Here is a 72,089-nt window from a genome sequence, read left to right on the forward strand (position 1 = left end):
TGATGATCAGAAATTTTTTGAGTGTCTTGCGCGCGCATCGACCTTAATAATAAAAGTAATTTCTGTGCAGTTTTGAGCGCTTTTTTCCCTATTGCGGGCACTTTAATGTCGAGGACTTTCTTTGTCTTTTCTCCGGAAAACTTTAGGTTTTTCGTCTCCCGTAAAATGAACAAAAACAACCGTAGATTAATAATAATAGTAATAATAAAAAAAAAAAAAAAAAAAAACGTTATATGGGATTCCGAAATGACTAAAAACAAGCCGTCAGGGGATGCAGCAGTGAGAGTGGGTGGGTGGGGGTGGGGGTGTCAGACTATCTTAATAACCCCTCTTTCACCTTGCAGCCACACAACTAAGTAAAAATAAAGTTCATGGTGAAAAAAAAGGGACTGGCACTTTCTCCAGGAAGAAACTCATCCGTAGTAATGATAAAAGATACGACAAGATTACCCTTCTCCCCGTCTACAAGCGGTAACTTTCTTCCACCTTGAACTAAGAGTCGTTAAGCTCTTGACTTTATATGTGGTGATGATGCATGCCATCTTTGTTAACACAAATTTAAGACTTTTTCTTGCAAGGAATCGCAGAATATTGCATGTAATGATGTGTTATTTTTTATGAAAAATGTCCGATCTTTTCAGTAATTAAGTCTCTCCTAACACTCGATCCTCAATGCATGAGGTTTACAAACAAACAAACAAACAAAAAAAATTGCGTGGTTCTTGCTTTTTTTTTTTTTTTTGGATGTCGAAAGCTCAAACCATAGACATGGGTGTAAGCAATACAGCTTTTCACTTTTCGCTGATTGTATTAAAACTGATGCTAAAATAAAAATACATAGCGCTTATTTCATGCACTGTTCTAAATCTACAACTATCGTAAAAAAACTCCCGATAATTTATGTATTTTTTTATTATTATTATATTCTCCCCCATTGACAAGCTCTGCTCGTACTGTTACTTAATCTGCCCTCAGAGTCAACAATCGACGCTCCAGAAATCTTTGTTCACCATAATCGTTATTTTACATAACGCTTCTTTCGCCACCACCTGTTGCCTCAGAAAATGTCTCCCCCCCCCCTTCCACACGAAGATTGTTTACAAAAACGTACTGAGAATAAAAAAAAAAAAAAAAACTATTTTGAAAATAATGAAAAAAAAAAAAATTAACGAATATCTGAAACTGGAGCTATAACAGTCAACAATAAGGCTATGAATACTTAACTAGCGTCCATACGTGTTCTCGGACAATTGGCCGTTATGCAATATTAAGTCCCATCCAGTACCAAAGTAGCGAGAAGTGCGATGTCGTCTGTAAATCTACGTATATGTCTTATTTTCAGTGGCGTTCTGGAAGCGTCATCATGATGACCCTTTTTTTTTTTTTTTTTATTTTCAAATAACAACAAAGATTAATGACATCGTATTCTCAATATAGTTCTAAGGTATGCATATTTCTTGTAGTTTTTATTTCTACTTTTACCTTTGGATTTATATTTGCAATGAAACTTAACGAATACATAGATGACGAGCTTCGTGAATATATATATATATATATATATATATATGGCCACTTCGTCCCTCCAAAAAGCGTAGGGGTGGCGGGATCACATCCGCCATGAAATTATCTTTCCCTTAAGACATTTACTTGTTTGGAAATAAAGTATGCCAACCGAAATTTGCCGACACAGTCCAGTTTTTCATGTTCACAATTGGTAGGTTATTTTTTATACTTAAAAAAGAACAAACAAACATAATTTTTGCAAAAGGCGTAACTAGCATTATTGTATTTTAGGATTGCCATTCATTCACTCGTGGGCATCGCACTTAGCTCTCGATCCTCGGAAGAATAATCAGCCATAATTTGTGGACGGTCGGTCTTAATCGACACATCGACTGATAACACAAAAAATCACCACTTTTTTTTCTTCACTATCAATATGCTTGCACACAATAAGTTTTCGCATTTTCCACCTTAAAAATCATGCATCAGTTTCAAGCGAAATTTTCTTTGCCCGTTGTTTTTTTTTTTTTTTTTTTTTTTTTTTTAATTTTTAAACATCTTGTGAAATTTCGAAATGAACAACGCACTATGCTGACTCGTTTGGGCCGACTTATCCTACATAGCAGTCCAAAATTGTGTGCTTTTCTTGAAAAGAGAAATCTTTACGGTTTTTTATTTTTTATTTATATATATATATATATATATATATGACTTGCTTGTGCCATAAGGCTTGTTTTGGCGAGCACTTTAAGTCAAGTTGAACCTGCATTTGCATGAAAGATTAATATGAAAAGAGGATTAAGATTACCCACCTGCATTTGCACGGAAGCATAACGTTAAAGCAAGATTAACAAAATAATGAGATTTCTAAAAATTTTCTCGTGATCAACATTTATTTCTCAGAATTCAGAGACTGAAAAGGCAAAGGCCAAACATACGAGGATTTCCGTAACAATAACCGGAACTTGTGAAAATAATAGGCGAATTATTTTGAATTCAATTTGAATGGTGAGTTTCGGCACCGACTGAATTTGACAATAATAGCCGTCCGCTCGCTAATATTATCCGCGATCCCAATAAGCGGATGCTACTGCAATAATGAAGGCAATTCGGGAATGCTGAGGATTGTGTTCTCATGTCGTGTTAGGAAACTTTCATACTTTGTACAAACAATCGGCTTTGAAATAATTGCCAAGGTAATTACAAATTGTTTATTTTCGCTCAGGTGGTGGCCGCGGATAAGGGGAGATGACTTCGGTATTAGTTTGTTAATTTTATAATCGCCATAACTTTCGCGCCTTACGTCTAGGCTATCGCGACGTGCACACAAACGAAACCGACAATGTTGACCTTGTTCATGTAAGCTGAAAATCAGAAGAGCACTTAGATGATCAAAGAGCCGCACATGATCGACCCCCCCCACCCCACCCGTGGTCTATCTGCTGAACCAATGGCATTGTTCCGAATAAGCACGTCTCAGAAGACTGGAAAAATGAGACTTTCAGCACCGGTTTTAATATTTTCGAACAATTCAACTAGAACGTTACGTTTGTGTTTAAATATGCACTGCAACTGAAGATGATATTTTCATAATTTATTCATCAAATTTTGAAATTCCCAAATTCTTTCTAATATTAAAAAAAAAAAAGCACCGCAAAGGAACATAAATGAATGCTATTAAAAAGTAAAAAAATTTTATTGCTTGGTATCGCTTATCTGCCTTTTGGCTAAGCTTAATAAGCGGCGTTAAAAGAGAGCTCTTAAGCTAAGAGCAAACCGTAGTATCTGTCTTTAGACGCTTGATATCAGTGTGGGTCTCTCAGAGACCCTTGATATCAAGCATCGACCATAGATCACATTAAACCCCGGACCGGGGCAAAGTTAAACACTCGGGAGTGGGAACAGGGTTAGGCCCTCCCCCCAAGCATAATGACGTCAAGAACGACGAGGGACTTGACCGTAAGGTTTACCCTGAAGAAGAGCGTCGACCCTGCTGCCCTTGCAGAGGCTCTAATCAATGTCATCGAACTAGACCATATCTGTAACATCAACTGCTGGGATTTCTTCAAGGGGCTCTACGAAGTAACCCTGAAATTCCACTCCACCAAAGAGCAGTTAGTAGAAAAAGGCATAGACCTGAACGGGGAACACTTCCACCCCATCCCCTTGAAAAATGATAACCTCAAATATGTGTATCTCAAGAGGCTTCCCGCAGAGATGTCCGACGAGACCATCAAAGCTGCCTTTCAACAGTATGGGACCGTCGAAGCAGTACACAGAACTCATATGGAAAAATACCCCAACATAGAACTCGGGGATAAAATATACGTTAAAATAAAAATGACGAAAACAATTCCAAACTTCGTAATAATCCAAGGCTACTACGTCATGGCGAGCTACACGGGCATGACTAAACTCTGCAGCCGCTGCCGCCAAAGCGGCCATATGGCAAGAAACTGTCCCAGGAATAAATGCGGGAACTGCGGCACCATTGGCCACTCCCAACCCACCTGCAAAGAACCATGCAGCCTCTGCGCCAAAGACGACCACAGGAAATTCCAGTGTCCAAAAGACTGTATCACGAAATCTCCCGAAGAATTCCCCCCCCTCCCCAGTAAAGCTCCAACCACCACAGAGCCACCTACAACAAATGCGGAAACGACGCCAACAGTAATAGAACCCTCCGAAACTACAGCAAATTCAGTCGATGCCGAGTGTTCAACACAAGGAGAACACCCACCCACCGGCGGCAACTCGACAAACACAGACGACGCAGAAAAGAAGCAACACTCTATAGAACCCAGCCAGAAAACCTCCAGCACCTACTCCTCAATAAACTGGGGCTCCGACGAAGAGGACGCCGCACAAGATGCGCGAATGGACGTGACCAGTAACAACAGCATCCCACCCACAACAAAAGCCACAGTTACTACAAAACGAGCAGGAAGCCACACCGAAGCCGAGGCAAAGAAACCGAAACAACAAGAACAATCAACAACAGAGGAATCAGACGCAGAATCCGAGGAGTCGGAGGACTCAGAGTTCGAAGACAATATGATGCAACCCCTCAACGCAGCAGAATACCTACTCAGCGTCCACCAATCAAACCCAAAGCTACAGGAAAGTTACAAACAACAACTCGCAAAGCTACCAGCCCGCTTCTATAACGAAAGCCCACATAGATTAGGGTTCGAATGGGGCGCCTTCTACAGCAAAAACATGTCTATGTTTACAGCTGCCGAAGCAGAATCCATGACCTTCCTAAACAAAGAAGTAAGAGAGACAATCCAATACACCCTGCAGGAATTAACTACAAACAGGAAAAGAGAGATAATCGCGGCAGCCACCGAAAACCGGCGAAAAATGAAAATATTAGAGGCCCAACAGGCACAAGGAAAATAACAGGAAGAAACACCCTGCACAAAAACAGACCAATGAGCCACACTACTAGCGGAAACGCAGTTAACCGAAACTAACCTAACCTAACCTAACCTAACCTAACCGAAATTAACTTAACAAAAAAAAAAAAAAAAAAAAAAAAAAAAAAAAAAAAAAAAAAAAAACGATGCCAAGGAAGTTCAAAACTGAGGCAACCTAGCTCCCATCGATAGGAAACATAGTTGGTTACACTGTTACCTAGAGGGGAGGTTTCCACTCCCCTCCGAAAACAGAGTTAGGAAATTAATAGGACCAACAGAGCTTCGACTCTGTAGTTTACCCTCCAAAGCCGGGCTCTTTAGCCCGCGACAGAAATGATGACGGGTAACACCGTGTTTACTATTAGAGTGATCGGTACTTGTCTGATCTGTTCTTATCAGCTTAATATCTGATACGGGTCCGATTCGGGCCCAAGATATTAAACTGATTTTTGGAAGCCGGCGAAGTGCTTGGAGCTTGCTCCACCTTTGCCACGAGTTGCCCTGGTCTAGCACTGCCTCTAGGGTCAGCTCACTCCCTTTGGGGAGAATAATTAATCCAAAAATAGTTGTGAAAGGAACCCAGGATGCGAGATTTTCCTTTGTGTCCCAATTACGTCTGTTTTGGCACTGGCCACTTGTCTCCAGTGCATTAGTTGACGGTTGGAGTCGAGTAGCTGACATTGATATAGTACAGTCTGTTCAAGGTGTGGACAACTAATACATACATACATGATGATTCCAGGATACGGAATCTGTGTAATTAGTGTCTTAGTTTTCCACGTCCCGTTGTAGAAGTAAGTGCGGTGAAATCTTCTTGTTTACGCCTCCGAGTAGATTTGGACTACTTTTCGTAACCGGTTCCTAGCCGCTTCTGTAACCAGCTGATCCGCTCTGTCGCTTCCTGTTAACCGGCCAAGTATGCGCGTTCACCAGGGCTGAACTTGCTTTCCCATCCCTCGAGAACAGTGTTTCTGAAAGTTCAGATATCCGCGTACCCCTTCTCAAAAATTTTTCCTTAACACCAAGTACCCCCTAAACAATTAATCAATGTAAAAATAAATATCTATTTTGTTTGAATTTATATGTTGAGGTAAACACAAAATATGAACTGTTTTTAAAAGAAGAAAATTGGGAAAACGTTCCTCTTCAATTGCCGTCCATGAAATGAAAATCCACAATCATACTTACCAAGAGTTTTCGTCCTCTTCCTAGTTGTTTCTCTAGAGATCACAGGCAACACACTGTTATCAGTTCCATTTGATCCAGTGTTGCTTACGCGCCTACTTGTGTTTGCTATATTGCTCTCTTTTGGGGGTTTTATTTGTAAATGAAACGTTTAACCAACGAACCATACGTAGGCATTTGCAAGTTTAAAAAAATAATAAAAGAAAAAATAAACAATACTGTATTTACTCGAAACTAACTTAACATTTTGTTCCCCCAAAATTAAAGCTAAAAAATCGTGGTGTGCGGGAATTTTTGGAAACTAAAGTTTTCAGGAAAAACCACAACAACAATTAAAACTGAAAAGGGTGCGACTTACCAAGAAGTCGCTATATATCACTACTTTTCGCATCGATCGAGAACAGTTTCTTTGTGCGCATCTACCCAAACAGCGTCATCTCTCCCATTATTACAAGCCAAAGTTAGCAGTAATTTACAGGACTGGAGATGCGTAGGGCAGCGAAGAACTGCATATGATGGGTGCGGCATTAACAAGAGATCGCGCGAACCCAAGACAAATTAGCATTTCAGCTGTGGAGTCGAAAAGCTAATAATTCCCTTTAACCGAATTCCATAATATCGGAAACCCATTCACTATATATTTCTTCGTTTTCACACGTTAACGACGGAGGTGGTATCGCGCCAAATCCATATGCTCCACCCCACCGGCGACGTGGCGTTTTATCCTGGTTGTCTGTAATTGCACTGTTTGTGGAAAAATGTGACGACTGCTTTATTTAATTATGCATAGCCGAAAATTGCCGCGTACCACACTTTGAGAAACACTGTGCTACTCTACCAAACTTATCTTTAAAAAAAGCGGAATTCACACCAAAATCACACAGACACAACAAGCTACCACAAATAAACAATCCTACGTTAAGATTTAAAATTCCAATTTTCAATAAAAATAATACGTAGCTTTCGGGAGCTCTCTGAAAACGCTACACATCATGTGGCCATCTCCATTTATGAAAACTATATTTTTTAGGTTGTGATATTAATGAATTTCGTAGCAATAAAATCGATTTTTCAAGTGAAGTAAAGTATTTATTAATAATAATTACCACTGTCGAATTAAAATAGTTGATGAACATTTCGTTAACCAATGGTACTATTAAGAATTCATGATCAGACATGTGAAAGCGTAGCTCTTAACAGCAATGCTTTTAATAAATATTTCATGACAAAAAAAAAAAATAAATAAATAAAGTAGGGGAAGCAAAATATGCAGTTGCGCCGGGGGGGTGGGGGAATTCATAAAAGTAGCAGCGAAAATAAATGTAAAGTGTAGGGAAGTCTAATAATGTAACTTAGATTGCACTCACCCAGAAAACGGCAAAGCAACTGCATTGCTTGCGATAAGCGACTGAAAGCTCATACATATACGAGGTAATCCTGTGAAGGGATTATCGCACTTCCTAATGGACAGGATGGTCAATTGCACTTCTTATATATATAGCTTATTTGAACAGGTGGTCAAATTTATGCAGGTCTTGCTGGCCGTATATAAAAATAGACGTCCTGGTCGGTTGGAGGTTAATTCCTTTGTACGTGATTTTGTCCTGGTTGCTGTCCTGTGTAATTAATATATATCCTCGACTTCAGGGTTGATTGACCAAGAGTATTGCAGCTCTCTCTCTCTTTTCTGATCCTTTGGAAAATATTCCATACTTGGTTGGAAAGGAAAGCCACAAATTTCGTTGTTGGGTTCTTGTATTTTTTTTTTTTTTTTTTTTTCTAATTAAGAGTTTTGTTAAAGTATTTACAGACTTGATGATTATTTTGAAGGCATGGCAGGAAAGAAGTGCTGTTTCAGCTAACTTTATTTATTATTGTTCCTCCATAATGTATGTGTTAAATTTTCACTTGTCCATAGTAGTTGTATGTCGGGCAGTCTTTGCTTACTTTTCAGGCAATTTGGCATGCTAGTTGTTATTTTGCTAATTCATGCACTTCGTTTGTGGCCACTTGCTGAACTTATGTTTATTTGGAGCAGATTGGACTGCTGTTTTTCACCTGACGTCTGGTGTATGATGGTGGAATTGATTGCAATAAAACCACCTCGCAACGCTTACGTAGTCTGCACAATGGCAAATTCTCCATAATGATTGAACTACGTTGGCGGCCAAGACGTCCCAGTTATCGCGGGTGCGAAGTTATAATTATAATACCATTGATATTACAATGAAATTATAATATGATGGATACGAAGCGTTTGAGGATGAGAATTTTATCCATAATGGCAGGTTAGGTGGTTATGTAAAGTGTAGGGAAGTCTAATAATGTAACTTAGATTGCACTCACCCAGAAACCGACTAGGAAGAAGATGGGAAAACTTACAAAATACGATATGTATTACTTGAAATGTGGATTTTCATGGACGAGAAATGAAGAGGAACCAATTCCGTTATGGATCATTTGTGGTTAACTTTAAAAAAAATTAAAGCATGAAACCATCTAAATAAATTCGCTGTTTTGAATGGAAACATAATGAACACGACGACCAACTTGTAGAATGTTTTCAAAATTAACTAAAGAATGTAAAAGAATCACAAAAAAAGATGTCGATCGTGTCAGGAGGTGAAAATAAGAAGGCTTTATAAACTTCCTCTCGTGTGTCGCTATTAATAACAAAAAAGGGTGCAGCGGAAACGATTGGTGAATTCAAAGAGAGAGAGAGAGAAAAAAAAATTTCCCATAGTTACGTGTTTGAAGTTCTTCATTATTATCTGTGTTTCGATAACCGTTTGACGGTGTTCGACGAGTATTCACCATCGTGCTATTCAGAGTTGTAGTATGATTATATCTTCATATGGAACATGACATCTAAATTTTTGGTCACTTCCATTGAATCGGACTAGCGGGGGGGATGCTTTAGCAGTTAATCCAAGTATGAGCGGGACGCTGGGTTTAAGTGTAGCTGAATAAAAATACGGGTAGATAGTGAGTCTGACCAGCAGTGACGTTCGTTTTGATTTCATCCCCCCCCTTTTTTTTTTTTTTTCTCGAAAATAAATTCTGCATCAACCCTACGTCGAAATCTTCCTGTTTCGACAACAATATGTACACTTTCGTTAAAAAAAAAACAAAAAAAAAAACCCGAAAGGAACGGTATCAGCGAATATCTGAAAAAAAAACTGCAAATACAACCACAGAGGATAATCGTGATGTAGAAAGGAACATTGCCTTGTAAGGATAAGGAAGTCCTTTGGACTCTTCAAAAGGCCTTGATAAGACTGTGTGCACATTTAATCTCCTGGGATTGGAAGAAATGAAGAAGCTGCAGAAACGATGCAAAAGGGACAGGAGGATGACATCGGGATTATGGAATATTGATATATACATATTGCTGTGTACAAATATAAATGAACAAACAGTGAATCCGCATGAAATAGAAATGACAGAAAACTTCTTCATAATGACTTTAAATTTGCTAACCCTCTTAAACAAGCACTGAAGATGCCATAATGGGAACAAGACACTTAAAGAATAATGGGCTACGTAATAGATACCAGGAAACCAACTAAAGTCATGTAGGATTGAAAATAACTGGTTTTTCAAAACTAATAAAAAAAAAAAAAATCGTTTATTACTTAAAACCCTTTCTTGACTTGTGAGCCAACCTGTGCTTAGCAAGGCATTCACAGACCAGAAATAGAATCGGATCTTAGTAATGATGTATTACAAAGAGAATACTCCTGAGATGGTTTAAATATAAAGAAATCCAAGCGGGTGGGGAGGGAGGCTTTTAGAGTTAGACACTTTTGGATGACAAAAGTTTGACTTAACTGTTTTTCCAATTAAGGGGATATTAAGTCCCACATTGTTTTAAAACCGAATGAGAAACTGAGAGAGTTTCATTCCGAATATAGGAAAGTATAAAGTATCGGCGAATTTCTGGGCGTGAGCTAATGCAAGTATTTCAAGTACGTAGTACAATCTCGGGCCACTCGTTGCAAAGGTGGGGGAAGTACAGAATCGCTATTGTTATATATTTTCCATAACGAAAAAACGGAACACTTCACAGAATTCTGAAATATTGACGCAACACATTGGTTCTTTTGTAATGTGAAAAATAATAATTAATTAATGATCGTTAATTTCTGCTGATCTTCATTGACATATCCCATTCTGGTCACCAAAAATTAAGAACATAATCATGAGTACTTACGAGTGAATGCAGACCTTTTCACCAGCGTGCTGATATTGGATTAGTTTTCCTCCTCCTTTTGTACATCCTGGAGATCGCTTTGTAGGATGGAGGTGGATGAATCCGTGAGATCGATCTGTTGTGTCACCAACCCCTCCAACAAGAGATTTCTTAACACCAAAAATAAACAAAGTCCCTTGACTCTTCTTATTCATATTAAAATTTAAATCTATAGGCCTATTACTTTTTACGTAATCATGGCACTACTGTTTCAAAACTTTCACCTTACAAAACGAACTTGCGAAGAAAATATTCAGCATTCTTACTAAATTTGAGACTACCTTCATCTTTAGTTTTGATCGAAAATTTTTCTTTATTTATACTGGCTTGCTTGCTGATCGGTCACTAACTAACTAACATTAGCAAAACCGATGTCATTTCTTTCAGTTTTCAGTACAGAGGATATCGCCACCATTGTTGTAATGGGCTTGCAGGCAATTTTTATGATCGGTCATAAACAGCGGTATTCCCGTTCCCGAATGTTGAAAGGTTTGGATGTGTGAAAATTGACGATAATTGATGAATACTTTACCTTGTTTAAATAAAAATATGCCGCTTGGTCACTGGCATGTGCTACACAGATGTTAATAGGCGTTCTGGGTCTGAGCTTTTCGACATTTTTACGAATATTATTATTCTGCTCAGAATATTTCCACTATAAAATATGAAACCCGCTTAGAAAACTAAAATGACAAATTCCACGAGAACTTCTCGCGGAACAACGTTTGGTAAACTTTGATTTACTTCATGAGTTATTTAATCCCCTTTGTCGCGAGTTTCCTCGAGATGTGGCATTAAAAAACTGGTTTCGGAAAAGGTGGTACACGCTCAAGCACCCGAACTGTTCGCTGTGTTCGCTTCCACATCTTCTTGGCTTTGGGTGTTAGTGAATTGTTTGGCGGTAACGTTTTCAAGGGTTTTATAAAGTCTTCTGGCCAACTCCTCTAGATCGGTGTCCCTATGGTTTTGATTTCCAGGCAATATTTGGCCATCTGTTGTCCTCGTTCATTCTATCTACGCGATTCTTTCCAGTTCTTTGTATAGCTTGTGTTCGCTTGCAGATATAGATTTTTATTTATCTTTACAAAATCGTACAGAATATATATAATGTTATAGATTTTCAGTTGGCTGAAAGCAACCTGATTATTAACGAGAAAATATAAGTGAATCAATTATATATTTGCAGCTGATGATCAGAAATTTTTTGAGTGTCTTGCGCGCGCATCGACCTTAATAATAAAAGTAATTTCTGTGCAGTTTTGAGCGCTTTTTTCCCTATTGCGGGCACTTTAATGTCGAGGACTTTCTTTGTCTTTTCTCCGGAAAACTTTAGGTTTTTCGTCTCCCGCAAAATGAACAAAAACAACCGTAGATTAATAATAATAATAATAATAATAGTAATAATAAAAAAAAAAAAAAAACGTTATATGAGATTCCGAAATGACGAAAAACAAGCCGTCAGGGGATGCAGCAGTGAGAGTGGGTGGGTGGGGGTGGGGGTGTCAGACTATCTTAATAACCCCTCTTTCACCTTGCAGCCACACAACTAAGTAAAAATAAAGTTCATGGTGAAAAAAAAGGGACTGGCACTTTCTCCAGGAAGAAACTCATCCGTAGTAATGATAAAAGATACGACAAGATTACCCTTCTCCCCGTCTACAAGCGGTAACTTTCTTCCACCTTGAACTAAGAGTCGTTAAGCTGTTGACTTTATATGTGGTGATGATGCATGCCATCTTTGTTAACACAATTTTAAGACTTTTTCTTGCAAGGAATCGCAGAATATTGCATGTAATTATGTGTTATTTTTTATGAAAAATGTCCGATCTTTTCAGTAATTAAGTCTCTCCTAACACTCGATCCTCAATGCATGAGGTTTACAAACAAACAAACCAAAAAAAAAAAAAAAATTGCGTGGTTCTGGCTTTTTTTTTTTTTTTTTTTTTTGGATGTCGAAAGCTCAAACCATAGACATGGGTGTAAGCAATACAGCTTTTCACTTTTCGCTGATTGTATTAAAACTGATGCTAAAATAAAAATACATAGCGCTTATTTCATGCACTGTTCTAAATCTACAACTATCGTAAAAAAACTACCGATAATTTATGTATTTTTTTATTATTATTATATTCTCCCCCATTGTTTCGCCCCCTCTGACAAACTCTGCTCGTACTGTTACTTAATCTGCCCTCAGAGTCAACAATCGACGCTCCAGAAATCTTTGTTCACCATAATCGTTATTTTACATAACGCTTCTTTCGCCACCACCTGTTGCCTCAGAAAATGTCTCCCCCCCCCCTTCCACACGAAGATTGTTTACAAAAACGTACTGAGAATAAAAAAAAAAAAAAAAAACTATTTTGAAAATAATGAAAAAAAAAAAAAATTAACGAATATCTGAAACTGGAGCTATAACAGTCAACAATAAGGCTATGAATACTTAACTAGCGTCCATACGTGTTCTCGGACAATTGGCCGTTATGCAATATTAAGTCCCATCCAGTACCAAAGTAGCGAGAAGTGCGATGTCGTCTGTAAATCTACGTATATGTCTTATTTTCAGTAGCGGATAAGTGTGTTCTGGAAGCGTCATCATGATGACCCTTTTTTTTTTTTTTTTTTTCCAAATAACAAAACAACAAAGATTAATGACATCGTATTCTCAATATAGTTCTAAGGTATGCATATTTCTTCTAGTTTTTAGTGAATATATACATATATATATATATATATTCACGAAGCTCGTCATCTATGTATTCGTTAAGTTTCATTGCAAATATAAATCAAAAGGTAAAAGTAGAAATAAAAACTACAAGAAATATGCATACCTTAGAACTATATTGAGAATATGATGTCATTAATCTTTGTTGTTTTGTTGTTATTTGGAAAAAAAAAAAAAAAAAGTTCATCATGATGACGCTTCCAGAACACACTTATCCGCTACTGAAAATAAGACATACGCAGGGGGGAGTACAGTAAACAGACGACATCGCACTTCTCGCTACTTTGGTACTGGATGGGACTTAATATTGCATAACGGCCAATTGTCCGAGAACACGTATGGACGCCAGTTTAGTATTCATAGCCTTGTTGTTGACTGTTATAGCTCCAGTTTCAGATATTCGTTAATTTTGTTTGTTTTTTTTTTTCATTATTTTAAAAATGCAAAATAGTTGTTTTTTTATTCTCATTACGTTTTTGTAAACAATCTTCGTGTGGTAGAGGGGGGGGTGGATGGCATTTTCTGAGGCAACAGGTGGTGGCGAAAGAAGCGTTATGTAAAATAACTATTATGGTGAACAAAGATTTCTGGAGCGTCGATTGTTGACTCTGAGGGCAGATTAAGTAACAGTACGAGCAGAGTTTGTCACAGGGGGCGAAACAATGGGGGAGAATATAATAATAATAAAAAAATACATAAATGATCGGGAGTTTTTTTACGATAGCTGTCGATTAGAACAGCGCATGAAATAAGCGCTATGTATTTTTATTTTAGCATCAGTTTTAGTACAATCAGCGAAAACTGAAAAGCTCTATTGCTTACACCCATGTCTAGGGTTTGAGCTTTCGACATCCAAAAAAAAAAAAAGCAAGAGCCACGCATTTGTTTTTTTTTTTGTTGTTTGTTTGAAAACCTCATGCATTGAGGATCGAGTGTTAGGAGAGGCTTAATTACTGAAAAGATCGGACATTTTTTATAAAAAATAACACATAATTACATGCAATATTATGCAATTCCTTGCAAGAAAAAGTCTTAAAATTGTGTTAACAAAGATGGCATGCATCATCACCACAAATAAAGTCAAGAGCTTAACGACTCTTAGTTCATGGTGGAAGAAAGTTACCGCTTGTAGACGGGGAGAAGGGTAATCTTCTCGTATCTTTTATCATTACTACGGATGAGTTTCTTCCTTCCAGGAGAAAGTGCCAGTCCCTTTCCTACTTTTTTTTTCACTATGAACTTTATTTTTACTTAGCTGTGTGGCTGCAAGTTGAAAGAGGGGTTATTAAGATAGTCTGACACCCCCCCCCCACCCACCCACTCTCAGTGCTGCATACCCTAACGGCTTGTTTTTAGTCATTTCGGAATCCCATATAACGTTTTTTTATTATTATTATTAATCTACAGTTGTTTTTGTTCATTTTACGGGAGACGAAAAGCTAAAGTTTTCCGGAGAAAAGACAAAGAAAGTCCTCGACATTAAAGTGCCCGCAATAGGGAAAAAAGCGCTCAAAACTGCACAGAGATTACTTTTGTTATTAAGGTCGATGCGCGCGCAAGAAACTCAAGAAATTTCTGATCATCAGCTGCAAATATATAAGTGATTCACTTATATTTTCTCGTTAATAATCAGGTTGCTTTCAGCCAACTGAAACATCTATAACATTATATATATTCTGTACGATTTTGTAAAGATAAATAAAAATCTATATCTGCAAGCGAACACAAGCTATTCAAAGAACTGGAAAGAATCGCGTAGATAGAATGAACGAGGACAACAGATGGCCAAATATTGCCTGGAAATCAAAACCATAGGGACACCGATCTAGAGGAGTTGGCCAGAAGACTTTATAAAACCCTTGAAAACGTTACCGCCAAACAATTCACTAACACCCAAAGCCAAGAAGATGTTGAAGCGAACACAAACGTTCGGGTGCTTGAGCGTGTACCACCTTTTCCGAAACCAGTTTTTTAATGCCACATCTCGAGGAAACTCGCGACAAAGGGGATTAAATAACTCATGAAGTAAATCAAAGTTTACCAAACGTTGTTCCGCGAGAAGTTCTCGTGGAATTTGTCATTTTAGTTTTCTAAGCGGGTTTCATGCCTTAAATATTTTATAGTGGAAATATTCTGAGGAGAATAATAATATTCGTAAAAATGTCGAAAAGCTCAGACCCAGAACGCCTATTATCATCTGTGTAGCACATGCCAGTGACCAAGCGGCATATTTTTATTTAAACAAGGTAAAGTATTCATCAATTATCGTCAATTTTCACACATCCAAACCTTTCAACATTTGGGAACGGGAATACCGCCGTTTATGACCGATCATAAAAATTGCCTGCAAGCCCATTACAACAATGGTTGCGATATCCTCTGTACTGAAAACTGAAAGAAATAACATCGGTTTTGCTAATGTTAGATAGTTAGAACTAACTAAAATTAGCACCCCCCCCCCCCGCTAGTCCGATTCAATGGAAGTGACAAAAATTTAGATGTCATGTTCCATATGAAGATATAATAATACTACAACTCTGAATAGCACGAGGGTGAATACTCGTCGAACACCGTCAAACGGTTATCGAAACACAGATAATAATGAAGAACTTCAACCACAAACACGTAACTATGGGAAATTTTTTTTTCTCTCTCTCTCTTTGATTTCACCAATTGTTTTCGCTGCACCCTTTTTTGTTATTAACAGCGACTCACGAGAGGAAGTTTCTAAAGCCTTCTTATTTTCACCTACTGACATGATCGACATCTTTTTTTGTGATTCTTTTACATTTTTTAGTTAACTTTGAAAACATTCTACAAGTTTGTCGTTGTGTTCATTATGTTTCCATTCAAAACAGCGAATTAAATAAGATGGTTTCATGCTTTTATTTTTTTTTAAAGTTAACCACAAATGACCCATAACGGAATTGGTTCCTCTTCATTACTCGTCCATGAAAATCCACATTTCAAGTAATACATATCGTATTAATAATTTTTCCCGTCTTCTTCCGAGTCGGCTTTGTGGGTGAGTGCAATCTAAGTTACATTATTAGACTTCCCTACACTTTACATAACCACCTAGCCTGCCATTATGGATAAAATTCTCATCCTCAAACGCTTCGTATCCATCATATTATAATTTCATTGTAATATCAATGGTATTATAATTATAACTTCGCACGTCTTGGCCGGCAACGTAGTTCAATCATTATGGAGAATTTGCCATTGTGCAGACTACGTAAGCGTTGCGAGGTGGTTTTATTGCAATCAACTCCACCATCATACACCAGACGTCAGGTGAAAAACAGCAGTCCAATCTGCTCCAAATAAACATAAGTTCAGCAAGTGGCCACAAACGAAGTGCATGAATTAGCAAAATAACAACTAGCATGCCAAATTGCCTGAAAAGTAAGCAAAGACTGCCCGACATACAACTACTATGAACAAGTGAAAATTTAACACATACAATTATGGAGGAATAATAATAAATAAAGTTAGCTGAAACAGCACTACTTTCCTGCCATGCCTTCAAAATAATCATCAAGGCTGTAAATAACTTTAACAAAACTGTTAATTAGAAAAAAAAAAAATACAAGAACCCAACAACGAAATTGTTGGCTTTCCATTCCCACCAAGTATGGAATATTTTCCAAAGGATCAGAAAAGAGAGAGAGAGCTGCAATACTTTTGGTCAATCAACCCTGAAGTCGAGGATATATATTAATTACACAGGACAGCAACCAGGACAAAATCACGTACAAAGGAATTAACCTCCAACCGGCCAGGACGTCTATTTATATATACGGCCAGCAAGACCTGCATAAATTTAACCACCTGTTGAAATAAGCTATATATATAAGAAGTGCATTTGACCATCCTGTCCATTAGAAAGTGTGATAATCCCTTCACAGGATTACGTCGTATATGTATGAGCTTTCAGTCACTTATCGCAAGAAATGCAGTTGCTTTGCCGTTTTCTGGGTGAGTGCAATCTAAGTTACATTATTAGACTTCCCTACACTTTACATTTATTTTCGCTGCTACTTTTATGAATTCCCCACACCCCCCCCGGTGCAACTGCATATTTTGCTTCCCCTACTTTATTTATTATTATTTTTTTTTTTTGTCATTAAATATTTATTAAAAGCATTGCTGTTAAGAGCTACGCTTTCACATGTCTGATCACGAATCCTTAATAGTACCATTGGTTAACGAAATGTTGTTCATCAACTATTTTAATTCGACAGTGGCAATTATTAATAATAACTTTACTTCACTTGAAAAATCGATTTTATTGCTACGAAATTCATTAATATCACAACCTAAAAAATATTGTTTTCATAAATGGAGATGGCCACATGATGTGTAGCGTTTTCAGAGAGCTCCCGAAATCTACGTATTATTTTTATTGAAAATTGGAATTTTAAATCTTAACGTAGGATTGTTTATTTGTGGTAGCTTGTTGTGTCTGTGGGATTTTGGTGTGAATTCCGCTTTTTTTAAAGATAAGTTTGGTAGAGTAGCACAGTGTTTCTCAAAGTGTGGTACGCGGCAATTTTCGGCTATGCATAATTAAATAAAGCAGTCGTCACATTTTTCCACAAACAGTGCAATTGCAGACAACCAGGAGAAAACGCCACGTCGCCGGTGGGGTGTAGCATATGGTTTTGGCGTGATACCACCTCCGTCGTTAACGTGTGAAAACGAAGAAATATATAGTGAATGGGTTCCCGATATTATATTATGGAATTTGGTTAAAGGGAATTATTAGCATTTCGGCTCCACAGCTGAAATGCTAATTTGTCTTGGGTTCGCGCGATCTCTTGTTAATGCCGCACCCATCATACGCAGTTCTTCGCTGCCCTACGCACTCCAGTCCTGTAAATTACTGCTAATTTTGTCTTGTAATAATGGGAGAGATGACGCTGTTTGGGTAGATGCGCACAAAGAAACTGCTCTCGATGCGAAAAGTAGTGATAGCGACTTCTTGGTAAGTCGCACCATTTTCAGTTTTAATTCTTGTTGTTTTTCCTGAAAACTTTTGTTTCCAAAAATTCCCGCACACCACGATTTTTTAGCTTTAATTTTGGGGGAACAAAAAGTTAAGTTATTTTCGAGTAAATACAGTATTGTTTATTTTTTCTTTTATTATTTTTTTAAACTTGCAAATGCCTACGTATGGTTCGTTGGTTAAACGTTTCATTTACAAATAAAACCCCCAAAAGAGAGCAATATAGCAAACACAAGTAGGCGCGTAAGCAACGCTGCATCAAATGGTACTGATAAGAGTGTGTTGCCTGTGATCTCTAGAGAAACAACTAGGAAGAGGACGAAAACTCTTCATAAGTATGATTGTGGATTTTCATTTCATGGACGGCAATTGAAGAGGAACGTTTTCCCAATTTTCTTCTTTTAAAAACAGTTCATATTTTGTGTTTACCTCAACATATAATTCAAATAAAATAGATATTTATTTTTACATTGATTAATTGTTTAGGGGGTACTTGGTGTTAAGGAAAAATTTTTGAGAAGGGGGGTACGCGGACATCTGAACTTTCAGAAACACTGTTCTCGAGGGATGGGAAAGCAAGTTCAGCCCTGGTGAACGCGCATACTCGGCAGGTTAACAGGAAGCGAGAGAGCGGATCAGCTGGTTACAGAAGCGGCTAGGAACCGGTTACGAAAAGTAGTCAAAATCTACTCGGAGGCGTAAACAAGAAGATTTCACCGCACCTACTTCTACAACGGGACGTGGAAAACTAAGACACTAATTACACAGATTCCGTATCCTGGAATCATCATGTATGTATGTATTAGTTGTCCACACCTTGAACAGACTGTACTATATCAATGTCAGCTACTCGACTCCAACCGTCAACTAATGCACTGGAGACAAGTGGCCAGTGCCAAAACAGACGTAATTGGGACACAAAGGAAAATCTCGCATCCTGGGTTCCTTTCACAACTATTTTTGGATTAATTATTCTCCCCAAAGGGAGTGAGCTGACCCTAGAGGCAGTGCTAGACCAGGGCAACTCGTGGCAAAGGTGGAGCAAGCTCCAAGCACTTCGCCGGCTTCCAAAAATCAGTTTAATATCTTGGGCTCGAATTGGACCCGTATCAGATATTAAGCTGATAAGAACAGACTTTGTTTGAGTACCCTTTTGGTTTATTCCAACTATTGTTAGACGTCTTCCATTACCAGGGCGTTGCTCTGCCGAGGTCGTGGAAGACATACTCATTTATAAAATACAATTATTGAACTTAAGTATAAAGAGCTAATAAGCTTCATTTCGGCAATGAAAACATTACTTAAATTAAGGGGATATTAATTCCCACATAGTTTTAAAACCGAATAAGAAACTCAAAGATTGGAATCAGAGAGTTTCTTGCCGAATATAGTAAACTATAAAGTATCGGCGGCCACTAGCGTTAGCAAATGCAAGTGATCCTAGTACGTAGTACGATATTGGGCAGCTCGTTGCAAAGGTGGGGAAAGAACTGGTCTAGCTACTCACTAATGTCCACCTACTGTCAAGTCGAGCCGCTGTTTTTTCCTGAGATCCCGAGCCTGAGAATCCTATGCGAGCCCTGCTGCATGATATCTGCAATCAATGTGGTAAGACCCCTTTTTTGTTATTTTCCTTGTTTTTCTCGGCTATTTTTATCTTGCCTGGTGCCTGTCTGTCATTCTTCCGCCTGTTAGTAGGACATTTCTGCTGACAGGGAACGCTTGGCGTTTCTCCTTTTTTTTCTCCTGGAAGGCCCACTGGTTCCTTCCTTTTTTTCGGGAAATTATAACAAGGATATTCTTAACTTTCTGATATGACTTCCTTCTTACCTAGAGTGAAAACCCTCGGTTTCGAGGTAAAATCTAGCATCGAAAAGCGGACGTTCGCGAAAGCTTTAATAGATACTGTAGGGATAAATAATATCTTCGGATTTACCCCGTACGGGGGAGGGAGGTTCCAGGTCGTTGTAAAAGACGAAGCAACGAGAGAAAAACTCTTTAGGAATTCAATGCGAAGGACAAAAATACTTCCTACTTTAATAGGAAGTATGTTAAAAACGATCAGAATAGACAGATTCCCAGTCGAATATTTAGAAAACGGCGACGATCTAATTAAGAATCTTTTTTCCAAATGGGGAACAGTGAAAGAAGTTAGAATAATGCAGGACAGTGACTTCCCAGAATGGAAGTCGGGGGTGGTATACGTCTCCATGGAGATGAAAACACCCGTTCCCAACTTCGTCTTTATCGGTTCAGCCAGGGTAATGATCAATTAACCTGGTGTCAAGAAGCAGTGCTTCAGATGTGGATCCTTCGAACATATGGGGGCAGACTGCCCCAAAGGCAAATGCGAAAACTGCTTGACAGCAGGCAGGTCATGGCCTGGATAAATGCGATCAAGCATGTTTAAAATGCGGGGACACAAAACACAAAGTAAATGAATGCCCGTGTAGAACAGCTGCGGAACGAACAGGAGGCAATATAACCCCTGCCTCCGCAATACCTACAGAAAACCCTGCGATGGCAGAGCAAGAAGCAGCTCCATCCGTACAGCCACCACCTGACACGATGTTGATAGCAGATCCTAAATTGTTGAAACAAACCACACCAAGGAAAACAGAAAAGAAGAAGCAGCGCTCCTCAAAGGTAGAAACCCCTACTAGTACAACAGAAACAAGAGAAGAAAAAATGGAAGCAAACAGTGCCGCAAAACGCACGAGAGACTCGGACACGGAAGAAAATAAAAGGACAAAAGCCAGCAGCCCAAATCCAACAGAAAATAATAGTGAAACCCCAACACCAGCAAAGGAAAATCTAACAACAATGGGGGAACCAGGGGAACTGGAATCCCAGATCTCCGGTAAAGACGATTCTGACGATGATATGAAATTCTAGGACAGCAACATGGAGGAGCGATGAAAACAGTATACAAGCCAAAATACTCAGCGGGATCTATTTCTACCTACTTAGGTTTTTCGCACAAGAAAGACATATACTAGGGGATGGGAGGTTTGTAAATAAATGGTGCAAACCTCCTATCCTCTGTGTCCTGAGACAGGGCTTAATCATACCGTGTCTCTTCCTTTAAAAAGAAATATGTTTGTCTATTTTTTCCCCCTTTCTCTTTTTCTCTCTTCACGAGTTCTTACAGTTCATATAGGAGGGGGCAGATCTGAGAACCCGGGCTGCGAAGGCTTACAGCGAGGCGGTGCTGCTACTTGTGAACGGCATCTCTCGGGCCAGATTCTTCCCCCAAATCTTGCTCTTCCCGTGGTGTAAAATTGGCCAGTTCTCTTACTGTTTATATATATATTTAAAAAAAAAAAAACCTGTTATTTTTCAATAAAATTAAATGAAGTTTTAAAAGAAACTTAGGCATTCTTCTTTTCCGAAAAAAAAAAAAAATCCGATTTAAGTTTTATACAAAAACAGGTGTTAGAAGATGACCTCCAAAGACACCTGGTCAGTTAAATTGTTAATTTAAAAGTATTTTACGAGCGCATTTAAGAAAAGTTTATTTCAAAGTTTTTTTTTAGAACAGGTATAAGGAGATTATGTTTTATAGACCTTTTAGCCACAACCTCTGGGTTATACAGCTAAACGGTTTGACTGAGGCCTCTTTTTACCTACTACTGTCCTACTCTACCTTTCTTTAATCTCCCCTATTACTACCTGCTGACTCTCAGCAATCTTTATACTCCAAAGGCCGATGATGAAAGACATTAACTCCCATTCTACTCACTGACGAAGCCTCAAAAAAGGCTGAAACCGGTCTGGGTAGTGACCTCCCTCCATAATGTAATAACAGCATACATTTCCTAGGAAATGTGTTTTTTATATTATGGAATATACCTAAGAATAGCGATATGAACTTCTTTCCCCACCTTTGCAACGAGCTGCCCAATATCGTACTACGTACTAGGATCACTTGCATTTGCTAACGCTAGTGGCCGCCGATACTTTATAGTTTACTATATTCGGCAAGAAACTCTCTGATTCCAATCTTTGAGTTTCTTATTCGGTTTTAAAACTATGTGGGAATTAATATCCCCTTAATTTAAGTAACAATTATTGAAGTTTCCGGCTACACTTCCACCTCGCTAATTATACCTTATATCTTTTGTGAGTTACTATTTTGTCTGTGATTCTCCCATTGGTCCGTGCAGTCGTAGCCCACTCTGGCTACACTTAAGCATCCCACCCCCCCCCCCCCCCACCCCCCCCCCCCCCCACCCCCCCCCCCCCCCACCCCCCCCCCCCCCCACCCCCCCCCCCCCCCACCCCCCCCCCCCCCCACCCCCCCCCCCCCCCACCCCCCCCCCCCCCCACCCCCCCCCCCCCCCACCCCCCCCCCCCCCCACCCCCCCCCCCCCCCACCCCCCCCCCCCCCCACCCCCCCCCCCCCCCACCCCCCCCCCCCCCCACCCCCCCCCCCCCCCACCCCCCCCCCCCCCCACCCCCCCCCCCCCCCACCCCCCCCCCCCCCCACCCCCCCCCCCCCCCACCCCCCCCCCCCCCCACCCCCCCCCCCCCCCACCCCCCCCCCCCCCCACCCCCCCCCCCCCCCACCCCCCCCCCCCCCCACCCCCCCCCCCCCCCACCCCCCCCCCCCCCCACCCCCCCCCCCCCCCACCCCCCCCCCCCCCCACCCCCCCCCCCCCCCACCCCCCCCCCCCCCCACCCCCCCCCCCCCCCAACCAAAACCAAGTATCTAGGCATACAACTGGATAAACGACTTAGCTTTAACCCTCACATTACTTATGCTTGTAATAAAGCCAACACAGCAATCAGCCAGCTCTACTCCCTCATCAACCGAAGAAGCAAAATGAATATTACCAATAAACTTAAGATCTACAAAACAATCATCAGACCCACTTTCACATACGGATCGCCGGCTTGGGGTCACACTGCCCACAGCAACATCAAAAAACTGCAAGTCATCCAAAACAAGTGCCTTCGTATGATATTTGATGCTCCGTGGTTTGTAAGGAATGCTCTCCTCCACCGAGATGCTGACATTCCGGATATTCCGACGTATCTCCGGTACATTGCCACTGCATTTTTCTCCAAAGCAGCAACTCACCCAAACCATCTCATTAGAGAGTCCAGTAACTACGATGAAAACGACAGGTGGAAGCACAAGCGCCCGAAAGCGGCTCTGCTCATCGGTACATGCGCTCTCACACAACCCTAAATTGGGCGAGCCAGGAGCTCAATAATCCTTTACTAATTTAAGTCAACTTCCTAGAGATGAAGGGATTATAATCCACGGGATTGAGATCCATCTAGCCACAGAAGTTAACAGTTAACAACGTAGCAGGAACTGGATCGATGACGTCACGGCACGGGAAGGAGTGAACTGATCCTCGAGGTAGTCCTAAAAGTAGTCCAAACCAGGCGCAGCTCGTGGCAAAGGTGGAGCAAGATCCAAGCACTTCGCCGGCTTCCAAAAATCAGTTTAATATCTTGGGCTCGAATCGGACCCGTATCAGATATTAAGCTGATAAGAACAGATTATGTTTGAGTACCACTCTCTGTTCTAACTGTTGTTAGACATCTTCCATGCCCAGGGCAAACCTTCACCAAGGAACATGGAAGACATACTCATTTATAAAGTACAGTTATCGAAGCTTCCGCCTCCGCTTCCACTTCTTTAACCGTACCCTATGACCCTTTGTGAATTACCATTTTGGATCTATTAAATTCCCATTTACCTGTTTCGTCCTAGCCCTCTCTGGCCACTGTTTGAGTTGAGAGGGTCTATAGACTTTCCAGGCTTGGGAATCCTGTTGAAACTTATGGTCTGAAGAAAAAGACTGATAGGACAGATGAAAACATAAACATCTGGGCTTGAAGTGGGTGGGCTGGGTGGGTTTCTATCTTATACTTTATTTTGGTTGGGGTTCTTCCCAGCGAAGGTGCCAGTCCCTTCCCTGGGTTCTGTTCACCTCGTCGTCCCAAGGAAGTTAAGGTTAGTCCTGAAACGGCTTGGTGAGACAGGAGGTTAGTAACTATAAAAGGAAATTTAACTTAAACTATAACTTAAACTATTGGTTATTTATACCTCCTAGTTGTAGTAGGCAGTTACTTCTGCGTAAGGTTAGTGGAAAGGAAAAATAAGTATAAACATAAACAAAGGTTAGGTTAAAATATTTTTATATATATATATATATATATATATATATATATTTTTTTTTTTTTTTTAATTATTATTAAAAAATTTTTATTATTATTATTAAAGGGATAGTTAAAGATAGGAGGTATTTTAACAAATTAAGAAGAGGGATTTTAGAGCACTTGGCAACTTTTCGCAGTTCTTGCATCCCAGAGACCACTTTTGGTGGCCACCTGAAGTTGGTCTTTCCTGCTGTGATGTAGGGTCCTGCTCTAAGTTTTCCATACTCTAACTTGCCTGAAAATTAAAATTTAAATTATCTACGTGACTTTCCCCTTTATAATAGACTCCACTTAATTTTGTATTTCTTTTAAAGTTTCGTCTATTATAAAGGAGTTGACGGCATCATAAGCTGACATTGCATCTTCTGGCAGCATATTCATGAAGCCGTCAAAGTCACTGGGCTGTATTTTGTAGATGTCACGGAAGATGCTACCTGCCCATGACAGTCCCACAATTCTGTCGGTTGATTTTAAATCATAAAAGAAGAAAGGCTCGTCCGCAGTTGCAAAGGTTTTCCTAATTTTTTGGGCGGCTTTCTTCTTTCCATTGAACCTTCTCAGCATCTCTTGACCTATTTCAATAATGGAGGTGTTTTTGTCCTCACATATTTGCTTTAATTCTTCTTTTGTTAAGTTATTTTCTTTTTGATCTACTGGTTTCTCCTTGTTTTTTACTTCGCTCCTCAGCTCTCTGTGGCTGGCTGGTTCCTTAGTGGGTTCACTTTGGGCTGGTTGAGTATCATCATTCAGAGATGGAGGGATTTCTATAACTTTTTCCATGTCTTGTTGTATGGTTTCTACATGGGATGTAGTGCCTTTGGGATCTTCTGTTTCCTTTCTTTCAGCTCTTATTTTTTCTTTGTTTCTTTTTGGGCAGTCGGCACTGAGGTGTTCTGTAGAGTTACACCTCATGCACTGCCGGACAACCCCTGAATAATTAAGGAGGAGCTTCCAGCCAGCTACCACCATAATATTTGGAACCGTTTTCTCCATTAAAATGGAGATAGTCATATCTCCAGTCAGTATGGAAGGGAAATGCTCATGACTTTTCCGTCTGATGGAGATTTCCCTCCCATACTTGGATAAACTTTCTTTTATCCAGGCATCCTCTAATTCAATCGGAACCCTCTGCAAGCGGATAATTTTCCGAGGGATTCCGACTGTATCTGGTGTTATTACTTGATCTTTATAGGGAAATCCTTCTAACAACTTTTCCCTGGCCTTTTGGCTGACGGTCATTTGGAACCTGTTACCCGAAAAGCGGGTAATCCAGGTGATATCTGTCATTGCCCAAGAAGGCGATGATCTCTTTTAGGAGATCTCTCTCATCAACGTCATCACCTGGCACCTGAAACTGCAGGGTATTTGGCCAGCTAAATCTAGGAGGAGCCATCCGGGGGGAACGAAAAACCTGATCCGGGTACTGGGGGAAAAACGCGTAGTGTTGGGAGAGGGGGGAGTGCAGTGTCCTCACTCGGCCTCAGCCTAATTTACCTATCTCCCTATAAATAAAGCGGGATCATGTACGGTAAAGACTGGGATGAAGCCGGTGCTATGTGAGTACACCTCTGAAAAAAAAATTTTGTTTGTTTTTACCCCAGTCCGGGGTTTTTCGGTCCTGTAGGACTGTGGTAGTACCGTTTTTAAAAAAAAAAACGGGTACTGCTCTGTATCTATTTATATCAGTTTAATATCCAGCGCCTCATTGAGACCCAGATAGATATCAAACTGATAAGAACAGATACTACAAACTTGTTTAGCCGGGCGGCCGAAGTTGAATCTATTCTAGTAAGAACAGATTTTGTTTGAGTACCATTTCTGTTTATTCTAACTATTGTTAGACGCCTTCCGCCACCAAGGCTAAACTTTGCCACGGATGTGGAAGACATACTCATCAATAGAGTACAATCGTTGAAGCTTCAGGCTACGCTTCCACCTCTCGGATTGCACCCTGTATCTTTCGTTGATTACCATTTTGTTTCTTTGATTCTTCCACTGGTCTGTGTCGTCGTAGCCCGCCCTGGCTACACTTGAGCAGGGGGGTTTATAGACTTTACGGACCTGGGAGCTCTGTTGAAACTATGGTCTGGAAATGACAAGACTGATAGGAAAGCTGAAGTAAACTGGACTTGAAGTGGGTGGGCTGGGTGGGTTCCTGTACTAAACAGATTAACATAGAGGTGGAGGTACTTTCTAGTGAAAGGTGCCAGACCCCTTCCTAGATTCTGCTCTCTGTGCAGTCTCAAAAGAACAGGTTTGGGACAGCACAGTGGAACAGGGGGTTAGTTTGTTAGTACTATTTTAACTTAAATTTTGTTAGTAAACATTACTAAATAGGTCCTCAGTTACTTCTGGGTAAGGTTAGTTTATATCTATAAAAGGTGTTTAGTAATTCAAATTGTTAGTACTATCTTAAATTGGTTACACAACTTCAATTTTGGTTAGTAAATAATGTTAAATGGTTCCTCAGTTACTTCTGGGTAAGGTTGATTTGTTTATATCTATTAAAATTTTTAAGCAAATTTTTATTTTTTTATTTTATTTTATTTTATTTTTTTGATTAATTAAGTTACTTAAGTAATAAAGGTAAAGGTTAAAAGGAGATAAAAGGTAAATAAAGGTTAAAATTTAGAGGGTTAAAAAGTTAAAAATTAAAAAATGAAAATTAAATTTTTTTTTTTTTTTTTTTTTGGGGAAATTTAGGAAAATTTAAAGATTTTATAGTTGGTTATATATATATAAATACTGTAAAACAATATAGATATAAACTCTGATAATATATACTCTAATTAGGATTTTTCATTTTGATATAACTTTGTGTATTTTAGTATCTTGTATCAGTAAGTTGTTTGGATGTGGGTGTGTTGCGTTTTTAGTTTTAGAAGTTGCATCTCAACTTCCCGTCGTGGATGTGTGCTATTATGGGAGGCGTGCACCACTTTTTGGTGAAATTTTGCTCTCCCAGTAACGTTAGGTTCGTATGCAGGTAGTTTCTGATTGAGCATCTCGCCGAGGCCAGGATGTCTAAAAGACCAAGCTGGTGGATAGAGTGTGCTCTCGCGTTTCTGATCTTCCAGATATGGTATCTGAATTCCTTGATAATGAATAGGAGTAGGATGTTCTTGATAGGTTTTGTGTCTAGGTCTAAATATACAATGGTTCGTTTTGATGGGAGAGGGATATTGAATCTATTTCCCACATAACTCCACACTCCCTGCGCAACTGGGCAGTCGTACAGTAAATGCTCTACTGTCTCCTCCCCAGGGCAGAAGACGCATGGTTCATGCGGGGCTTTCCCTCTTCTATGCAATTCGTGCCGCGTTGGAAAGAAGGCGTGGGCCATCCTCCACGCAAGAGCACTCCTTGATGGATAGGTGACATCATGTTTATGTATGTTTTCCCATGTCTTTTTAGTGGTATATCGTGGGTGTCTTTGTATGGTGAAAGGAGTTAGTTTGGTTGTTATTTGTTGAAGGCTATCAGTCTTTAGGTTAATGTTTTCCCCTTTATTTTTTAGTTTTTGTAGTTCAGTAATTAAATTAGCGTAGTATCGTGTTGTTTTTAATGTAATCGGTCCTTGTGTTTTAGGTTCGCCAAATAGTGGGACTTTAATTCCAAGCCAGTATCGGGCGAACCATTTAGCTTGGTGTTGTTCATGTTGTAATACTGTCTTTAATGTTTTTAGTGCTGCTGCTGCAATTTTAGATTTAAGGTGTGGGAAATCGTATCCCCCCTGTGTTTTTGGTCCTTGCATCTCGCTTCTGGAGACCTCTTCTGATTTGTGGTTCCAGAAGAATCGATAGGCCATCGATTGCCATTTGTTCATTGTTTTCGTCGCGATCGGCTGTATTTGTGCTGTATATAGTATTGCTGGTACGAAAACAGTGTTGATAATGCGGGCCCGCGCTTGCAGCGAAAACAGGCCCGATTTCCATTTCTGCATTTTATCTTTTAATTTTTGCGTGACCTCTTTCGCAATGAGGTGTTTCTCTCGCGCTGTGAATTGTACTCCCAGGATTTTGAATGGCCCTGTGGTTAGGTTCCATCCCTGAGGGGGTTCCTCGTTCGTGTTGTTAATATGTTTTATGGCAGTTTTTTGTTGATTGAGGTGTAGACCTGATGTCTTGCTGAAAGCTTGTGTGAGTTTGATTAGGGCGTGTAATGATTCTTTATTGGTCAGGGTCGCTGTGATGTCATCCGCGTGGCAGATCGTTTTACATTCTTCCTGCGCTCTGCCAGGCAGCGGCATCCCAGCGATGCTTGTGTTGGATTGTATTGCTTGGAGGAGCGGCTCCATGCATAGTACGAAAAGTGTTGGGCTGAGAGGGCAGCCTTGTCTGACCCCTCTTTGTATTTTGATGGGGTTTGTAATTACTCCGTTGATTTGTAGTTGTGTGGTGCTATCTTTATAGATTGTCCGTATGCAATTTATTAGTTTTTGGTGTATTCCGAATTGTTTTAATGTGTTAAACATGTATTCATGTTGTACCGAGTCGAATGCTTTGGCTAAATCTAGGTTTACTAGGTACAGGTTTGTCTGTTTTCTGTTGGCGTAATTTATTATGTCGCGTATTAGACTTAGGTTTAGGTGGATACTTCTGTTGGGGACGCTGCTAGTTTGGTTTGATCGTATTATGTGTGGTATCGTATTTTTTAATCGATTGTCTAGGATTTTCATAAAAATTTTGTAGTCGGTGTTTATCAGCGTTATGGGTCGCCAGCTTGTAACCTCGTTTGTGTTGTTGCCTTGTTTCGGTATGAATGTGGTTACGCCGCTTTTGAATTGGCTATATACTTCTTCGGTATCCAAGAAGTTGAATAATTCTGTGAGTTTTGGCCCCACTATGTGGAGGAAGGTTTTATAAAACTCGATAGGTATCCCGTCTATACCTGGTGTCTTTTTGTTGCCGAAGGATTTGACTGCTTCGGTGACTTCGTGTAAAGTGATCTGTTTTTCTTGATACAGTAGGTGATGTTCTGGTGTTTGCGGTAAATTAGTATACTCCCATGTTGGCGTTTCCTGAGTTTCTTTAACCGTGTTTGAGAACAGGTCCGAATAATGTTTATGGAATATTTGTGCTATGTCATGGGTAGAGTTTAATGTCTGTGCGTTTTCACCTCGTATTCTTCTAATAATGTTTGTGGCATGTTTGTTGGTTAGCCTTTCATAGAAGGCTGCGCTGTCGGTTTCTTGTAACAGCCATTTGGCTCTAATTTTCCATTTATATTTTTTTGTTTCCTCTATGTCTAATGCTTTAATGTCTTCCTGAATTTTTTTAATTGTGCAGTGGTTTAGTTAGCCGTTTGGTGTGTGTCGTGAGAATATTGTTAACTCGCGATATAGTTTTTTTCTTTTCTCTTTTCGCTCTGCGGCTTGTCGCTTGGCTGTTTTCCGGAAGAGATCCGCAGTGAGGGTTTTCATGTCGGCCCAACACTTTTGGATCCCCACCTGTTCCGCTTGTTTCTCATTCCATAAATTTTCGTATGTTGTTCTGGTGTCTAAGTCCTGGAGGAGGCTGGTGTTCATTTTCCAGTAGCCTGGGCCTGTTTCCATACCTCCTACCAAAGGGATTTGTGCTGCGACCATTTTGTGGTCGGATACGTGTTCTATTACATTCATGTTGATATGTTTAATGTTTCCATTTCCTGACGCTAGTGTTGTTGTCGTGTAGATTCGGTCGATTCTTGTGTGGATGTTTTTGCTGTTGTTGCTCCATGTTGCCGAGAACATGTTTCCCTTGTTTGCTACCCAATAGTCGAATATATTAGTTTCTCTGCACATTCTAATTATTTCGGCTGCTCCGGAGTTCCCGGTGAGGCTATTCCCTCCGCGTTTGTCCCTGTCTATGATTTCCACGCAATTCCAGTCTCCCCCCATAATTAGGAAGTCATGACCTGCTAAATATGTGTGTAATCTAGCTAGGAATGTGTGTCGTTCGGCTATTTTGTTCGGTGCGTATACGTTGACTATTTTATATTTAATGTTGTCTATAGTCCAATCGATTGTTATTATTCGTCCGTCGTTATCCCTGTGCATATTGTTGATGTAGCCTGTCATAGGTGTTTTGGCAAGTATGCCAACCCCCCTTGCTTTGTCAGTGCCGAAGCTCCAAAAGCTTTGGAGATGGAATGTTTGTTCTATTTTTTTTAATTTCTCGTATAGTATTGATGTGTGTTTCCTGTAATAGTAAAAATTGTATGTTCCGTTGTTGCATCATGGTTATAATTAATTCTTGTTTTTTTGGGCTTCTGAAGCCCTGTGCATTAAGGGAGGCGACGTTGATCGTCGCCGTCATACTTTTAGTGGTGTTTAGGTTTCTGTGGTGTCGAATAGGGCCATCTTAGCTTCTCCCCTATCCCAACACTTCTGCACCGCTTGTAGCATGTCTGTATTGACTTCTATTTTCAGTCTCTGACCTGCCTTTCGGACCATTTCCTCCATTGTGGATGGGAACAACTGAGCTTCTGTTTTGCCCCAGTGAAAAATTGGTGGGCATGGTACGCCATGTTCCCGTTGGAACTCTATGAATGGCACATGGGCCCCTGGGTCGGCTCGAATAAAAGCTGTCTCAGAGACTGAAAGGAAGAAGAAATCCCTGGCTAGTGGTGGGTATGGTGAAGGTGTTTCTGCAGGGGATGGTGGTGGTGATGTTTCTTTGGGGGGGGGGGGGTTTCGTGATCTCGTTGTTCGGTATTCTGTTTCTGTTGTCTGTGCAGGTTTCGTTGGTGCTGTTGTTTTTTTCGTTTTATATGTTTGTGTTGGTGCGGGTATTTTTGTTGGTTTGTGTTGTGGCTGTATTTGTACTCTTGTGGTTTGTTCTACTATTTCTACTTCCGGCGTTTCCTCTTGTGGTCTTTCCTCGTTGTTTCCTGTCAGCCTTTCCTCCGTGTTTTCTGTGGGTCTTTCCTCTATGTCTTCTTGCGGTCTTTCCTGTGGGGTTTCTGTCGATCTTAGGTCTTCGCGTCGGGCAATGTTATGTACTGGTCTTCTTCCCTTAGGGCACTCGTGACTGAGGTGGCTTGAACTGCTACAACGGGTACAGAGACGTGTTACTCCCTCGTAACTGATGAGTAGTTTCCACCCCGCTACGTATACTATGTTGGGAATGACTTTGTCCATAAGGATCATAATGGTCATATTTCCTGTCAGCATTTTTGGGAAATGGGGGTGCGGCTTCCGCCGAATGGATATTTCCCGCCCATACTGTCGTAGTGTTTCCTCTATCCAACAGTCTTGAAGCTCTAATGGTACCCGCTGTAGTCTGAGTAATTTCCTAGGTGTTCCTATCGTGTCGGGTGTTATGTAATGCCCCTGTACTGTAAATCCGCCCAGAAGTTTATCTCTGGCCTCGTTATTCCTTACCGTTATCTGGTACCTGTTTGTTGGGAAACACGTTACCCATGAGATCTCGTCTGTGCTGCCTAGAAAATTCCCTATTTCCTGTAGAACTTCTCGCTCGTCTAGTTCTTTCCCTGGGATCATGATCTGTAGGGTGTTTTCCCTCTGAAATGATGTAGGAACCATTATTAGTCTATTATTCTTAGCTTAATACTGGAGGTGGGAGGGGGGGTTTACATGCGTAGTGTTGGGCAGGGTGTGCCCGTCCTTCCCACTCGGCCTCAGACCTACTTCCTACCTCCCTAAAAATTCCAATTAGTCACCACTGGTCTTCGTTGCGGGTGCAGCCTGCCGGCTATAGAACCTCGTACACGTTTCATGTACGAGGGGGATGGTAGGCTTCGGTCCGGGTGGAGCCGGTGCAATGTAGGAAGCTACGGAGCACCTCTGAAAAAAAAATATGTTTTCTATTGCCCCAGTCCGGGGTTTGGTTCCGTCAGGCTTCGCCGTTCGGAGTCTGCAGCTGAAAGTCTCCAGCTAAAAGAGTGCAGGTGTCCTTCACTTAAGCCTCGCCTGAGGCTTGTAGGGCAAAGGTACCTGTCGGTGTGCTAGTACGGTGATACTGCACTTGGAACTTAGCCAAAAGGCAGAGAAGCGATACCAAGCAATAAAATTTTTTACTTTTTAATAGCATTCATTTATGTTCCTTTGCGGTGCTTTTTTTTTTTTTAATATTAGAAAGAATTTGTGAATTTCAAAATTTGATGAATAAATTATCAAAATATCATCTTCAGTTGCAGTGCATATTTAAACACAAAGGTAACGTTCTAGTTGAATTGTTCGAAAATATTAAAACCGGTGCTGAAAGTCTTATTTTTCCAGTCTTCTGAGACCTGCTTATTCGGAACAATGCCATTGGTTCAGCAGATAGACCACGGGTGGGGAGGGGCATCATGTGTGGCTCTTTGAACATCTAAGTGCTCTTCTGATTTTCAGCTTACATGAACAAGGTCAACATTGTCGGTTTCGTTTGTGTGCACATCGCGATAGCCTAGACGTAAGGCGCGAAAGTTATGGCGATTATAAAATTAACAAACTAATGCCGAAGTCATCTCCCCTTATCCGCGGCCACCACCCGAGCGAAAATAAACAATTTGTAATTACATTGGCAATTATTTCAAGGCCGATTGTTTGTACAAAGTATGCAAGTTTCCTAACACGACATGAGAACACAATCCTCAGCATTCCCGAATTGCCTTCATTATTGCAGTAGCATCCGCTTATTGGGATCGCGGATTATATTAGCGAGCGGACGGCTATTATTGTCAAATGCAGTCGGTGCCGAAACTCACCCTTCAAATTGAATTCAAAATAATTCGCCTATTATTTTCACAAGTTCCGGTTATTGTTACGGAAATCCTCGAATGTTTGGCCTTTGCCTTTTCAGTCTCAGAATTCTGAGAAATAAATGTTGACCAGGAGAAAATTTTTAGAAATCTCATTATTTTGTTAATCTTGCTTTAACGTCATGCTTCAGTGCAAATGCAGGTGGGTAATCTTAATCCTCTTTTCATATTAATCTTTCATGCAAATGCAGGTTCAACTTGACTTTATGGTTTTTTATTTAATTTTTTATATATATATATATATATATATATATATATATATATATATATATATATATATATTATTTACTTGCTTGTGCCATAAGGCTTGTTTTGGCGAGCACTTAAAGATTTCTCTTTTCAAGAAAAGCACAGAATTTTGGACTGCTATGTAGGAAAAGTCGGCCCAAACGAGTCAGCATAGTGCGTTGTTCATTACGAAATTTCACAACCATTCTGTTGCAAGATGTTTAGAAATTAAAAAAAAAAAAAAAAAAAAAAAAAAAAAAAAAAAAAAAAAAAAAAACCGGGCAAAGAAAATTTCGCTTGCAACTGATGCATTATTTTAAAGGTGGAAAATTGCGATGATTTATTGCGTGCAAGCATATTCATTGTGAAGAAAAAAAGTGGTGATTTTTTGTGTTATCAGTCGATGTGTCGATTAAGACCGACCGTCCACAAATTATGGCTGATTATTCTTCCGAGGATCGAGAGCTAAGTGCGATGCCCACGAGTGAATGAATGGCAATCCTAAAATACAATAATGCTAGTTACGCCTTTTGCAAAAATTATGTTTGTTTGTTGTTTTTTAAGTATAAAAAATAACCTACCAGTTGTGAACATGAAAAACTGGACTGTGTCGGCAAATTTCGGTTGGCATACTGTATTTCCAAACAAGTAAATGTCTTATGGGAAAGATAATTTCACGTGTAAGAATAAGCACGTCTCAGAGGACTGGAAAAATAAGACTTTCAGCACCGGTTTTAATATTTTCGAACAATTCAACTAGAACGTTACCTCGCTCAACGCTACTGACTGGATGGGCGAAGCAAATATGCTTTTATATTCCCCTTTGTCTGGGCTCGTGTACAGGTGAATGGGGTAGTTTTGAGCTTTATGCTCTCCCTTTGTGGGCAGTATAGTTAGTTGATATCAGCTGGGAGCAGAATTGTTTTCGGTCTTTTGTGCTTATTGTAGACTGTCTCATCGTATTCTGAAGCTTGACTGATCAGTGGGTTAGGATGAGTGATTGCTCTGGTGAAATACTTCTCTGCTAGGTCGTGTAGTAGGGGGGCTATGTATGGTATTTTGGTCTCCCGATGGATCTGTGCGTTTCTGACGTACCACGGTGCATCCAAGATCATCCGAAGGCATTTATTTTGTATTCTCTGGAGTTTTAGGATATTAGACTGTGAGGTGTGGCTCCACGCTGGGGAGGCATACGTGATTACCGGGCATAATACCATCTTGTATATTAGTAGTTTATTTTGTGTGTGAAGTTTACTTCTGCGGTTGATCATGGGGTATAGCTGTGCTATAGCTCTGGCTGTCTTGCTGCAGATGTGTTTAATGTGACTGTTGAATCTAAGTCTTTTGTCCAATCTAACTCCCAGATACGTGGTTTCTGTTTGCCATGGAATCTTTTTCCCATAGAGTTGGATGTCATCACTGATGAGTACTTTTCTTCTGGAGAAAAGCATCGCTCAGCTTTTGTGTGGATTAACCTGAATCCTCCAATCTGAGAACCACTTTGCAAGAGTGGAGATGCTATCCTGTAGTATTTGGGTTGCCAGCTTGGGGCTGAGAGATCTGGACAATGTTGCCGTATCATCGGCATATAAGGCAGTGATGGTTGTTCTTGGGTTTTGTGGGATATCGGCTACATAGATTGAGAAGAGTAGGGGGGCGAGAAGAGAGCCTTGGGGTACGCCCCAAGGCGTACCCCAAGGCTCTTATTTTCAAAATTTCAAATTTTGAAATTCCCAAATTCTTTGTAATATTAAAAAAAAAAAGCACCGCAAAGGAACATAAATGAATGCTATTAAAAAGTAAAAAATTTTATTGCTTGGTATCGCTTCTCGGCCTTTTGGCTAAGACCCAATTGAGAGCTCTTGGCTACAGGGAAAACGTAGTATCTGTTCTTATTAGAATAGATAAAACTCGGCCATCCGGCTAAACAAAATTGTAGTATCTGTTCTGACTGGCTTGATATCTGTATGGGTCTTTAGACACTGGATATCTAAACTGGTCAGATAGAGATACCGCATAGTCCTAAAGGACTATAAACCCCGGACTGGGGTAAGGTCAAACACAAATTTTTTTCAGAGGTGCAACCCAGTCAAAACCTACATGATCCTAGTCTTCTTGGGAGATAGGTAAGGACATTGCACTCCCCCCTCGCCCAACAATATGCGTTTTTCCCCTCACTCCCTGGTTAGGTTTTTTCGGCCGCCCCGGATGGCTCCCTCAATGTTTAGCCGGCCAAACACCCTGCAATTCCAGGTGGCAGGAGAGGAAGAAATTAATGTAAGAGATATCTTTATCATTGCCTAAAAAGGAGATAATTTGTTTTAGAAGATAACATGGATGACCCACCTCCCAGGAAACAGGATTCAGATGACAGTGAGCCAAAAGGCCAGAGATAGGTTGCTTAAGGGTTTTCCCTATAATAATGAAATTATCTATCCAAGCACGGTCGGAATCCCGCGAAAAATCATTCGGATACAGAGGGTTCCGATCGAGCTTGAGGACGGCTGGATCAAAGAAAGCTTGACCAAGTATGGAAGGGAGATATCAATTAGACGAAAGTACCATGATGATTTCCCCTCCATACTAACTGGTGATATGACAGTATCCATGCTAATGGATAAAACAGTTCCAAACATACTGATAGTAGCAGGGTGGAAACTCCTGCTAAATTACTCTGGAGTCGTGCGACAATGCACGAGATGTAGCTCTACACAACACCTGAGCACAACCTGCCCAAGAGGGAAAAAAGAAAGCAAAACAGCTATGACAACTGAAACAGAAACTACAGGAGAGAGGAAAGAAGTAATAAACCATCCACCTCATGAAGAAAACTCTGATCCAGAAAGAGAAGAGCAAGAAAAAGAAGAGGAGGGAAATGCAGGAAGCACTGCTTCTATGGAAGAACCCCCAGAAATAACAGAAGAAAACCTAGAACCAGCCAACAGCAATATCAGTGAAAATTCAAAAATTGAGAATACGCTAACAAGCAGTGAACTGATGCAAATTTTGCAGGATGAAAATACCTCAAGAGTTGAAATGGGAGATGATCTTCTGAGAAGGTTTAATGGGAAACGTAAAACGGCCCAAAAAATTAAAAAAACATTCGGTACTCCTGATGAGCCTTTCTTTTTCTATAATGAAAGGCACATCAACAGTACCACAGTAGGATTAGCATGGGGAAAAACCATCATTCGTGACGTCAGAAAAATCCAACCAAGCGATTTTGATGACTTCATGGACCTGATCCCAGCAGAAGCAATGGCGATATATGATGCCATCTACACCTATATAAGTGACGACACCATTAAATCGATCGCAGTGGATTGAATGGTGGAGTCCCTTTTAGGTTAATATTATTATTTTTCAGGCAAGTTAGAGTATGGAAAACTTGGAGCAGGACCCTACATCACAGCAGGAAAGACCAACTTCAGGTGGCCACCAAAAATGGTCTCTGGGATGCAAGAACTGCGAAAAGTTGCCAAGTGCTCTAAAATACCTCTCTTAATTTTAATCTTTAAAACCTCCTTACTTTAGCTATCTCTTTATTTAAAAAAAAAAAAAAAAATTATACTTAATTTTATATTTATACTTATATATTTATACTTATATTTTATAATTAACATTTATATTTAATATATTAATTTTCCTTTCCACTAACCTTACGCAGAAGTAACTGCCTACTACAACTAGGAGGTAATAAGTAACAGTTTAAGTAAAGTTCCCTTTTATAGATACTAACCTCCTGTCTCACCAAGCCGTCCCAGGACTAACCTAAACCTCACTTGGGACGACGAGGTGAACAGAACCCAGGGAAGGGACTGGCACCTTCGCTGGGAAGAACCCCAACCAAAGTACATTTAAATAGTTTAAGATAGAAACCCACCCAGCCCACCCACTTCAAGCCCAGATGTTTTATGTTTTTCATCTGTCCTATCAGTCTTTTCCTTCAGACCGTAAGTTTCAACAGGATTCCCAAGCCTGGAAAGTATATAGACCCTCTCGACTCAAACAGTGGCCAGAGAGGGCTAGGACGAAACAGGCAAATGGGAATTTAATGGATCCAAAATGGTAATTCACAAAGGGTAATATGGTACGGTTAGAGAAGTGGAAGCGGAAGCTTCGATAATTGTACTTTATAAATGAGTATATCTTCCATGTTCCTTGGTGAAGGTTTGCCCTGGGCATGGGAGATGTCTAACAACAGTTAGAACAGAGAGTGGTACTCAAACAAAATCTGTTCTTATCAGAGTGCTTGTATTTTGATTTCTGTGCTTTTTATCTAGTGTGGGTCCCATTGGGACCCAAGATACAAAGCTTTCTCGCCTTTCGGCAGTGTGTAGTATCTGTTCTTACAGATCTACACCTAAACCCCTGACTGGGGCAAGAATAAACACTTTGTTTTCCAGAGGTGTTGCAGGTGAGTGCATAGCACTGGTTACACCAGACCGTTCCCGAAGCTCCCCCTCTACGCAATCGCGTACGAGGGTACAGCCGGCAGGCTCCAACCGCTACGAAGACCAGTGTTGGAAGTACTTGGGTACGTAATAACTGGAGTAAAGGAATCGGTCTGAGACCAAGTACGATCCTCTTCACGTTCCCCCGTAACATCTTACAGTTCCACTGCCTCCAATAAAGTGGAACTGCCCTACACTAATAATTTTTTCCATCTTGCCCACCCATTCTTCTTGTCATAATGCCTAATGAAAGACTTTCCAGATCCCTGACTGTCCGTTTTTCCTTTAATGGAGCATTCAAGCCGGAGGAAATTGCGGAAGCCATAGTAAATGTTGTTAAGGTAGACAATATTACCAATATAAACTGTTGGGACTACCAGAAGGGTCTGTTCGAGGTAACAGCTACAGACTACGCAACTAAAGATAAGCTGTTAGAAAGTGGCATCACTCTAAATAACGTCATATACAAACCAACAGCGGTAGACTCACTTGGTTTTAAGCATGTGTACCTCCGGAAACTTCCGGCCGAAATTGATGACGCCACTTTAAAATCCAAATTCCAAGAATTTGGTCGAGTTTTAGAAGTAGTCCGCCCAAAGTTTGAAAAGTTCCCAAACATCGTACAGGGGGATAAGGTTTACATTAAGATGCACATGACCAAAACCGTACCCAACTTCGTCAACATCAAGGGTCACTACGTGATGGTTTACTATACGGGCATGGCTAGACAGTGCGCTAGGTGCCACAGTCTCGGTCATATGGCGAAATCCTGCCCTCAAAACAGGTGTGGAAATTGTGGAATACTGGGCTATTCACAACCAAACTGCTCCGAACCTTGTAATCTATGTTCGGACCCAGCCCATAGAAAGTTTCAATGCACAGTCTCCTCAGTACCTATGCTGTCTAATGAAGAATATCCACCTCTCCCTCCTAAAGTCTCTATTCCTCAGCCTGCGGAGAAAAATGAAGGAGAAACCTCCCCTACTCCAGTCTCTAGTCAGAAAACTGTAAATCCTACTGAGAAGGAAAGTGGCCTTCCCCTTGAGGAAGAAATTAATGACAAAAGTAACCAACAAATTGACCAAAGTTTACCACCGTTGACAACGGATGCGGTGGCGGACACCTCTAAGTCTTCCCTCTCAGACAATGAGAGTCCTATTGATACAATAGTTCCACTCACAGGTATATCTAGGGAGAACATCCCATATGATGAAGAATCTGTCTTCCTTTCCTGACAACAGTTCCCCAAATAGCTTGCATATGGATCTTCCACAGGAAATGGATTCTTCAGAAGAGGACAGTAGAGGCCCCTTCGATGTAGTCTCTTCAGCCTCATCTGATTGTATGATGGTCCAGGAAAAATTAGAGTCTGTATGTCTTAACTCGGTCAATCAGCCTACAGTTCCAGTAGATTTCTCCAGTCAAGGTCCCAAGAGACCACGGTCCAGTACAAATGGATCTACTGAGTCTGAAGAAAAAAAGGAAATTAAAAAGTCTAAAAATCTCCCAACATCTTCCAAAAACCAATAATGTATCAACAAATAAAAATCGTTACCCTCAATTCCCAAGGTTTCAACAGTTCTCATAAACAACACTGGCTATGAGATTTAATGTCTACCTGTAATTGGGATATCATTTTCTTACAGGAAACTTTTATCAATAAACTTCAAATTGTTAAAAATATCGAGAAGAAGTTCAACACTACATCCTTTTGGAGCTTCGGAACTAATAGAAGTAGAGGTGTCGGTATCCTTTTTAGTCCCCGATTCAAAGGCCAACTTCTTTTTTCTAGGAGAGACCAGGAAGGGAGGATCATTTCTGTCCACACCAAAATTAACAATTACCTCATCAAATTTATTAACATTTATGCACCTAACAACAAGAGTGAAAGAAAATTATTCTTTACTGGGCTCTCCGCATATCTAGATGGTGACTTTGAAATCATCTTGGGGGGAGATTTCAACTGTATAATGGACGCTAAACTGGATAAAGAGGGGGGAGACCCCAACCAAGGTGAGATAAGAAAATATCAATTGATGGATCTGTGCAACGATTACAACCTTGATGACAGTTGGTCTTTGCTTCACCCAAACCAAAAGGGTACTACGTGGTGGTCCAGTAGAGGTGTTAGCTCCAGATTGGATAGAGTATACATTTCCCTCAACCTTACTTCTCACCTTCAACAAGTTACTATAAACAAATCATCCTTAACTAACAAAACATCAGACCATGCGGCAGTTGTCATGACTTTACAATTCCTCAGTGAGTCCTTCTATGGCTCCTTTTTTTGGAGGTGTGACCCGCATTTACTGGAAGACAACAGTATTAGACAGGAGCTGCAGCAACTGATCTCCACACTCATTTTAGAAAGAAACTCAGACAAACTTGACGATTGGTGGGATAATTTGAAATTATCCTGCAAACTAAAACTTCAATCCCTTGCAACGGAAAGGAAACAAAAGTCTAGAGACAGAATAAGAACTTTATATAAATTAATCAAAATTTTCAAAAATGGCAACAACATCAATATCCCGCAAATACAGTTAACCATCCAAAATTACAAAAAAAAAATAGCAATCCTAGAACAAAAGGATATAAAATCCCTATCATTGAAAGCAAGGAGTAAGAAATTAGCCTCTGAAAAACAGTTCTCCCGTGCCTTTTACGCCCAGATCAAAAATGACAGGAAAAGCAAAAGCATTACCTCCATTCGTTTCAACAATAGACTCTCTTCCGCCAAAGACCACGTCACTAAGGCGTTCTGGTCTTATTACTGCACTCTCTATACAGCAGATCCAGTCGACAGGTCTTTATGGCCTAATCTTTTGCAAAATTCTCTCAAAATTTCTGATCATCATAAAGAACTACTCGATTTTCCTCTTTCACTCGATGAGTCAAAGAGAGCTCTGACATCCTTCAAACAGAATGCGGCCCCAGGTAGTGATGGATTACCAGCAGAATTTTATAAAGTTTTCTGGCCTGATCTAGGTCCAACTTTACTTCTCACCTTAGTATATTGCATTAAAAACGGTTATTTATCTAAAACACAACAGGAAGGCATTATTACTCTGTTACCTAAGAAAGGCGATTTGTCTGAAGTCACCAACTGGAGGCCAATCACTCTCCTTAATGTTGATTATAAGATCCTTGCCAAGTGTCTCTCCTCACGCCTCTCATTAGTACTGTCTACCATTATTCCGAACAACCAAGCGTGTGCAGTTCCTGGACGGGGGATGTCACACATCACTTTCTTCATCCGTGATGTCATCGCATACCTCAATCACAAAAAAATGTCAGCAATTTTAATTTCCCTTGATCAATGCAAAGCCTTCGACCGCGTTTGTCACGATCTCATCTTTCAAAAGATGGCGGCGCATGGTATAGGTTATAATTTCCTCCATTATCTGAAGATACTTTATCATAAACCAACAAGTCGCATCGCCATAAATGATACGCTGTCAGATCCTATCAATATTTCCAGAGGAGTTAGACAGGGATGTCCTCTCTCTCCATCCCTATATGTCATTTATATCGACATTCTAGCCTCTTTGATAAATAGAAACAAGGAAATTAAAGTTATTGAACCTCCTCAATCAGTTGGTGCACCGTTAAAATGTCTTCTGTACGCTGATGACATTTCTATCTTTATCCGCTCCGAACAGTCTAAAGAGGGTCTTCTTCATTCTATCAATATTTTTGAGAAAGCTTCTGGTTCCATGATTAACCACTAAAAGTCTACTCAACTGCCAATCGGCTACTGGGAAAATTTACAAACCCCTATTTCTCCTGTTAAAATTTTAGGCCACTGGTTTAACAATGAAAATTCACTAGTACACCCACAAGAAATTTATGATAAACTTGTTAACATCAAGGAAAAGTGGAATTCCACCATCATTGACTACTGGGGGCGGGCCCAAATAATTAAACAACTGATGTGGCCCATCATCGCTTACTACCTACCTCTTTTCCTAGTCTCCACGTCTTGCTTCAAACAATGTGAAACCATCATGTTTAAATTTCTCTGGAAAGACAAACCTGATAAAATCAAGCGCATTAAAATGTCTCGTCCAACTGACGAAGGTGGTTTAAACATCCCTCTGCCCCGAGAAGCCATTATGTCTATTCAATTTGAGGAACTGAGAAAAACTTTGATCAACCAAAATCATGTCGGTCATGGTCTCGCTGCTTATTGGCTTGGCTCAAGATATTGTTCTTCATTCAACCTAAATTATGTCGGCTCCCAAGCTATTCTTCCCCCGAAAGAATATCTAACAGTTATAAAAGCCATTCAACTTCTCTTGCCTCATCTTGGTGATGCCAACTTTTCGTCTCTTAAAAGACCTAAAATTTACGCTATGTTACAGACATTGAAAGACCTTGAACCTTTGACCCATGACCAAAAATGTACTTGGAGTAATAACAACCTTAACGGTATCTACACTACAAGAAGACAACTAAATTTTAAATTGACTCATCAAATTCTTCCAGTTAACCATCGTGTAGCCAAATGGAATAAATGGACCAAAGATAAATGCGTTTTCTGTGATGAGAAGGAAACCATCAGCCATCTCTTTTATGAATGCTTCACAGCGCAAGCCGTGTGGCGCCGGGTCTCAGATAGATTCAACACCTCTATCTCCACAAGTTTGGCACTGTTTCTAATACCTGTTCCTACTACTATCCCCAAGAACCAACAGCATCTACTCCTCTTTACCATCATAGAGTTCCGCTTTCATATCTGGAAAATTCGGAATGTTGCCTACTTCCAAAAATGCAGGAAAGGCCTTCCAGACATCATTAGAAGTTTCCGTTCCAGCCTCAAGTATTTTCTCCAGATGAAACTTGAAGAATTAGGTCCTAATCAGTTCAGAAATCAATGGTGCATCCCAAGTTCCTTGTGCTATCTGTGGAATAATCAAATAAAGATCACAATCTAACTCATAGTGTATCCTTTTTCAGTAAGCTACCTGATTCCCACTACCTTTTCACTAGTTTAACTATCTCCCCATGTCCTTTAACTAACATAATCCTTGTAATTTGATATCAGTTTTTTTTATGTTTTATCTTAGAACCAATGAAGTACTTCACTGAGGTTCAGTATTAACTTCAATGTATAGTTTTAACAGTTTGTTTGCTTTTTTAGGTTTCATTAAGTTTACCCCCAAAGTCGGGCTTTTTAGCCCGCATACAGAAATGATGACGGGTAACCCGTGTACACTTTTAAAGTGATCGGTACTAGTCTGATCTGTTCTTATCAGCTTAGTCGTTTGTTAGGGACTGCTTAATATCCTCTACGGTTGCCTGTTGGGAACCTGGATATTAAGCATAAATAGCTAGGATTTCTAAGTGTAGTTTCGGTTCCTACAGCCTACACTGGTCTTTACAGACCTAAGCCCTGGACGGGGGTAAAACCAAACTTTTTTTTCCAGAGGTGTCAACGAGTTTTGCATAGCACTGGTTCCACCCGGAGTGTTACCTATATACTCCTACTCTACAGGAAATGTGTGGAGGTCCATAGCCGGCAGGCTCCACCCGCTACGAGGACCAGTGCTGGTTTTATTGTTTATTCAGGAGATAGGCTTACCTCTGAGACCACGCAAAACCGCTGCACGTAACCCCCCGTAACCGTATTCAGTACTACTACCTTCTTGTATAAGGTAGTACTGTCCAACACACGTAGGCTTTCAACCCTCATAATGTCTAAATTCTTAAGGAACCATACTATTAGGTTCACTTTCCAAAGGGCAGTCCAACCAGAAGACCTAGCGGATGCCATAGTCGCCGTCGTTGACCCCTTCAAACTAAAAAATATCAATTGTTGGGACTACCCAAAAGGATTATACGAAGTCACAACAACTGACCTCCACACCAAAAATGTCTTACTTAATGAAGGAATCATCATCGAAAACCAAAAATTCCACCCTCTTGAAATAGGTAGCTCCATCAAAACCATCTTCCTCAGAAAACTCCCAGCAGAAATCTCCGACGACATTTTAAAAGAAGCTTTTAAAGAGTATGGCACAAATATACCCATTACAAGACAACACTTCACAAAATATAGGCATATCGAACAAGGAGACAAAATAAGCCTGCAAATAAACATGAAGAAAACAATACCAAATTTTGTTGAAATCAAAGGCCATTTTGTGATGGTCAACTATGACGGTATAAACAAAGTATGCAGTAAGTGTAGAAAAGATGGCCACATGGCTAAGGACTGTCCCACCAACAGATGTGGAAACTGCAAGAAGTTGGGACACTCGCAACTAATCTGCACAGAACCATGCAAAATTTGCCAAGACCCAAATCATAGGAAATTTGAATGCAATGTTACATCCAAACCTTTTTTTGTAGACGCCGACTTCCCACGATTAAACGAAATAGAGCGTAGTCATCACAACAGCAAAGACAAGACAGAAAAGGTCAGCTCACCTAAAACCACTAACATACAGGATTGTAACTTAGTCCGCAAAATTGCAGACCCAGCTCCTGCACAGCCTTCCCATTCTGAAGAGCTACTAGCCATCACAACAAGTCCTACACACGATAATGAGTCATCCACTGATCCCACAGACATAGTACCTGCCCAAACATCGCCTCCTGAGGAAATAAAAACACACACAATCATCCCAGAAATAACCTCGGAAGAAATAATCCCATCAGACGAAGATCACAGCCTCCCCTCTACGGCGGATTACGCCTCCATGATACCAAACTCAGACATGAGTGAGGACTCGTGTGATGCTATAGATCCCCCCACCCCAGGAAAATCGAAAGGAGTCCTGTATACTGATGATAGGGTCGAAACCACTATGCAATCTCTTCAAAAAGGGAATGATAAAGAATTCCAGGAGCTTCAGAACACTCAAGAGTAATTGAACAAGTAAGGAAGGTTGTGGAATCCGAGAATACTCCCACTTATGTAGGTAATAAAATAACAGAAGAAAGAGTGCCTTACAGTCCTCGTCCATCCATGACTCCTGTCGTCATGCTGGAGAACGTCAACAAGACTGGTACCCAACCCCTCAGAGTCCTGAGAACACATACGGGCAGTGTGAACCCGAAACCGCCTGGGAAAACAGGGTGTAAACAGAAGAAAATTAAAATCTAAAAGTAATAATGGAAAGGTTTAACACCCTAAAAATAGTTTCACTCAACATCCAAGGTTTCAATAATCCCAACAAGCAACAATGGTTATACAATTATATGTCAGACCAGAATTGGGAAGTGGTGTTTCTACAAGAAACATACAATCAATTAGCAGTTATCAAAAACTTTGAAAAGCAATTTAACCTGAAATCCTTTTGGAGTTTCGGAACAAATAAGAGTAAAGGAGTTGCCATCATATTCCATCCTTGTTTTAAGGGAAAAATCCTGTTTTCCAAAAGAGACCAGGAGGGAAGAGTCATGGTGGTCCACATAAAATGGAACAGCAATAATATCAAACTTGTTAACATCTATGCCCCCACGAACCGATCTGATAGGAAAACATTTTTAAAAAACCTCTCTTCCTACCTCGAAGGCCCTTTTGAAATCGTCTTGGGCGGCGACTTCAAATTTGTGTTGGATACATCACGGGACAAAGTTGGAGGAGACCCAAAGCAGGGGGATTTCGGCAAATTTCAGTTAACGGAGATTTGCTACGAATTTAACCTTATGGATACATGGAACCTCCTTTATCCTAATCACACCTGTACCACATGGCGATCAAGCAGAGGTGTAAACACAAGACTTGATCGCCTTTACATCACTAATAACCTTGCACCTTTCCTAAAAAATAAAATAGTAGACAATATTAGTTACACAATGAGGATGTCAGACCACTCTGCAGTGGCCATCACCTTACGTTTCCCGACGGAAAACTTCTTTGGAACCGGCTACTGGCGCTGCAACCCACAACTATTGGAAGATGAAAACACACAAAAAGAAATCAATCAGGTAATCCTTCAACATAGAGAGACAAGTGGCACTGAGAACAAAGCCGCGTGGTGGGAAAACCTGAAGGATGCCTGCAAAGCAAAACTACAAAAAATCTCCAAGAATGTTAAACAACATACCAGAAACAGGATAAAAATACTCTATAGATTCATATACCTATTCCAGCAAGGCAGTAATCATTCCAACATCCTCAAAGTCCAACAGGCTATCCAAAACTTTAGAAACAGGATTTTAACACTGGAACAAGATGATATTAGAACACAGCAAGTAAAAGCAAGAATCAAAAAAGTAACGGCGGAACAACAATTTTCCCGAAGTTTCTTCACCCAAATCAGAGAAGACAAGCAAAAGAAAAACATCCAAGAGATCCAATACAACAATATAACTTCAGGGAAAAAAGAACATGTCATACAGAGTTTTCATTCTTATTACACCCAGCTATATACTTCCGAAGCAGTCGACGAATCTCTATGGCCACAGCTTTTACATCAGAATCCTACAATATCCACCTCCCAACAAGAATTCGTAGAGAGACCCTTTTCTCTCCCTGAGCTCAAGATCGCAGTTAATTCCTTTAAAAATCACGCGGCTCCAGGTTCGGATGGCCTCCCAATTGAGTTTTATAAAATCTTTTGGCCAAACCTAGGCCCAGCTCTTCTTCAAATCATCGACTACTGCATTCAGAAAGGGCATCTTACCGAATCTCAAAAGACAAGTATAATCACCCTAATTCCCAAAAAAGGGGATCTCAAAGATGTAAAAAACTGGAGGCCCATCTCATTACTAAACGCAGACTACAAAATCCTAGCAAAATGTCTCGCTCTCAGATTGTCACATATTCTCCCAACCATCATAAATAAAAACCAAGCCTGTGCAGTCCCAGGCAGAACAGCAAGTCACAATATCTCTTTTCTTCGCGACGTTATCGCGTACCTAAAACATAAAGAAATGGCGGCCACTCTCATCGCACTTGACCAGTCCAAAGCCTTTGATACCTCAACCAGCCGGCCCAGTTCTAAAAACCCTGATGTATGCTGATGACATAAACATACTTATCCGAAACGAGAAATCAAAAGAAGGCCTAGATCACTCCATACAAATCTTTGAAAAAGCGTCTGGCTCAAAAATAAACAAGGAAAAAACAGCCATACTTCAGATAGGACACCTGCCTGAAACCAGTACTTCACCTACCCCAGTTAAAATTTTAGGAATCTCCTTTAACAACAAAAACACATTTGCTGACCAAGCAGAAATTTTAGATAAACTTGGAAAAATTAAGACTAACTGGGAGTCACGCACCATGGACTTCAAGACGTGCCCAAATCATAAAACAACTTATGATTCCAATCATTACAAATTTTGCTACTCCTTTTCCCACCACAAAACAGTTTGTTAGAAGATGTGAAAAAGTGATCTTCAACTTCCTTTGGAAAAACAAAAAAGATAAAATAAAAAGATTAAAATTAACCAGACCAACCGAAAGTGGCGGCCTCAACATACCTCTAATTTCAGAACTTCTATCTGCTAACCGCTTGGTCGAGATTATTAAAACTCTTAATAATCCCCTACACATAGCCCATGGTTTGTTAAAATATTGGTTTGCCACCAAACACTGCAAACGGTTTAATATTCATTACTCCGGTCCTCAAGCACTCTTCCCACCTAAGGAACACCAAGACAACATAAAGACATTTAACTCAATCTCCCCCTTTTTGAATGAACCAAACGTCGAGGCTACCAAACGTTCAACAATCTATAATTTTCTGAGAAACCTGCGAGATAGAGCTTTTAACAACCGACGATACCACCTCATGGAGGAATAACTCTCTCAACTTCCTTTATGCAACCCGGAAAACTCTCAACTTTAAACTAACCCACAAGATCCTTCTGGTAAACCACCTCATTTCCAAGTGGAACAGAAGAGTAGCCGACCAATGCACGTTCTGCCAGGAAAGTGAAACCATCTCCCACCTATTCTTTGACTGTTTCACGGCCCAAGCAGTGTGGCGACTTGTAGGATCAAAGTTCGACACCACGGTAACATCAAACTTGGCCCTAAGACTCATAGACCTGCCCCAGAACTTACCAAAGAATCATCATAAACTTCTTCTCTACACCATAATTGAATTTAGATACCACATTTGGAAGATTCGAAACATCGCATACTTTAAAAAATGTAAAAAAGGTTTTCCGGATATCATTAGAAGCGGCAGAACCAGTATCAGAAATTTCCTCACAATGAAGTTAGAAGAACTGGGGCCAACAGAGTTTCGTAAACAATGGTGCGCTCCTCCAGTTATAGCTTACCTATGGAATAATAAGGTAAGGTTAAAAATTTAAAGTCTTTGCCCACCTTAACATAACCTCACCTTAAACCTTAATACCGGTTCCTCTTAATGGTTAATTTGACAAACTATCAAAATTAGATCTTTAAAGCCATTACTATGGCAAGCCAATGACGTACTCACCGAGGCTATCATTAATGTCCCATTAATTAATCAATAATTTTCCATTAATTATCCTATTGTAATAATAAATTTTAATCTTTAATTAAAAAAAAAAAAAGTTTTCCACTTTTTAGCTATTGCCGAGTCAAGCCAAGGACGTACTCACTGAGGCTATCATAGGCTAAATTTTCCATTAGTAATCCTTGGGGATAGGTTATCAAAGTTTCTATTAATTTCCTCCACCCATTAAAAAAACAGATTTCTGTTTACTCACCAAAAGATTACCCAAATCCTAGAGCTTTTAGCGCTATAACAGACATGACTGGGTAACACCACATCTAATTTTGGTACTAGTTTGATCGGTTCCGAGCCGTTTGGGTATTTTCGCCGTCGCGGACCTGAAGGAGAGCTTCCAGACTAACACCAGATTGTAGTACCTGTTTTGAGGGAGTTAGCACTTTTCCAGTTCCAGTGTTCCTGAACCAGCAACCCGATTTCAAGTACCCAGGTCCCCAGTGAAAGGGCAACAGCCCAGAAGCTGATTTTGTCGTGGCATAGCCACAAAGCGAGCAGGACGTAGCCTCAGGGTAAGATCCTTTTTTAATCTTATTTTGGAGGGAACAGAATGTCATACGCCCAAAGTTTGTGTAAGCCCTAGCCAAGGGATTACACAAACCCCCTGAACAACAGAACTCTACATTTAAACATAATTATTCAAGTTTCCAAAACATACCTTTTAACTTTGATCGTCCACAGACGATCCAGTTCCAGATCCCCACAGATGAACAAATTTGCCCTAGAGATGTTTTAATAGAACTGTTTAAAACCCTCGGAAAAAAAGATGAAATAACTTGGATAACTTCGTTCCCTGGGAACAAATACCAAGTAACATTAAAAACCCAGAACTCCAGAGACATCCTTCTTGAAGGATTTTCTATAAAAGGGCACTACATACAGCCCCAGGTCATGGGCACCTATATAACAATTAAGATACAACGGGTACCCTTAGAATTAAAAGATGACTGGATACAGACAGCCTTATTCTATTATGGAACGGACGTGAAAATCACCAGACATGTGTACAAAGACTTCCCCTCCGTCCAGTCGGGAAACTTAACAGTAACAATGAAAACGACAAGTAAAGCCCCAAACATTATCACGATAGCCGGTTGGAAACTGGTACTAAGTTACCCCGGCGTCCAACTGCAATGTACCAGGTGCTATGCAACGAACCATAAGAGTTGGGAATGCCCAAGAAATAATAGAACACCCAGAGAAAACCCCACCACAGAGGAAGAGAAAACAGAACAAAACAAAGAAACAGATTTTCCCCCCCATAAGCACACAAGTAACTGAGACCCCTGCAAGTACCATTGAGGTTGTAGAGGAGCCTCAAGAACCAAAGGAGGTAGTCAGCTCTGACGAGGTCGTCCTGACAGAAGAGGCACACCCTGAGAAAGAGCAGGAGGAAGTAGAAATTATTGACCCCCAAGAAAAAACAGCCATAGCAGAACCCATAACCCCCCAAAAATACAAAAGAGCAAAAACCCTATAATGACGAGGGGCAAAATAACGAACAGAATAGGATACACAATAGAACACAAATGCTTCAATGAAGCTAAGCAAAGAATATCTGAGCCCGCCTTTATAACTTTGACCGAAGGTCTTACTAAAGCAGGGACAAAATTCCATTTCGAGTGGGATAACCAAAAAGATGACCTAGACAACGACTTCGAAAACAATCTAGACAGAGCATGCCGAAAGTTGGGCATAAAAAAACACCCAGATATGGCAAAAGCCATTCGTATGGGTGAAACACTAGTCAGAGCCGACTGGAAACCCACCAAAAAATGAGGGCACACATCAACATCGCGTCCCTCAACACTCAGGGGTTTAGAAACCCCAGAAAACAGGAAAACATACTAACAACAATGCAACAGAAGAATATACAAGTCCTACTCATACAAGAAACACATTAACACCCTAAAAGAAATCAAAAACATTGAACAAAGATACCACGTCCAAAGCTTTTGGAGCTTTGGCACAGATAGGGCTAGAGGAGTAGGCATCATAGTTAAAACCCCCATGACAGGAAACATCACAAACATACGCAGAGACATCGAAGGGAGAGTCATCACTATCGACTGGACCCTCGATAACATAACATACAAGATAGTGAATATATACGCACCGAATCGGGAAGCTGAAAGACACACTTTCTTATCAGGAATTCATAACTACCTCGCAGGACACGATTACCTCATAATCGGAGGCGACTGGAACTGCGTAGAGGTACCTGATAGAGACAAACAGGGAGGAAACAATCTTACAGGGAACTCGGGCGCGGCCGAAATAGTACGAACGTGCCGAGAAACAGACATAACTGACTACTGGGTAGCAAAAAAGGGAAACATTTTCTCCGCAACCTGGAGCAATGCCAGCAAAAACATTTACACAAGAATAGATAGAATATACACAACAACATCCTTAGCGAGAGGTGACGGCAACATTACACATGTTAACATGAACGTCGCCGAACACGTGTCAGACCACAAGATGGTAGTAGCCAAAATACCTTTGGTAGTTGGTATGGAAACAGGTCCAGGATACTGGAAACTGAACACCAGCCTTCTCCAGGATTTGGATACAAAAACAGAATACGAACTACTGTGGCATGAAAACCACACACAACAGGAAGAAATCCAAAATTGGTGGATCGAAATGAAAAACCTCACCGCGATTTTCTTCCAAAACACAGCAAAACGTAAAAGGGCGGAACAAAAAGAAAAACGCAAACAACTATATCGCGAACTAACCGTTTTTTCGCGTCACAAACCGCCAGGTTCATTGAACCACCAGGTATTCAAGAAAATACAGGAAGACATTCGGGCACTAGATATACAAGAAACAAGGAAATTCAAATGGAGAATTAGAGCCCAGTGGCTCCTCCAAGAGACAGACAATGCGGCCTTTTATGAAAGATTGACAAAAAGCCGCTCCACAAACTTAATCAGAAACATAAAACACGAAAGCGACCAGAGAGCAAACACTACGCCTGAAATAGCCCAGGCTTTTCACAGACATTACACAGACTTGTTTAAACAAACAACAGAAACACAGGGAACAATCCAATGGGAAAACGTTAACTTACCACAAACGCTAGAGCACCATCGAGCCTACCAAGAAAAAGAAATCACTTTAAACGAAGTCACTGAAGCTATTAAATCCTTCAGTAACAAGAAAACACCAGGCATAGATGGCATACCAATCGAATATTACAAGACTTTTATTCACCTAGTAGGGCCTACATTAACAGACTTATTCAACACATTCCTAAACACGAATCAAATATACGCAGAGTTTAAAAGAGGCCTCACCATTTTTATACCGAAAACAAGCGACAACACAACCGAAATCACAAATTGGCGACCTATTACACTAACGAACACAGATTACAAAATATTTACTAAAATAATAGCCAACAGAATCAAAACGACATTGACATATTTAATAAAGTCAAATCAAACCAGCGGCATACCCAATCGTAGTATACATTTAAATTTAAATTAATTCGCGATGTCATTAATTATGCAAACCAGAAGGAATCAAATCTTTATCTGGTAAATCTAGATTTGGCAAAAGCCTTTGATTCCGTCAAACACGAATACATGTTCGACACACTGACAAAATTCGGGATTAGCCCGAAACTAATACAAAGCATACGAGAAATCTACAAAGACAGCACCACACAATTACAGATAAATGGACAAATCACGGATCCTATTACAATACGGAGACGGGTTAGGCAGGGCTGCCCACTTAGCCCGACCCTCTTTACGTTATGCATGGAACCGTTGTTGCAAGCCATACAAACAAACAAAAGCATTGCTGGGATGAGTCTGCCTGGCAGAGCGCATGAAGAATGCAAAGCGATCTGCCACGCAGACGACATCACGGCAATCATAACACAAAAGGAATCACTACATGCACTCATTAAAACCACAGAACAATTTAGCAACATACTTCGACAACGGGACGTGGAAAACTAAGACACTACTTACACAGATTCCGTATCCTGGAATCATCATGTATGTATGTATTAGTTGTCCACACCTTCAACAGACTGTACTATATCAATGTCAGCTACTCGACTGCATCCGTCAACTAATGCACCGGAGACAAGTGGCCAGTGCCAAAACAGACGTATCCAAAAGTATTATCCAGAATTAAATTTGCCAATAGCATCACTTTCCAGTCATTTTAGTGTCAAATAAATTACACTAGCCATTTTAGTCCAAAATAAATTATGAGACGAAGGAAAATCTCGCATCCTTGTTTCCTTTCAAAACTATTTTTGGATTAATTATTCTCCCTAATGGGAGTGAGCCGAACCTAGAGGCAGTGCTAGACCAGGGCAACTCGTGGCAAAGGTGGAGCAAGCTCCAAGCTATTCGCTGGCTTCCAAAAATCAGTTTAATATCTTGGGCTCGAATCGAACCCGTATCAGATATTAAGCTGATAAGAACAGATTTTGTTTGAGTACCCTTTTGGTTTATTCTAACCATTGTTAGACATCCTCCATGACCAGGGCGTTGCTTTGACAAGGTCGTGGAAGACATACTCATTTATAAAATACAATTATTGAATTTTCCGGCTACACGTCCACCCCTTTAATTATACCTGATGTCTTTTGCGGATTGCTATTTTGTCTGTTCGATTCTCCCATTGGTCCGTGCAGTCCTAGCCCACTCTTAGGCAGAGGGGTTGTAGACTTTACAGACCTGGGAGCTTTATTAAAACTATAGTCTGGAAGTGAGAAGGAAGGTAGTACAGTTGAAAAAAACTGGGCTTGAAGTGGGTGGGCAGGGTGGATTCCTATATTAAAATATAGGATTATAGAGGTGGAGGTTCTTTCTAGCGAAAGGTGCCAGAACCCTTCCTAGATTCTATCTCCTATGCTGTCCCAGAAGCCAATGTTAGGCTTAGCCCTGAGACAGCAGAGGTAGGCAGGAGATTAGTTGGTTAGTGGTTAATTTTAAAACTTATTAAAGTTGGTTAATCTTAAAGTGTTGAAAAGTCATTATGGTTAGTTGCGTATTAGTAGTTTTAAAATGTGATCCTATTACTATTCCTCAGTTAATTCTAGGTAAGGTTAGTAGGGTACAAGGTTATGTTGTTAAGAATGGATTTATTGTTAGTATACATACCTATAGAGCACTTGCCAGTTTTATAGTTCTTCCATCTCATCGGGTATCCGGAGTTGGTCATCCCTGCTGCGATGTAGGGTCCTAAAATCTTCCATACTCTAAAGTCCCTGTAAGAGAAGCTTGTCGAATTCGGTTAAATCCATTGTGTTAAATGTGTTGTGTTTGTGTATCAAAAGTGGCATCGTAATTTCCCCTCGTGTATGCTCGCTAGAATGGGAGGTGTGCACCATTTTTTGGTGAAGTTGTACTCTCCCATTAGCGTGAAGTTAGTGTTCATGTAATTCCTTATTGAACATCTGGCTGTTGCTAAAATGTCCAATAATCCCAGGTTGTGTATAGAATAGGCCGTAGCGTTTCTGACTTTCCAGATATGAAAGCGTAATTCTTTAATTGTGTATAAAAGTAAGTTTTTTATTGGTTTGGTGTCTATGTTGAAGTTAACTATCGTTTGTTTTGTAGGAAGAGGAATGTTGAATTTGTTTGCCACATAGTTCCATACGCCTTGCGCAACTGGGCAATCGTACAAGAGGTGTTCGATTGTTTCCTCCCCAGGGCAAAAAACGCATGTTCTATGTGGCTGTTTGCCTCTTCTATACAGTTCGTGCCGCGGTGGGAAAAAGGCGTGAGCCATACTCCACGCGAGAGCAATTCTTGATGCATAACGCAACTGGCTGGATGGGTGAAGCAAAAATGCTTTTCTTTTTCCCCTTTATCTCTGTAAGTGATACTGTGAATGAGGTATTATTGAGCTACCTGCTCGCCCTATTGGGGCTTGAAGTTAGTGATGTTCGCTGTGTAGTAGAATAGATTTTGGTCTTCTGTATTTGCAGTGTATTGCTTCACTGTAGTTGTTGGCTTGTTTGATCAGTGGATTTGAGTGCAGGGTTGGCTTGGAAAAGAATTTCTCAGCTAAGTCGTGGAGATGCGGGCGGATGGAAGGGATGTTTACTTCTATGTGGATCTGGGAGTTTCTTATGTACCATGGGGCATCTAGGATCATTCTTAGGCACTTGTTCTGGATTCTTTGTAGTTTTTGTATGTTGGTTTCTGAGGTATGACTCCATGCTGGAGAGGCGTAGGTGATAACTGGGCGAATTACAGTTTTGTACAGCGTTAGCTTGTTTCTTACATCTAGTTTGCTTTTGCGGTTGATCAGGGGGTAGAGTTGTGCAATTACTCTGGATGTCTTCACTCCTGTTAGTTTGATGTGATTACTAAATAGCATTTTGCTATCCATTTTAACACCAAAGTATGTTGCTTCTGTTACCCATGGGATCTTGAGTCCGAGGAGCTGGATTTCATCCTTGCTGGTGACGTTTCTTCTGGAGAACAGTACAGCAGAACTTTTCAGGGGTTTACCTGGATCCTCCAATCTGTTAGCCAAGTTTCTAGTGTGTTGATGCTGCCTTGCAACCTTCTAATTGCTAGCTGAGGGATATTGAAAGTATCGCGGTGTCATCCGTATATAATGCTGTAATGATATTTCTCGGGTTTGGGGGATATCAGCTGTATAGATCGAGAACAGTAGAGGTGCTAAGAGGGAGCCCTGTGGCACTCCTGCACGGATCTTGCGTTTGGATGACACTGTTCCATTTAGTTGGATTTGCAGGTGTCTGTCACTTAGGTATGCTTTAATTAGTTTGACTAGTTTTATTGGGAAGTTAAATTGTATAAATTTGTAGAGAAGTCCCTGATGCCATACCTTATCAAAGGCCTTCGCTATGTCGACGAAGACTGCAGCCTTCTGGAGATTCAAGTTAAAGCCTCCTGCTATGTATTCTACCAGACGGTGTATTTGTTGTGCTGTGCAGTATTCTCTGCGGAATTCGAATTGCTCGTTTGGGATGATTGAGCTTGTCAGTGATTGCTTGTAGCCTTGTGAGTATAACCTTTTCAGTGATTTTTCCAAGACTTGATAAGAGGCTAATGGGTCTGTAGTTTTCTGGAAGTTGAGGATTCTTGCCTGCCTTTTTTATGATTATGATATCAGCTGTTTTCCAGGTTGTCGGGAAGTGCTGAAATCTGATGATCGCGTTTGTTATATTAACAATATGTATTATTGATTTTCTTGGAAGCAACTTTAGTGTTCTGTTGGTGATGGCATCAGGGCCTGGAGCCTTTTTGTTGTTCAGTTGTTCTATGATTTTGGTTATTTCCCCTGGGGTAGTGGGGGAGATGGGTTCTGAGGTATCTGTGAGGTTTAATGCTTTCCTGACATGGCGATGAACTTTATAGATGAAATTAATGTTACTTCTTGATGGATATGCGACTCCCTGTTTATGTATATTTTGCCTAGTTGTTTCTGTGGTTTGTCTCGGGTGTTTTTGTAAGTTGTACGGCGTTAATTTTTGTGTTAGTTGGAGAAAATTATCAGTTGATAGATCAAAAACTTCTCCCTTATTCTTAAGATTTGTTAACTCTTTTATTATGTTCGAGTAGTATTGTGTTGTTTCTAATGTAATCGGTCCTGTTGTTTTGGTTTCGCTAAAAAGGGGAGTTTTTATTCCTAGCCAATATCTGGCGAACCATTTAGCTTGGTGTTGTTCGTGCTGGAGTGCTTTTTTAATCGTTTTCATGGCGGCAGCAATTACTTTATATTTAAAATGTGGGAAGTCGTATCCCCCTGTGTTTTTGGCCCATACATTTCGTCTCTGGCGACCTCTTCGGCTTTATAGCCCCAAAGGTAGCGGTACGCCATCGACTGCCATTTCTTTAGTGTTTTGGTTGTGATCGGTTGAATTTGCGCTGTGTACAGTATTGCTGGTACAAAAATTTTATTTATTATACGAGCACGCGCTTGTAGCGAAAACATGCCTGGTTTCCAGTTTTGCATTTTCTTTTTGATTGTCTGCGTTATGTCACGTGCAGAAATTTTCACTTCGTGGTGCGTGAATGGGACTACTAAGATTTTAAGTGGTCCCGTGACTATGTTCCATCCTTGTGGTGGAGTCTGATTTGCGTTGTTTATGTGTTTTAATGCGGTTTTTGTGTGATTTAACTTTAAACCTGATAGTTCGCTAAACTGTTCCGTAATTTTAATAAGTGTGTGTAGAGATTCCTTATGGGTTAAGATTGCTGTGATGTCTGCATGGCAGATCGCCTTGCATTCCTCATGCGATCTGCCAGGCAAACTCATCCCAGCAATACTTTTGTTCGTCTGTATGGCTTGTAATAACGGTTCCATACATAACGTGAAGAGGGTTGGGCTAAGTGGGCAGCCCTGTCTCACCCCCCCCTCCGTATTGTAATAGGATCCGTTTATTTGTAGCTGTGTAGTGCTGTTTTGGTATATTGTTCTTACGCATTTTATTAATTTTGGGTGTACTCCGAATTTTTTCAGTGTCGAACATGTATTCGTGTCGGACACAGTCGAAGGCTTTGGCCAAGTCTAAGTTTACTAAGTAAAGGTCTGTTTTTCTTGTTTGCGTAATTAATGACATCGCGTATTAGGTTCAAATTTAAGTGTATATACTTCTATTTGGTACACTGCTTGTTTGGTTTGATTTTATCAAGTATGGCATTGTCATTTTGATTCTATTGTCTAATATTTTTGTGAATATCATGTAGTCGGTATTTGTCAGTGTGATAGGTCGCCAGTTTCTAATTTCGTTTGTGTTGTCGCCTGTTTTCGCGATAAAGATAGTGAGGCCTCTTTTGAAGTCCTCATACATTTGATCTGTGTCTAGGAAGTTGTTAAATAGGTCGGTTAATGTGTGCCCTACAAGATGAGGGAAAGTTGTAGTATTCGATTGGTATGCCATCAATGCCGGGTGTTTTTTTTTGTTGCTGAAGGATTTAATCGCTTTAGTCACTTCATTTAATGTAATTCTTTTTTCTTGGTATGCTTGATGGTGTTCTAGTGTTTGAGGGAAAGTAGTGTTTTCCCATTCGATTGTTTCTGCGGTTGTTTGTGTAAATAAATCTGTGTAGTGCTTGTAAAAGGCCTGAGCTATCTCTGAAGTGGTGTTTGCGATTTTGTCGTTTTGGTCTTTTATGTTTCTAATTATATTAGTGGCATGGTTATTTTGTAGGCGTTCGTAAAAGGCCGCATTGTCTGTTTCTTGGAGAAGCCAACGGGCTCTAATTGTCCACTTATATTTTCGGGCTAATTCTAGATCTAATGCCCGAATGTCTTCTTGTATTTGTTTGATTACTTGGTGGTTTAATGACCTTTTTTCATTCTGGTCCACCAATTTTGGATTTCTTCCTGGTCTGTTTGGTTTTCATACCATAGTTGTTCATACTTTGTTTTTGTGGCCAAATCCTGGAGGAGGCTGGTATTCAGTTTCCAGTACCCTGGTCCTGTCTCCATGCCTCCTACCAAAGGTATTTTGGCTTCTACCATTTTGTGGTCTGAGACGTGTTCAGAAGCGTTCATGTTAATATGTTTTATGGTCCCTTTACCCGTTGCTAGGGATGTTGTTGTATATATTCTGTCAATTCGTATGTGTATATCCTTGCTATTGTTGCTCCAAGTTCCGGAGAAAAGGTTTCCTTTTTTTGCTACCCAGTAGTCTGTTATATTTGTTTCGCGGCATATTTTAATGATTATGTGGAAATATTACCTCCCTGTTTGGTACCACTACACAGTTCCAATCTCCTCCAATTATGAGGAAATCGTGTCCTGCTAGGTAGTTGTGCAATTCTGCCAAAAAGGTGTGTCTTTCTGCCTCCCTGTTCGGTGCGTATATATTAACAATTTTATATGTATATGTTGGCGAGGGTCCAATCGATTGTAATGATTCTTCCCTCTATATCCCTGCGTATATTTTTTATGTTCCCTGTCATAGGTGTTTTGACCAGAAAACCTACTCCTCTGCTTCGATCGGTGCCGAAGCTCCAGAAGCTTTGTAGGTAATATGTCTGTTCAATTTTTTGTATTTGTCGCATAGAATTTATGTGTTTCTTGAAGCAGTAAGAAATGTATATTTTTTTGTTGCATTATTGTTATGTTTTCCTGTTTATGTGGATTTTTAAAACCCTGAGCATTCAGGGTTGCTATATTTATTGTCGCTGTTATGTTGATATAGGGATGTCGTCGTGCTCCTGTATGTCAGTTGGTAGGGGGGGTTGTGTCAGTGATGGCGTCCGATGTAGGCGTTACTGTTTCTGTGGTCTGGTTGGTGTCAGTGGTTTCTGTTGATGTACTAGTCTTGTGTTGTGGTGTTTCTGTTATTTTCTCTGTTTCAGGTGCTGTTGTTTTCTGTTGTGTTGTGTCTGTGGTGTTCTGCTCATATGGCCTTTGTGTTGGGGTTGGCAATAGGGCGGGTCTCCTTCCCTTGTTGCAGTCTCTGGCTACGTGGTTCTGGGCGCCACATCTGGTACATTGTTGTACCACTCCAGGGTAGTCTAATACTAATTTCCACCCAGCCAAGAGAATGATATTCGGAACTGGTTGTTCCATGATCATATCTATAGTCAAATAACCAGATTGCACAAAAGGGAATTCTTTTGTGCAATTTGGTTTGTTGGTTTGTGAAATTTGGTATATTTGTCGTGTAATCTTGACTTCTTTGCCATATCTTTCTAATTCTGTCTGTAGCCATGTCTTTAATTTCTATTGGGACCCGTTTTAATGAGATTCTTTTTCTTTGTAGTCCTATTGTTTCAGGGTAAATTTCGTGTCCTTTTATGTGGAAACCTCATAGTTTATTCCTGACTTCAGGAGATTTTACCGTCATTTGGAACCGGTTTCCAGGCAGAGTCGTGATCCAAGTGACATCGGTTTTGTTATTTAACTGAGTTGTAATTTCGCTTAAAACTTCTTTAGCATTAATAGTGTCTTCTGTCTTGATTTCGAATTGTATGGTGTTGTCTCTTTGCAGAATATGTGGTACATTTAAAGATTTTGGGAGTTGTGTCTGGTAGAAAGGCATTTTTAAGATTTAACGTGTTTTTAGGTTTAGTTTTAAAGTTAACCTGTTGGACGGGGGGAATTCCCCAACCAAAATAAAACAAAAAAGGAAAGATCTCACCATGTATCCTTTGTCTTGTCCAAGGTGTGGCTGGTCGAGGACTCTCGCAGACGACCGTGTCTCTGGAATCCTGGGCCTCGGGCGGGAAGATTCTCCTTCAGGTGGAATGGCGGGAACTCGTTCAGGAGCTGTTGATGACGTCACGCGTTGATCCTAGAGGTAGTCCAAGTTAGGCGCAGCTCGTGGCAGAGGTGGGGCGAGCTCCAAGCACCTCGTCTTCTGGAAAATAAAATTAAGGCAAGAAAGCCAAAAAAACTAATACAGGCTGATGCTCTTAGCTAAATGTCTGATAAGAGCGAATACTCTTTCCAGTAAGAAATTAAGCTTAGGCAAAAGGCAGAGAAGCTGATAAGAACAGATTGTTTGATTACTTTGAGTTGTTCAAAACTAACTATCGTTAGACGTCTTCCTTGACCAGGGCATGACTTAGCCAAGGCCAGTGGAAGACATACTCAATTTTTGAGTACAGTTATCGAAGCTTCAGCCTCCGCTTCCACTTCTTTAACCATACCCTATACCTTTTGTGGTTCACCATTCTAGTTCTATTAAATTCCCATTGGCCTGTTTCGTCCTAGCCCTCTCTTGCCACTATTTTGAGCAGAGAGGGTCTATAGACTTTGCAGGCCTGGGAATCCTGTTGAATCTTATGGTCTCGAAGATACAAGACTGATAGGAAAGTTGAAAATTGGTACTGAAGAGGGTGGGATCTTATTTAAAACTTGGATCGAGGTTCTGGCTAGTTAAGGGTACCAGTCTCTTGCCTAGCCTCTGTTCACCGTGCAGTCCACCCCAATTTATTTGTGTTTGCCCGTAGAGTGCACGGTGAGCAGGGTATACTTAACTAGTAAACTTAAAATTTGTAGTTCTGAAAATTTGTATTAAAAAACCTAACATTTACTGCGCTTAAATAAAACTTTTTTATAACTAAATCCTATGGATCTAACATGGTATAGAGAGGTAGAGGACCCTTGCCCGAGTGATGCAGTTCCCTGAGGACCCACACCGCTTTGAAGTTTGCCTTCGCTGCTCGGGTTCTAATAGTTCCTACACTTCTTTTTTAAGGCAATTGCTTTTGGATACTCTTTTTCCAAGTTTGGGATCAAATCTTTAGATTCCACTATCATGGCAAGGTTCTTGTAAATTTCTTTTCTCATGTGCAGAATAGTTTGGCAGATTGTCGAAATCATTTGCGGTTGCTGCTGTGATGTCATGGATCACATGGTTTCCCCATATCATCCCTGACTTCTTAGTGCCTGTTTTCAAATTTAGAAAAAAACAGGGTTCCTCATCTTTAATTCTTTTGGAGATCTGACATCTCCCGCCAAACTTTGCTGCTATTAATTCTCCCATTGGTTTGATGGCAGTGTTAAGGTCATCCATGATTGCTTGGATCTCTATCTTTTTCATATTTACACTGTTCCCTTTTTTGAACTTTGAGCTAGGAGGTGAGGGGATATATTCCACCTCTTCTATTTCATCTTCGGATTCTCCTTCAATTTCTGTTTCTTCTGAGTCTGTTTTCTACTTCTGTTTCCTCTTCTATTCCATTTGGTTCTTTGTTTTCTCCTTTTTCTTCATGATTTGAATCTGTTGGAATTTTCTCTAGAGTAGCTGGCATAGTTGGGAAGTCTTCCTTCGGCTCAGTTTCTGTTGTTACATTGGTTGGCATAATGACGCCTCCCATTCTTTCGGCATACGATTTGTAGGGGCAGACGTAGTCTATTTTGTGCTCTTCATTACCGCACTTTAGGCAGGGTGCTTTGCACTGGTCTAGGGAGTGAATGCCCGTCATACAATTTCTACATTTGTTCTAGGCTCCAACAGGATAGTTAATTACTACCCTGGTGGAAGCCTAGGACAAAATTTGGGACTTCAGTCTTCATTTCGAGGAGGAAAGTCACCTCACCTGTTTTCCACTCAGGGAAGTCTGGATCATCTGCAGCTTTTATGTTGCTTACGGTTCCATATTTGGAGAAAATTTTCCTGATTACCTATTTACCCTCTTAAAGATATTCGACAGGGAATCTTTCTATCCTTATTGGTTTTAGGATGCTTCCAACGACAAAAGGATAGACCGTTTTCCCTTCACATTCTATTCCTTGAATTAGTTTTTTTCTGGCTTCGATGCTTTTAACTAATATTTGGAATCGGGATGATCCATAAATTCTGCTAGTGGTCTGGTGCCTGGAGCTCTATCAAGACTTCTTGAGAGGTCCGGAGGTGGTGATTGGATCCGAGTGAGAGTTGATTGATCATTTGAGAGGTGAGTTCTAGTGTGATTGAGGCGATTAGTGAAAGTTAGAGTGAAGGTAAGGTAAAGATAGAGACAGGTGATCAGAAATTTTAGGTAAGTAGGTAAGGTAAAGGTAAAAGACTAGTCTTAATCGTTCTCTATTCAAATACTGTTAATCACTGCTTTACCTAATGAGCGTTTATCCGTATCCGGGTCTAATTCAAACCCAAGGGTTTTGACTCAGTAAAAACGAGGTCATAGCTATCCCGAGAAAGAAACCTTACCACTATTAAAGTGACACCATAAGAAATATCGAAAAATTCTTACCAAACTTTAGCTCTTCTGCAAGACTTAGATCCACAGACGACTGAACCCTCACGATCGGCTGGAGCTCTCTTTTAGGTTCTCCTAATACGGTACTGGAATCCTGGACTGTGAAAATTCTGCTAGTGGTCTGGTGCCTGGAGCTCTATCAAGACTTCTTGAGAGGTCCGGAGGTGGTGATTGGATCCGAGTGAGAGTTGATTGATCATTTGAGAGGTGAGTTCTAGTGTGATTGAGGCGATTAGTGAAAGTTAGAGTGAAGGTAAGGTAAAGATAGAGACAGGTGATCAGAAATTTTAGGTAAGTAGGTAAGGTAAGGTAAAGGTAAAAGACTAGTCTTAATCATGAGCACTCCTTACGATGTACTAGACTTTAAGCAGCTACTTGCAATTTTCCGACATGTAGGAAACCTCCTACATACAAAATGGCCAGGTAAAGTAGAGATCCATCAAATCGCGGAAGTCGAATCTGAGGACTATCAACCTTCAGAACCTCTCCCCACCACATCTCAGGATGAAACAAGAGACAACAACCTCTCGACGAAAAGAGACACCACCCGAAGAACTGGAACACCAGCCAATGGACACAGTGGCACAGACCAAAGAACGAGTCCCGCCGGTAATCTTACGAGACAAAAAACAATGGTCGAGAATTTCGGAGGCCATGAGAAACTCCGAGATTAAATTCAAAACTGCCAAAAACTCCGACAAGAAGTCCGTATCCAGCCCGAAGGGACATCAGACTACCGTCGGCTAACAAAGTTGATAGACGAGCTAAAGACCCCATACCACACTTTCGAACTGAAAGGCGAAAAGAACCTAAAAGTTGTCATTAGAGGACTGGTAGAAGAAGAAATCACGTCCGAAGAAATAGCCATCGACCTTAGATCTCAAGGACTGGAGCCCATAAAAATATCAAGAATGTACCGGGCAGACAAACGTCCCATGCCGCTGGTTCTCGTGGAAATTAATAAGGAACAAAGAAGGATTTACGATCTCAAAACAGTTTGCAATCTCAGGATTAAAACAGAACCACTCAGAAAGAAAGCAACAGCAGGACAATGCCATCGCTGCCAGAGATATGGGCATGCACAGAAACTGTGCAGAGCAGAGTACAAATGTGTGAAGTGCGGGGACAGTCACCCTACTCACATGCTCCAAACCACGCACAACTCCAGCCACATGTGCAAACTGTGGCGGCCCACACCCAGCCAACTATAGAGGCTGCACTCTCCACCCAGATAACCTGGCAAGCAACAGAAAATCAGGCACTCCACCAGCTCAAAAACGTGCAACACCCCTTGAAGATATCAATCAGCGAACATCACACAGCTCATATGCTGCAGCAGTCACCTCAAAGGCTAAATCAGCAGAATCTATGCCCAACAGTAGGAACACAGCTGCTATCCTTGTTGACACCCTTGGGGAGATGCTAACGGCTTTTAGCAAGACCAACCCCAATCAGAGTGATACAAACAAGTGCTTAAAAAACACTCAAGTCATCTTCACAATGATAAGCAATGAATAATACACCTGGTTCGAACAACTTCATACAGATCGCATTTTGGAATGCCAACGGCCTAAACAACAAACTCCTGGAACTACAAGAATTTACAGCAAGACATAGAATAGACATCCTCTTAATCAACGAGACACACCTTCGGACCTGCGACAACTCCAAACTAAGCAACCACACACTACTAAGGAATGACAGACTCAATGCCAGAGGAGGTGGAACGGCTATCTTTGTCAAAAAAGACATGATACAATGAGATCAAGAAGACAACGACTACACACCTGGAAGAAACTGGAATTGAGATAAACACCAACAATGCAGGTAACCTAAAGCTATATTCAGTCTACAACCCTCCAGGCAAACCACTACTAGCCTCGGATCTCTCCCAGCTCCTTGACACAAATGAAGCAACAATTGTAGCAGGAGACCTAAATGCCAAACATCCTGCATGGAACAGTAGGAACTCGAACAACAATGGGAAGAGCCTACACACGTTCGCTATGAAAAGAAACATCATCATAGCAGGTCCCGCGGAACCAACACACTACGGACCGCTGCGAAGACCTGATGTGCTGGATATAGCCATTTTTAGGAACACCTCGCACCAATTCCAGTTACAGGTAGTCCATGATCTAAGCTCCGACCACAATCCGGAACTACTAAGCCTAGGCGGGGAAACAGAAATCATCCCCAGGCAGTCCTGCACAAATTTCAAAAAGCTGAACGCTATCCTCTGCAATCTCACAGGACCCGTTCCAACCATCTCCTCACCTAAAGAAATAGATACAACGATCAGAAAACTGGAAAGCACAATCCAAGCTGGCCTAGCAGCAGCTTCCACCGTTACCACTCCAGCTCAAGCCAACCTGCTTCCAGAAGAGATTCTAAAGCTCATCCGCAGCAAAAACAGGATCAGACGCCATTACCATACAACACTATCCCCCAGGATAGACAAGAGCTAAACAGGGCAACAAACCTTGTTCGATATGCGATCAAAGATCACAAAAACCAGCTGTGGGAGAAGAAGCTAAGCTCCTTAAACACCAAAGACAACTCATTGTGGAAAATGACGAAAGCCCTTCGCAGCGACCGCCCCAACATTCAGCCAATCCAGGGAGAAAGGGGCATGGCCTACCGAGACGACGAGAATGCAGAAGCCTTCGCGGATGCAATGGAACTGCAATTCAGCCCCAACTATGTGCATGCAGACTTGCACTTCATTGAAAAAATACACAGGCATGTCCGCTGTGCACTCCATCAAACCAGCAGCCAAGACAATACAAGCTATGCTACACCAAAGGAGGTACATCAAATCGTCAAGAGCCTCAACAACAGAAAGGCCCCAGGTCCTGACGAGATTTCAAACCAAACCATAAAAGCACTCCCCCATAAAACAGTTATGCATCTAGTGGCGATCATCAATGCAATGCTCAGACTCAACTACTTCCCCACTCGCTGGAAACAGGCAGATGTAATCCTCATCCACAAACCCGGAAAAGCACCTCAATTCCCCCAGAACTACAGACCTATCAAATCTGGGAAAAATCGCGGAAAAGATAATTCTGAACCGCCTATAAAATGAAACGGACAAGATCGACCTAATCCCAAAAGAACAATTCGGATTTCGCAAAGGCCACTGCACAACCCAACAGGTCCACAGAATTATAGAATTCATAACTACTGGATACAACTGGAAACAACACACAGGTGCAATCTTCCTGGATTTGGCAAAAGCCTTTGACAAAGTATGGCACAAAGGCCTCATCCACAAACTATTAGCTGCAAAATACCCATTAAATCTAACAAAAATCATAGAATCCTATCTGAAAGACCAAAAATTTCAAGTTAAGCTATGTGGCGTCAGATCCTCCATGAGAAGCATCACAGCAGGTGTCCCGCAAGGCTCCCTCCTATCGCCGCTACTCTTCAACATTTTCATCTCAGACCTACCAAACACAGTATCAACTACCACAGCCTTCTATGCAGACGACATGGCAATACTGACCAGATCACTCAGGCCACACTTAGCCACACAACGACTACAAGACGCAGCAACAAATCTTGAAGAATGGTTTCAGAAATGGAGGATAGATGTCAACGCCGACAAAAGTACTGCCATACTATTCACAAGAAAGAAAGCAACCCACCACGGAGCAGTCACGATGTTTAACACTGATATCCCATAGCAAAAAGAAGTCAAATACCTGGGTATCAAACTGGATAACCGACTCAGATTCAACTCCCACATCTCACATGCCTGCAACAAAGCCAACTCAGCAATAGCTCAACTCTATCCGCTACTCAACCGAAGAAGCAAAGTCAGTACAGTAAACAAACTGACCATATACAAGACAATCATCAGACCCATATTTACATACGGATCGCCGGCATGGAGCCACACCTCCCCCAGCAACGTCAAAAGATTACAGGTACTACAAAATAAATGCCTCCGAATGATCTTCCACACCCCGTGGTTTGTTAGGAATGCTCTCCTCCACCAAGACGGAAACATGCCAGTCATACCTTTACATCTCAACCAGACTGCAACCAAGTACTTTGCCCAGGCATCACTCCACCCCAACCAACTCATTCGTGATGCATCAAATTATGATGAAAACGACAGATGGAGACACAAACGTCCGAAGGCAGCTCTGATCATCGCTTCACACGATTCTACACAGCCCTAATTCGGGTGAGCCATGCACTCAAAAAAAAAATTTCTCATATAGATAATCACAATCTAGCGCTGAAGGGATTAAAATCCAAGGGACTGACGTCCATCTCGCCATTTAAGTTAAGAGTTAACAAGACTTCTGGAACTGGTAACTTCTGGAACATCCGAAAAATCAGATACTACACTTTGGTCGTAGCCAAAAGGCCAAGAATCAAACATCCGCTAAACACAGGTTTTGTTTGAGTACATTGAGTTGTTCAAAACCTAAGTCCTTCTTAGACGTCCTCCATGACCAGGGCACTGCTTAGCCAAGGCCGTTTGGAGAACCTACTCATCGATAAAGCACAGTTAGTCAAAGTTTTCCGCCTCTGCTTCTCAAACCATACTTTATACCTTTTGTAACTTACCATCTTGGATCTATAAAACTCCCATTGGCTCGCTTTCGTCCCTGCCCGCTCTGGCCACTGTAACGCCAGAGGGGTTTTTAGACTTGGCAGGCCTGGGAGTCCTTGTGAAACTTATGGTCTCGAAGATAAGAGACAGAAAGGAAAGGGAAGAAAAACTGGTCTTGAAGAGGGTGGAATTGGTGAGTTACAATTATAACAGTTGGGTGGAGGATCTAACTAGCAAAGGTGCCAGTCCCTTTTCTAGTTTCTGCTCACCGTGCATTCTACCCCACTTGCGAGGGTTTGCCCGCAGAGCGCCCGGTGAACAGGAGTAAAAACAATTCAAACTTTTAAACAATTCAACTTTTAATTCTTAATTCTAATGTTAGTCAATATATATATATATACTCACTTATTATATTTTCATCTAAATTTTAGGTGAAAAGCTAACTTACTTACTAGATGTTATTCCACAGTTACTTCTTGGTAAGGTACTAACACGATTTTTTGTGTCTTTATTTTATACTTTTTTTGTATTTTAAATTTAATTTTAAACTTTTTTTGTTAGTTTTTAACATTCCGTCATATACATACATAAAAAAAAAATTGTTAACTTTTTAATAGCATTCATTTTTGTTCCTTTGCGGTGGTTTTTTTTAATATTAGAAAGCTTTTGGGAATTTCAAATTTTGATGAGTAAATTATGAAAATATCTTCAGTTGCAGTGCATATTCAAACAAAGGTAACGTTCTAATTGAATTTTTCGAAAATATTAAAACCGGTGCTGAAAGCAGGTACTGGAAGTCTTATTTTTCCAGTCTTCTGAGACATGCTTATTTGGAACAGTGCTATTGGTTCAGCAGATACACCACGGGTGGGGGTCGATCATGTGCGGCTCTTTGAACATCTAAGTGCTCTTCTGATTTTCAGCTTACATGAACAAGGTCAACATTGTCGGTTTCGTTTGTGTGCACGTCGCGATAGCCTAGACTTAAAGCGCATAAGTTATGGCGATTATAAAATTAACAAACTAATACTGCAGTCATCTCCCCTTATCCCCGGGTCACCACCCGAGCGAAAATAAACAATTTGTAATTATATTGGCAATTATTTCAAGGCGGATGGTTTGTACAAAGTATGAAAGTTTCCTAACACGACATGAGAACACAATCCTCAGCATCCCCGAATTGTCTTCATTATTGCAGTAGCATCCGCTTATTGGGATCGCGGATAATATTAGCGAGCGGACGGCTATTGTCAAATTCAGTTGGTCCCGAAACGCACCATTCAAATTGAATTCAAAATAATTCACCTAATATTTTCACAAGTTCCGGTTATTGTTATGGAAATCCTCGAATGTTTGGCCTTTGCCTTTTCAGTCTCAGAATTCTGAGAAATAAATGTTGATCAGGAGAAAATTTTTAGAAATCATTATTTTGTTAATCTTGCTTTAACGTTATACTTCCATGCAAATGCAGGAGGGTAATCTTAATCCTCTTTTCATATTAATCTTTCATGCAAATGCAGGTTCAACTTGACTTTAAGTGCTCGCCAAAACAAGCCTTATGGCACAAGCAAGTAAAATATATATATATATAAAATAAAAAACCGTAAAGATTTCTCTTTTCAAGAAAAGCAAAGAATTTTGAACTGCTATGTAGGATAAGTTGCCCAAAACGAGTCAGCATAGTGCGTTGTTCATTTCGAAATTTCACAACCATTCTGTTGCAAGATGTTTAAAAATTAAAAAAAAAACAACGGGCAAAGAAAATTTCGCTTGCAACTGATGCATGATTTTAAAGGTGGAAAATGCGCTATTGTGTGCAAGCATATTCATAGTGAAGAAAAAAAGTGGCGATTTTTTGTGTTATCAGTCGATGTGTCGATTAAGACCGACCGGACAAAAATTATGGCTGATTATTCTTCCGAGAATTTTCACAACGAATGCAGTTGAACCTGGACTGTGAAAGGCGAGGATCGAGAGCTAAGTGCGATGCCCACGAGTGAATGAATGGCAATCCTAAAATACAATAATGCTAGTTACGCCTTTTGCAAAAATTTTGTTTGTTTATTGTTTTTTAAGTATAAAAAATAAACTATCAATTGTGAACATGAAAAACTGGACTGTGTCGGCAAATGGAGGTTGGCATACTCCATTTCGAAACAAGTAAATATCTTAAGGGAAAAATAATTTCATGGCGGATGTGATCCCCCACCCCCCTCCGCTTATTGGAGGGACGAAGTGCCCATATATATATATATATATATATATATATTCACGAAGCTTGTCATCTATGTATTCGACAAGTTTCATTGCAAATATAAATCCACAGGTAAAAGTTGAAATAAAAACTACAAGAAATATGCATACCTTTGAACTATATTGAGAATATGATGTCATTAATCTTTGTTGTTATTTGAAAAAAGATCATGATGACGCTTCAAGAACACACTTACCCGTTACTGAAAATAAGTCATACGTAGGGGAGTACATTAAACAGACGACATCGCACTTCTCGCTACTTTGGTACTGGATGGGACTTAATATTGCATAACGGCCAATTGTCCGAGAACACGTATGGACGCTAGTTAAGTATTCATAGCCTTATTGTTGACTGTTATAGCTCCAGTTTCAGATATTCGTCATTTTTTTTCTTTATTTTCAAAATGCAAAATAGTTGTTTTTTATTCTCAGTAGGTTTTTGTAAACAATCTTCGTGGTGAAGTGGGGGGGGGACATTTGCTGAAGCAACAGGTGGTGGCGAAAGAAGCGTTATGTAAAATAACGATTATGGTGAACAAAGATTTCTGGAGCGTCGATTGTTGACTCTGAGGGCAGATTAAGTAACAGTACGAGCAGAGTTTGTCAGAGGGGGCGAAACAATGGGGGAGAATATAATAATAATAAAAAAATACATAAATTATCGGGAGTTTTTGTACGATAGTTGTAGATTAGAACAGTGCATGAAATAAGCGATATGCATTTTTATTTTAGCATCAGTTTTAATACAATCAGCGAAAACTGAAAGGCTCTATTGCTTACACCCATGTCTATGGTTTGAGCTTTCGACATCCAAAAAAAAAAACTTTGCATTTGAGCAAAATTAACGCATTTTTTTTTTGTTTTTTTTTGTTTGTAAACCTCATGCATTGAGGATCGAGTGTTAGGAGAGACTTAATTACTGAAAAGATCGGACATTTTTTATAAAAAATAACACATAATTACATGCAATATTCTGCGATTCCTTGCAAGAAAAGTCTTAAAATTGTGTTAACAAAGATGGCTTGCATCATCACCACAAATAAAGTCAACAGCTTAATGACTCTTAGTTCAAGGTGGAAGAAAGTTACCGCTTGTAGACGAGGAGAAAGGTAATCTTGTATCTTTTATCATTACTAGGTAGTTCTTCCTGGAGAAAGTGCCTGTCCTTTTCCTACTTTTTTTTCGCGATGAACTTCATTTTTACTTAGTTGTGTGGCTGCAAGGTGAAAGAGGGGTTATTAAGATGGTCTGACCCCCCCTCCCCACCTACCACTCTCACTGCCGCATCCCCTAACGGCTTGTTTTTAGTCATTTCGGAATCCTATATAACTTTTATTATTATTATTATTATTATTATTATTATTAATCTACAGAACTAGATCTACGGTTGTTTCTGTTCATTTTACGGGAGACGAAAAACGTAAAGTTTTCCGGAGAAAAGACAAAGAAAGTCCTCGACATTGAAGTGTCCGCAATAGGGAAAAAAGCTCTCGAAACTGAACAAAGATTACTTTTATTATTATGGTCGATGCGCGCGCAAGAAATTCAAAATTTCTGATCATCAGCTGCAAATATATGTGATTCACTTATATTTTCTCGTTAAAAATCAGGCTGCTTTCAGACAACTGAAACATCTATAACATTATATATATTCTGTACGATTTTGTAAAGATAAATAAAAACCTATATCGACAAGCGAACACAAGCTATACAAAGAACTGGAAAAATCACGTAGATAGAATGAACGAGGAAAATAGATGGCCAAATATTGCCTGGAAATCAAAACCATAGGGACACCGATCTAGAGTTGGGCAGAAGACAATAAAACCCTTGAAAACGTTACCGCCAAACAATTGATTAACACCCAAAGCCAAGAAGATGTTGAAGCGAACACAAACGTGCGGGTGCTTGAGCGTGTAACACCTTTTCCGAAACTCGTTTTTTAATCCCACATCTCGAGGAAACTCGCGACAAAGGGGATTAAATAACGCATGAAGTAAATCAAACTTTACCAAACGTTGTTAAGAGAGAAGTTCTCGTGGAATTTGTCATTTTAGTTTTCTAAGCGGGTTTCATGCCTTAAATATTTTATAGTGGAAATATTCTAAGAATAATAATATTCGTAAAAATATCGAAAAGCTCAAACCCAGAAAGCCTATTAACATCTGTGTAGCAAATGCCAGTGACCAAGCAGCATATTTTTAAACAAGGTAAAGTATTCACCAATTATCGCCAATTTTCACACATCCAAACCTTTCAACATTCGGGAACGGGAATACCGCTGTTTATGACCGATCATAAAAATTGCCTGCAAGCCCATTACAACAATGGTCGCGATATCCCCTGTACTAAAAACTGAAAGAAATAACATCGGTTTTGCAAATGTTAGTTAGTGACGGATCAGCAAGCAAGCCACTATAAATAAAGAAAATTTTTCGATTAAAACTAAAGATAAAGGTAGTCTGTAACCCCTTCTCAAATTTAGTAATAATACTGAATATTTTCTTCGCAAGTTCGTATTTTAAGGTGAAAGTTTTGAAACAGTAGTGCCATGATTACGTAAAAAGTAATAGGCCTATAGGTTTAAATTTTAATATGAATAAGAACATTCAACGGACTTTGTTTATTTTTGGTGTTAAGAAATCTCTTGTTGGAGGGGTTGGTGACACAACAGATAGATCTCACGGATTCATCCACCTCCATCCTACAAAGCGATCTCCAGGATTTACAAAAGGAGGAGGAATACTAATCCAATATCAGCACGCTGGAGAAAAGGTCTGCATTCACTCGTAAGTACTCATAATTATGTTCTAAATTTTTGGTGACCAGAATGGGATATGTCAATGAAGATCAGCACAAAGTAACGATTATTTATTAATTTTATAAACAAATCAGCTAAATTAACAATTATTATTTTTCACATTACAAAATAACCAATGTGTTGCGTCAAAATTTCAGAATCTGTGAAGTGTTCCGTTTTTTCATTATGGAAAATAAATAAGAATAGCGATTCTGTACTTCCCACACCTTTGCAACGAGTTGCCCGAGATTGTACTAGGCACTTGAAATACTTGCATTAGTTCACGCCTAGAAATTCGCAGATACTTCATACTCTCCTATATTCGGAATGAAACTCCGAGTTTCTCATTCGGTTTTAAAACAATGTGGGATTTAATATCCATTTAATTGGGAAAACAGTTAAGTCACACTTTTGTCATCCAAAAGTGTCTAACTCTAAAAGCCTCCCCACCACCCGCTTGCATTTGTTTATATTTCAACCATCTCAGGAGCATTCTCCTTGTAATATATAATTACTAAGATCCGATTCTATTTCTGGTCTGTGAATGCCTTGCTAAGCACAGGGTGGCTCACGTCAAGAAAGAGTTTTAAATATTAAACGATTTTTTTTTTATTAGTTGTGAAAAACCAGT

General features: G+C 40.3%; 4 non-coding genes and 1 pseudogene across 4 annotated transcripts; 1 reads left to right on the forward strand and 4 right to left on the reverse strand.

The window, feature by feature from the left end:
* The first annotated feature begins 5,268 nt into the window (after positions 1-5,268).
* Positions 5,269-5,460, forward strand: LOC150093540 (U2 spliceosomal RNA). The gene has a single exon (XR_016550477.1). It is a non-coding gene; the product is annotated as a U2 spliceosomal RNA (small nuclear RNA).
* A 13,614-nt stretch (positions 5,461-19,074) lies between these two features.
* LOC150093541 (U2 spliceosomal RNA) lies at positions 19,075-19,263 on the reverse strand. Its single transcript, XR_016550479.1, has one exon. It is a non-coding gene; the product is annotated as a U2 spliceosomal RNA (small nuclear RNA).
* A 4,178-nt stretch (positions 19,264-23,441) lies between these two features.
* On the reverse strand, positions 23,442-23,649 carry LOC150093542 (U2 spliceosomal RNA; annotated as a pseudogene).
* A 2,206-nt stretch (positions 23,650-25,855) lies between these two features.
* On the reverse strand, positions 25,856-26,047 carry LOC150093543 (U2 spliceosomal RNA). Its single transcript, XR_016550459.1, has one exon. It is a non-coding gene; the product is annotated as a U2 spliceosomal RNA (small nuclear RNA).
* A 26,410-nt stretch (positions 26,048-52,457) lies between these two features.
* LOC150093544 (U2 spliceosomal RNA) lies at positions 52,458-52,656 on the reverse strand. The gene has a single exon (XR_016550480.1). It is a non-coding gene; the product is annotated as a U2 spliceosomal RNA (small nuclear RNA).
* Between the last annotated feature and the right edge of the window lie 19,433 nt (positions 52,657-72,089).

This window comes from Typopeltis vanoorti, chromosome 24, assembly GCF_054136105.1.
Source record: "Typopeltis vanoorti isolate ZY-2024b chromosome 24, IOZ_Tvanoo_1.0, whole genome shotgun sequence".
Classification (NCBI taxonomy): domain Eukaryota; kingdom Metazoa; phylum Arthropoda; class Arachnida; order Uropygi; family Thelyphonidae; genus Typopeltis; species Typopeltis vanoorti.